This window comes from Corylus avellana, chromosome 5 (genome assembly GCF_965113065.1).
Source record: "Corylus avellana chromosome 5, dhCorAvel1.hap1.2, whole genome shotgun sequence".
Classification (NCBI taxonomy): domain Eukaryota; kingdom Viridiplantae; phylum Streptophyta; class Magnoliopsida; order Fagales; family Betulaceae; genus Corylus; species Corylus avellana.
In genome coordinates, this window is record NC_142494.1 from 27,043,716 (window position 1) to 27,115,804 (window position 72,089).

Genomic DNA, 72,089 nt, shown 5'->3' on the forward strand with positions numbered 1-72,089 from the left:
TTTAACGTTATAAGAATCCTTAACTTGCACAGGCTCTTCTACGAGTTTTGGGCCAACATTATGGGTTTAACAAGGCTTTTCAAATGGGAATATTTCTCGATGGTTAAAGGACAGACAACAAAAAACTACAAAAAGAAGAACTCTTGCCCTGACAAACCCACCGAGGAATATAGATTCAACCCCTAGATAGGAAGTTGAATGATGCCCCCATTTTATCTGTCGGCCTGGCCTTTGGGCTTTTTTCATTACATGTTTGTGTAGAAACTGGCTCATACTAATGTCTAGTGATAAAATAGCCAATAGCCCATCCAAAGTCAAAGACAATGCCCAGATAGCTCAAGAAACAAAAGAAATAATGCAATATCAATGTAAATCAGGGATTGAACCCTTGTTTTTTGAATTATATTATAATGGTGTTTTAGAAAATTTGATTATAATCTGATTTCATTCACGAGCATATTCCACTATACCAAACAGTAGAATACATATTCAAGGTTTGATTTTAGTGTTACAACTAAACTAATGTTTATATATGAATAGCTATATTCATGGTAATAAGGCTAATAGCTATTCAAAAAGTTATTCCGCGTACCAAGTCTTTCCTAAAATTTGAATTAGGACTCTTCCGGTAATTTTTTATTTTAATTAAAATATTTTATATATTAGGTCATATTTGTTGAGAAAAACTTTAAATTCATATATTCGAAATAAATTTTAAAATATTAATTAAAATACAAAAACCTTTTTCTATCTAGAATAATCCATTTCCTTGGAATGTCTACGTCAGCCAAAAGAGAGACAAAAGTGCTCATATTATTGCACAGACAAGGCATTTAAGGTGCTCCAATACCTACCCACCAAGTAGCATTTTTTAATTTACAATTATTGTTCTTCAATGTTTGTAATCTCAATTAATATCTTCTCCGGTGTCGTATATGGTCCACAGCAACTTAAATCAGGCATTTGCACCTGGACACGTGGCACGCCATTGTACTCGGCAGCCCCACAACAATATGCCTTTAGACAACTGGGCTTTGGTGATTTAACCCATTTAACTGCCTTCTCACTGAAATGCCTTAGAAGTTCCTTACGGGATAGACTTCTCTACCAAAATGTTGGACACGAATGCACCAGATCACCCCTGTCCGCTGGGCTTGACACCACCAGATTCCCTCCCCCACATAATGGAACTTCCTCGTCAATCACCACGCTATGAGCCCCAGCATCAGCAATCTCCTGCAATTTCATTGCAGACTCAAGGGGCTTCAGCACTTCAGCCATTTTGGGCCGTCGATCTCTATCATCATACAAACATTTACAAGCAATCATTGCATACAGTGACCATCAAGCACGCCGGCGCAATTAGACCAATCAGACGGCTATCAATGATCTGATCAAGTGTACGATCTCTAAAACACTGCTGCGCCCATAGGACCAAACTCTGTTGCTCATCATCCAGACCCATATTAACAAACTATGCAAATGAGAAAAGAAATCTGAAGAAGAGTTGCGGAAAAACTTTACTTCATTTGCATTGAATGAATAATATTACAAGAATGTAATATTTATACCATCTAACAATCTTCAGTTTAATCAACTATAACTGATTCAACTATCTTAACAGAAATGATCCAGCTCATTTACACGTGTTAAGCATTCTTGACACGGGTGTGTCCAGCAAGAGTCCATTAACAATCTCCCAAACTTCAGCCCAAATAAGTCCACAAGCCCAACAGAATGTCAAGGCCCAAATTGAAGAAATCCTGATGCAGTCTAGAGGGTTCTAGTGAGTTCAAAAACATCATAGCCGTCCAGTACTTCATCATTTCGAACGCATGCCTAGGTCTAACTTCAAGTTCAGAATCTTATCTTTCCAACTAAAAACGTTTCAGATCATTTGGAGTTGGGAGCCAAAAGTTATGACTGTTTCAAGTGGAGTGGTCAGCCTTCTCGGGAATACGCATTAAGTAGGCTGTTTTGTCCCCTTGTCTGCTGCCCACGAATTAAAGAGTGTTCTATGCCTTTATTACTTGTTTTATTTCTTTAGAGACTTATCCTATGCTTAAAGGGCTGTTCTAAGCTTATATAATACTTGTCTGTGCAAGTGTAGGAATCAGACTATTGTGTTAATTTAAAAACCAGCCTTTGGCTTTTGAGAGGAGAGTTCTCCTTGTATCTCTGTATCTCTTTGGTGTGAGCCTTAGAGTGGTGAGTTTTCTAGTTCTGTATCCCTTATTATAAGCCTTTGGGTGGTGATATTCTATATCCCTTGGGTGTTACCTTTTGGGTGGTGAACTTCTATCTATCATTTGAGTGTGAATCTGTGTACTTGTTTTCCATCCTTTTTTCTGTCCGGTATCAAATTGGTATCAGAGCAAGGTTGCTCAAGTCTTGATTTCCATGGCTGCTCGTGGTCGTCGTGCTCAGGCTAACCAACCCCTAGCAGCTCCAGAAAGAGACCCGCGAGATATTGAGATGGACAACTTGAGAAGACAAGTCCAGCAGCTCCAAGAACGTTTACAACATTTTGAAGCCTCTGAACATGATGCCTCTCATCATGACTCGGAGAATGAAGTTTCCAGCGACGATGGAGAGGGTGTTAATCCTTTTCACCAAGCTCGTAGTCACACCTCAAGTGACAGCACTCCACCTCATCCTCGAAACCTAAGACTTCATGGTGTCCAACGCCGTTACGATGTCAAGGTGGATATTCCAGAATTTGAAGGAAGAATGCAGCCTGATGAATTCATTGACTGGCTTAATACCATTGAGCGAATCTTTGATTACAAAGATGTTCCAGAACACCACAAGGTGAAGCTTGTTGCCATCAAGTTGAGAAAGCATGCTTCTATTTGGTGGGAGCACCTTAAGAAACAACGGGAACGTGAAAGGAAAAACCGCATTGTGACGTGGGCTAAGATGAAGAAGGCTCTCAAGAAGAAGTATTTGCCAGATCATTATCGACAAGATGCTTTTCTTAAGTTCCACAACTTTCGGCAGAACGAACTTTCTGTGGAGGAGTACACAGCGGAATTTGATCATTCTATGATGCGCTGTGATATTGTAGAACCGGAGGAGCAAATGGTAGCCCGTTACCTTGGAGGTTTACGTTCCGAAATCAGTAATGTTGTTCAGTTACAGCCTTATTGGACTTACAATGATGTTTGTAAGCTAGCACTCAAGGTGGAGAGACAATTGAAGGAAGGGCGCAGGAGTACCTATCGACCTTTCAATCAAGGAGGAATCACCAACCGGGGGAATAGTTCTACTGCCAAGACCACTCCATATCCCAAGAATGCAGCTGCCAAACCAGCCAAGAGTGAAGCCAAACAACCAGCCAAGAGTGATGCTCATGCAGGTTCAAATCGCTCCAATAATTCTAACTCAAGTAGAAAATGCTTTAAATGTCATGGCTTTGGACATATTGCTTCTGATTGTCCAAATCGCAAGATAATCTCACTTGTTGAGGAAGACTTGGAAGATGATGGGGATGAACCAGTTGATGAAGAGTCTGAGGAAGACTTGACATATGCAGATCAAGGAGAGTCTCTTGTAATTCGCAGGATCTTGAAATCCACCTACGCAGATGAAGATTGGCTTCGGAACAACATTTTCCACACCAAGTGCACCTCTAGTGGCAAGGTGTGCAATGTCATCATTGATGGGGGAAGTTGTGAGAATGTGGTGTCTACAACCATGGTGGAGAAGCTCAACCTGAAAACAGAACCTCATTCCCATCCTTACAAGCTTCAATGGCTTAAAAAGGGCAATGATATCCAGGTAACAAAGAAATGCTTAGTTCAATTCTCTATTGGGAAGAATTACAAAGATGAAGTTTTGTGCGATGTTGTTCCTATGGATGCATGTCATATATTGCTTGGTAGACCATGGCAGTTTGATAGAAGAACTTTTCATGATGGTTTCAAAAACACTTATGCTTTTGAAAAAGATGGGGCCAAAATTACCTTAGCTCCGTTAAGAATGTTGACTACACCTAAACCTTCTAAAGGGGAGGGTAATAACCTACTTTCTATATGTGAAGTTGAGAGAGTTTTAACAGAATGTGGGGAAGGGTATGCTCTAGTGGTAGTTGAAAAGAAAGACCCAATTGAAATTCCTCTTATCTTACAACCAGTTCTTGAGAAATTTCCTGATGTTATTCCGGAAGAGCTTCCACCGGGTCTTCCACCCATGAGAGACATACAGCACCGCATTGACCTCGTTCCAGGTTCTGTTCTACCTAACAAGGCAGCCTATCGAATGAATCCAAGAGAGCATGAAGAGTTGCAGAGACAAGTTGATGAATTGATCACCAAAGGCCTTGTGAGAGAAAGCATGAGTCCTTGTGCTGTTCCAGCACTTCTAGTACCAAAGAAGGATGGTTCTTGGCGTATGTGCATCGACAGTAGAGCTGTGAACAAGATCACCATCAGGTATCGCTTTCCCATTCCGCGGCTAGATGATCTCCTTGATCAGCTTCATGGAGCCACAATCTTCTCCAACTTGGATCTTCGTAGCGGATACCACCAAATTCGCATGAGAGATGGTGATGAATGGAAGACAGCTTTTAAAACTAGAGATGGTCTTTATGAATGGATGGTCATGCCATTCGGACTCTCTAATGCTCCCAGTACATTTATGCGTCTCATGAATCATGTTTTTAAACCATTTATGGGAAAATTTGTTGTTGTTTACTTTGATGATATCTTAGTTTACAGCAAATCTTCAGAACAGCATTTGGAGCACCTTCAACAAGTCTTTCAAACTCTACGAGAGCAGAAGTTGTATGTGAACTTGAAGAAGTGTCGTTTCTTCACAAATAGCCTAGTATTCTTAGGCTATGTTGTTTCTAAGGAAGGAATCATGATGGATCCCAGCAAAATTGAGGCTATCACTTGCTGGCCTATTCCCAAGTCCCTTCATGACATCAGAAGCTTTCATGGACTTTCATCATTCTACCGGCGTTTCATCAAAGGCTTCAGCACCATTATTGCTCCCATCACAGAATGCCTTAAGGGAGGAACATTTAAGTGGACGGAAGAAGCCCAAAAGAGCTTTGAACTTCTCAAGCAGAAAGTAACAGAGGCACCAATCCTTGTGCTTCCAGATTTCTCCAAAGTGTTTGAAGTCGATTGCGATGCTTCTAATCTGGGAATTGGTGGTGTTCTCAGCCAAGAAGGCAAGCCAATTGCCTTTTTCAGTGAAAAGCTCAATGACTCCCGAAAGAAGTATTCCACCTATGACAAAGAATTCTATGCTCTTGTTCGTGCCTTGGAGCATTGGAGTCATTATCTACTCTCCAAAGAATTTATACTTCATTCTGACCATGAAGCTTTGAAATACTTGAACAGCCAGCAGAAGCTCAACACACGACATGCGAAATGGAGTGAGTTTTTGCAAGCTTTTTCATTCTCAATCAAGCACAAGGCAGGTAAACTCAATCAAGTAGCTGATGCTTTAAGTCGAAGACACTCTTTACTTAATACCATGCAAGTGCAGGTTGTGGGTTTTGAAGTTGTCAAACAACTTTACAAAGATGATCCTGATTTTGGCTGTGCTTGGAAGGAATGTTCTAATGGTCCTAACAACCATTTCTTGCTGCAAGATGGTTTTCTTTTCAAAAACAACCATTTATGCATTCCCCAATGTTCATTAAGAGAAGCCATTATCAAAGAAGCCCATGGAGGAGGTCTTGCTGGTCATTTTGGCAGAGATAAGACTTTAGCTCTTGTGCAGGAGAATTTCATTTGGCCCAAGATGGTCCGTGATGTTGTGCGGCACGTGAAACAATGTCGAATTTGCCACCTTGCAAAGAGTCGCAAACAGAACACCAGACTATATATCCCATTGCCTGTTCCAAATGCTCCATGGGAGGATATTAGTCTTGACTTTGTTGTGGGTTTACCTAGAACCCAAAGGAACAAAGATTCCATTATGGTGGTGGTTGACCGATTCTCAAAGATGGCCCATTTTGTTCCTTGCAACAAATCTCTTGATGCATCTCATGTTGCTGATTTGTATTTCAGGGAAATAGTCAAGCTCCATGGCATTCCCAAAACGATCACTTCCGACCGTGATTCCAAATTTGTTGGTCATTTTTGGCGTACACTTTGGCGAAAGCTTGGAACTATCCTCCAATTCAGCTCTGCATACCATCCTCAGACAGATGGTCAAACTGAAGTTGTTAATCGGAGTTTGGGAAACCTCTTGAGGAGTTTTGTGGGAAAGAACATCCGTCAATGGGATCTCCTCCTTGCCCAAGCTGAATTTGCCTATAATAGGTCTACTAGTCAAACCACTGGTTGTAGTCCATTTGAATCTGTCTATGGCCTAAACCCCATTAGCCCTCTTGATTTGGCACCAATTCCTACAACCATTCAATTTAGTGGCAGTGCTGATGAACGAGCCAAGGGAATCAAGAAGTTGCATGAGCAGATTCGAGGTCATATTGAGAAGCAAAATGAGAAGTATCGAACACAGGCCAATAAGCATAGAAAGCCAATGGTTTTCAAGGAAGGAGATTTGGTATGGATTCATCTTCGAAAAGAACGTTTTCCAGCGAAACGACGATCTAAGCTCCTACCACGAGCAGATGGTCCTTTCAAAGTCCTCCAACGCATTGGAGAAAATGCTTACAAGATTGAGCTCCCTGGAGAGTATGGTGTATCTGCCACTTTCAATGTATGTGACTTAGCACCATATGAAGAAATCGAAGAGACCACGGACTTGAGGGCAAGTCCTCATCAACCCGGGGAGAATGACACGGGTGTGTCCAGCAAGAGTCCATTAACAATCTCCCAAACTTCAGCCCAAATAAGTCCACAAGCCCAACAGAATGTCAAGGCCCAAATTGAAGAAATCCTGATGCAGTCTAGAGGGTTCTAGTGAGTTCAAAAACATCATAGCCGTCCAGTACTTCATCATTTCGAACGCATGCCTAGGTCTAACTTCAAGTTCAGAATCTTATCTTTCCAACTAAAAACGTTTCAGATCATTTGGAGTTGGGAGCCAAAAGTTATGACTGTTTCAAGTGGAGTGGTCAGCCTTCTCGGGAATACGCATTAAGTAGGCTGTTTTGTCCCCTTGTCTGCTGCCCACGAATTAAAGAGTGTTCTATGCCTTTATTACTTGTTTTATTTCTTTAGAGACTTATCCTATGCTTAGAGGGCTGTTCTAAGCTTATATAATACTTGTCTGTGCAAGTGTAGGAATCAGACTATTGTGTTAATTTAAAAACCAGCCTTTGGCTTTTGAGAGGAGAGTTCTCCTTGTATCTCTGTATCTCTTTGGTGTGAGCCTTAGAGTGGTGAGTTTTCTAGTTCTGTATCCCTTATTATAAGCCTTTGGGTGGTGATATTCTATATCCCTTGGGTGTTATCTTTTGGGTGGTGAACTTCTATCTATCATTTGAGTGTGAATCTGTGTACTTGTTTTCCATCCTTTTTTCTGTCCGGTATCAATTCTCCCAATTCATTTATATATGTGTTAAACATTCTCCTAATTTAGCTCAACTAATCTTCTAGTCTTCCATCTCAATCTTCGGCTAACTTGCAATACATATCCACCGCAGGTCTAGCCCACAACACCTCAAACAACACCACCCCAAACCCATACACATCGGATTTCACCGTTAGTTTAGAGGTCCAGAAATACTCCGGGTCCAACTACTCGAACGTGCCCTTCACATCCGTGGTGACGTGGCTCTCTGACAGGCTTTTAGGGCCCTGTTTAGACAGCCCAAAGTCCGAAACCTTGGCAACCCAATCCTCGTCCAGCAGAATGTTGCTGGTATTGACGTCTCGGTGTATGATCGGGCGTTCCGCACCTTCATGAAGGTATAATAGTCTGTTGGGTGGTCCCTCTTTATGTGGGGACCAACCCACGTGGCAGCAACACTAAGGGTTTTAAAACCCTTTGTGTGCTATATATATACATATCTTTTTCTTTCAGCAAATAGAACGAGAGAAGAAAGAAAGAAGCGTGCGGCGCAGGGAGAAAAAGAAAAAGAAAAAGAAGAACATCCGTCAGAGATTGGAAGGTCGTTTGTGGTTCAATCTTGATGCAATTTTAGAGTGTTGCTCCTGACGACGAGTGCTACGTATTGACTGGTGTCGATCGTTGGAATTCCTCTCAAATCGTTTGGTTGCTAATACCTACTTGGTGAGATCTTTCTTTATTCTTGTTGGAATCCACTTTAGGGTGATGAATTTATGTTTAATCCAAGAATGCATGTATTCTTGATGTGGTGATAACCTCTAGATATTTCTCTAGGGAAGACAAATTGTAAACTCATTATTGTTGATAGTGGAAGATTTAACTGGACTAGGTCCCGTGGTTTTTACCTTCGCATTGGAGGGTTTTCCACGTAAAAATCTTGGTGTCTTGTTTGTGGGTTTGCTTGGTTATTGTTTTGCTATTGTGTTACTATTTAATTTGCACAAAGAGGGGTAGATTAATTCCGCTGAGCATCAAAAATTGGTGTTCACCCCTAGCAAAGTGGTATCAGAGCTTTTGGTTCATTGTTTGTGTGGAGTTCTTGTGTGAATTAAATGGAAGAGTCATCTAATAGCATGGTTAAACTCACAGCTTCCAATTATTCAATTTGGAAGACTAGGATGGAAGATATTTTGTATTGCAAAGAATTGTTTGACCCCATTAAGTTGAAAGGTGTCAAACCAGCTGCTGCAACCAACGATGATTGGAAGAAATTGAATAGGAAAGCCGTTAGATATATTAGGCAGTGGGTTGATCAAAGTGTCTTTCATCACGTAGCCAAAGAAGTTGATGCATATGGTCTTTGGCAGAAGTTAGAGAGTCTTTATGAACGAAAGACTGCTCAAAACAAAGCCTTTGTGATAAGAAGGCTTGTGAATTTGAAGTACAAAGATGGGCATAGTGTTACGGAGCATCTGAGTAATTTTCAGGGAATGTTGAACGAGTTGTCTACTATGAAACTTGCACTAGATGATGAGGTGCAAGCATTACTTGTGTTGAGTTCTTTGCCAGACAGTTGGGAAACCTTGGTGGTGTCACTCAGTAATTCGGCTCCCAATGGTGTGATAACTATGGGTATGGTAAAAGACAGCATGTTCAATGAAGAGGCAAGAAGGAAAGAGCAAGGTACTTCTTCTCATTCAGAGGCACTTGTTATAGAAAGGCGGGGGAGAAGTAAAAGCAGAAAACCTCACAGGTATGACAGTCGTGACAAGTCAAGAGGAAAGTCCTATTCAAAAATGGACATAAAATGTTTTCACTGTGGCAAGCCTGGGCATATAAGAAGAGATTGCAGAAAGTTTAAGAGGGAACAGTTGAAAGGAAAAGACGAAGAACGTCAAGAAGAAAAAGACACTGCAGCAGTTGCATCTGATGGTGATGTGGTATTTGCTTTTGATGAAGCTTATGCTAATCTCGCATGTGATGAATCTACGTGGGTAGTTGATACAGCAGCATCTTTTCATATTACTCCACATAAAGATTTCTTCTCTTCCTACACCAGTGGCGATTTTGGTTGGGTTAGGATGGGAAATGAAGCAAAGTGTAAAGTTGTGGGCATGGGAGATATACAGCTAGAAACCAGCATTGGGTGCAAATTGATTCTCAAGGATGTTAGGCATGTTCCTGAAATGCGCTTCAACTTGATTTCTATTGGGAAACTTGATGATGAAGGCTACCACAATTACCTTGGAGGTGGACAGTGGAAATTGAGCAAGGGTTCTCTTATCTTAGCCAGGGGAAAGAAGACCAACACTCTCTACAAGACAGCTGCAAGACTAGTCAAGGGAGATGCGATTGTTGTTGAGAATGAAAACTCAACTGAGCTATGGCACAAGAGGCTTGGTCACATGAGTGAGAAGGGACTTCAGATTCTCGCCAAGGAACAGCTCCTGCCTAATAATAAAGGTACGTCACTAACGCCCTGTACTCATTGTCTTGTTGGAAAACAAAGAAGAGTTTCATTTCAAAAATCTTCTTCATCAAGAAAGTCTAATATTCTTGATTTAGTTCACACTGATGTCTGCACTATGAACACTAAAACTCTAGGTGGTGCACTTTATTATGTAACTTTTATTGATGACCACTCTAGAAAGGTATGGGTGTTTGCTTTGAAAACCAAAGATCAAGTATTGGGTGTGTTCAAAGTTTTTCATATGAAGGTTGAAAGAGAAACTGGAAGGCAGTTAAAATGCGTCCGTGCAGACAATGGTGGTGAATACAGAGGACCGTTTGAAGAGTATTGCAAAAGCCATGGGATCAGGCTTGAGAAAACTGTACCCAAGACTCCGCAGCATAATGGAGTAGCAGAGAGAATGAACAGAACCATCTGTGAGAGAATCAGGTGTATGCTCTCTCATGCAAAATTGCCTAAACATTTTTGGGGTGAGGCAATGAGGACAGCAGTTGACTTGATAAATCTTTCTCCTTCAGTTCCTTTGGATGGTGACATTCCTCAAAGGGTTTGGACAGGGAAAGATGTTTCTTTTGAGCACTTGAGAGTGTTTGGCTGCAGGGCATTCGTCCATATTCCTAGAGATGAGAGGTCAAAGCTTGATAGCAAAGTCAAGCAATGTATCTTCATGGGTTATGGGCATGAGGAGTTTGGTTACAGACTGTGGGATCCAGTTAATAAGAAAATCATACGAAGCAGAGATGTCGTATTCTTTGAAGATCAAACCATTGAAGACTTGGATCAGAAAAAGGCAGAGTCTCTGAGTGAATACCGTGTTGATTTGGATCCAGTTATTCCTCCTTGTGTGATGCATGATGAACACATGGGAGATGTACAAGAAGAACAGGTTGATACAGTTGGTGAAAATGGTGAGCCTACAATTGATAATGTGGAGTCAGAAGAGCATCTAGAGCAAGCTTCTTCAGAACCAGCCGCTGAGATTCAGTTGAGAAGATCTACCAGAAACCGACAGCCTTCCAGAACGTATTCAGTCAATGAGTATGTGCTACTTTCTGATGGGGGAGAGCCAGAAAGTTATCAAGAGGTTATGCTACATGACCAGAAAAATCAATGGTTAGAAGCCATGCAAGACGAGATGAAATCCTTGCATGAGAATCACACATATGATTTGGTGGAACTGCCTAAGGGCAAGAGAGCACTCAAGAACAAATGGGTGTTCAGATGCAAGATTGAACCAAACAGATCACAGCCAAGGTACAAGGCGCGACTAGTTGTAAAGGGGTTCGGTCAAAAGAAGGGCATTGATTTTGATGAAATTTTCTCACCCGTGGTAAAGATGTCTTCTATCAGAATTGTTTTGAGTTTGGCTGCCAAAATGAATTTGGAGATCGAACAGCTTGATGTGAAGACTGCTTTCCTTCATGGTGACTTGGAGGAGGAAATTTATATGGAGCAACCAGAGGGGTTCACAGCTAAAGGCAAAGAACACTTAGTGTGTCGGTTGAAAAAGAGCTTGTACGGACTCAAGCAGGCACCGAGACAGTGGTATAAGAAGTTTGATTCTTTTATGGTTGATCATGGGTATGAGAGAACTACAGCAGATCATTGTGTGTCTGTGAAGAAATTCTCTGATGGAGAATTTATTATTCTCTTGCTGTATGTGGACGACATGTTGATTGTTTGTCGTGACACTAGTAAAATTGACAGACTGAAGAAAGAATTGAGTAAGTCCTTTGCTATGAAGGATTTGGAACCCGCAAAGCATATCCTTGGTATGAAGATCTCTCGTGATAGGAAGAAAGGAAAATTGTGGCTATCACAAGAGAGTTATATCGAGAAGGTATTGGACAGATTCAACATGAGCAAGGCAAAACCGGTGAGCTCTACACTTGCAGGTCATTTGAAGTTGAGTTCAAAGTAAAGTCCTACAAGTGAGAAAGAAAAAGATGAAATGAAGAAAGTGCCTTACGCATCAGCCGTGGGTAGCTTGATGTACGCCATGGTGTGTACGAGGCCTGATATCGCTCATGCAGTTGGAGTTGTTAGTCGGTTCCTTTCTAATCCTGGCAAAGAACATTGGGCAGCTGTGAAATGGATTCTCAGGTATCTCAGAGGTACTTCGGGAGTATGTTTGTGCTTCGGCAGTGGTCAACAGGTGCTTGATGGGTTTACAGATCCAGATATGGCTGGGGATATTGATTCTAAAAAATCTACTTCAGGGTACCTGATTACTTATTCAGGGGGAGCAGTGTCATGGCTGTCCAGATTGCAGAAGTGTGTTGCTTTGTCTACCACAGAGGCAGAGTACATTGCTATCACTGAAGCGGCTAAAGAATTGTTATGGATGAAAAAGTTCTTACAAGAATTGGGTTTACAGCAAGAGAGGTATGTGCTTTATTGTGACAGTCAGAGTGCCATCCATCTCAGTAAGAATTCAACTTTCCATTCAAGATCGAAACATATTGATGTTAAGTGTCATTGGATTCGTGATGCACTGGAGGATAAGCTGTTACAGATTGAGAAAATCCATACTGATGATAATGGGTCAGATATGATGACTAAATCGTTGCCTATGCAAAAGCTTGAAATTTGCAGAAGCGCGGCGGGCTTGGTGGAGCCCCCCACATAATCGGGAGGGGGAGATTTGTTGGGTGGTCCCTCTTTATGTGGGGACCAACCCAGATGGCAGCAACACTAAGGGTTTTAAAACCCTTTGTGTGCTATATATATACATATCTTTTTCTTTCAGAAAATAGAACGAGAGAAGAAAGAAAGAAGCGTGCGGCGCAGGGAGAAAAAGAAAAAGAAAAATAAGAACATCCGTCAGAGATTGGAAGGTCGTTTGTGGTTCGATCTTGATGCAATTTTAGAGTGTTGCTCCTGACGACGAGTGCTACGTATTGACTGGTGTCGATCGTTGGAATTCCTCTCAAATCGTTTGGTTGCTAATACCTACTTGGTGAGATCTTTCTTTATTCTTGTTGGAATCCACTTTAGGGTGATGAATTTATGTTTAATCCAAGAATGCATGTATTCTTGATGTGGTGATAACCTCTAGATATTTCTCTAGGGAAGACAAATTGTAAACTCATTATTGTTGATAGTGGAAGATTTAACTGGACTAGGTCCCGTGGTTTTTACCTTCGCATTGGAGGGTTTTCCACGTAAAAATCTTGGTGTCTTGTTTGTGGGTTTGCTTGGTTATTGTTTTGCTATTGTGTTACTATTTAATTTGCACAAAGAGGGGTAGATTAATTCCGCTGAGCATCAAAAATTGGTGTTCACCCCTAGCAAAGTCCTCCAGCGGCCCCAATACAAATCTCCAGCCTCTGCTTCCATGACAACGGAGGATTATCCGTGTTGTAACGATGATCGCGAAGCGTTCCGCGGGCTATGAAGTCATACACAACAATCATGTGGCGCTCGTCGTTGCAGTAGATTTGAGAATTGGAGAGTAGGGTCTCTTGGTGGCTTAGGCTTTAGCATCACATAAACCCAAGGGACAGGAGACTCGCGGTCTGGTCAATAAAGTAGTAAACTAAAACGGACACCCGCACCAGAGTCAAAAAAAAAATACTAATTTACAAATATATAGTCTGGCCCAATGTGGAAAACTTAACCACATGGGACAATTTTCAATTTCTCTTTTTTTAAGAGAATAAGACTACTAGAGTCAAATCTTCCTTCAATACCAAATAAAGAAACTTAACAATTAGAAAAATATAGTTTGGTTGTTGCTTGGGTTTGGTTTTGTTTTTACTTTTTACTTTTTTTTTTTTTTTTTTTTTAATTTTAAGAGAACTAGTAGGGTTCAACTTCAAAACTCCAAAAGAAATTCAGTGGATCCGAGCTTATCAAAAGTCATAAGCAAGACGAGTGTCACTGACAAGGCACATACTATTTGTAATCGGCGGATGGAAGACAACAAACGAAGCTGTGGAATGCAGAACACCTGAAGAAGTGTTATCAAGGATGTTCCGCGTATTTCATTTTTACGCTTTCATAAACTATCTTAGACTATCTCTTGATTATATCTAATAAAAATGGATACTTTGCCGATGATGAGGACAAAAATATTCTTTACAAAAGAATGGATCTTACTTAAGAATCAGAGTGTCCTAGGTCAATCTACCGGCAGACAATCAATGCTAGTTCCCTTTTGCAGAAACAAGGAGGGAAAAGTCCCCGGAAAATATAAAAGTAGAAGCAGGAAAACTCCCAGGAACAACAAAAGCGGGATAACTCCCTGAATGTCAGAAACTGGAAAGGATTTCCAAGAGCAAGAGGAGGAAAATCCCAAAAACACGGGGAGCCTTCAGTCTCCTCTATATCCATGGACCATGGTCAAAGAAGGGTCACAACTCACCCTCGGACAGATAGAAAGACTAGACACTTGGTTTCCTTACAAACCAAGTCCTAAAAAGGGGTCGGATTTTACCCTCGGTCTTTTTTAAGTCCATTCTCATAAAAGTTTAAACTTCACTCCTAGGTAGACAGAAAGACTAGACACTTGGTTTCCTTACAAACCAAGTCTTAAAGAGGGGTCAGATTTTGCCCTTGGTCTTTTCTAAGTCCATACTCAAAGAAGTTCAAACTTCACTCCCAGGCAGACAGAAAGACCAGACACTTGGTTTAATTTGCTTCCAAACCAAGTCCTAAAGAGTGGTCGGATTTTGCTCTCGGTCTTTTCTAAGTCCATTCTCAGATAAGTTTCAAGTTTTTTTTCCAGAAGTTTCAGTATTTTATTGTTTTTATTTTACTAAGGTAGGTTCGTCATTATGGGGAACATTAATTAAATTTTTTTGGTAGTTTTGGGGGGAACATTGTCAATTGGATAGTAGTTTGACGGGTATGTGGACCTTCCTCTTTTGTTTAAAATGAAAAAAATTACAAAACATGATGTATGACGATATTTACCTATATTTTCGATAAAAATAAAAATAAGGAAAATATCAAAAGTAATATTTGTTAGAACAGTTTCCAACACGGTGTGAACGAGTCCTCTGAGGTTGATCCTGAAAAGAGAGAAAAGGTAAACACGAAGAGAAAACGCCATATGTTGAGCGTAATCTCCCTTCGATGCTCAAGTAAGGTCTCTGAGAAAAATGTATGCATTCTCTAGGTATTTCAGTGCGTTGTGATACCTAGAGTTCGGTCTATTTATAGGCTGATAGATTTGGTTGGACTACAACTCTCTCTTTGATCCTCTCCGAGTCTTGTAGCTTGATCCTTTCTCTCTTTGATCTTAACCATGTAGCTTGATTTGAATTGAGAATCGTAGTTATATGGGAGCCCTAACATTATCCTTATGACATTGGATAATTATGAGAAGAGTCTCTAACTCAATGGGAGTGAACCACAAAATATCGGGGTTTAGCTTGGCAACAATACTTGATTATGGTGATGCATGGTCCCTGGGAAGCTAAGGGGTTGGCAGCGTCGGGGAGTCTGTCTCTGGGTGACCAATCCTCAGGTAACTGGGCTTTGGTAGTATCTTTCTTCTTCTCACTGTCGATTCTCGTGGGCCGGGCCTTCATCAACTATGAAACTGTTTACTAAAACCGGCCCATGGCTCTGTTACCGGGCAACGGCCCTTGGGCTCACTGGGACTAGAACATGAAGTTTATTTTTCCAATAGAAGGAGCGTCAGTTAACACTCAACAAATAAAATCATTCTGAAAATAGGCGTGTAACACTCTCATGCATGTGTGAGTGGAATGATGGAAGAATACAAATTCTTATTTCTTGGTAAGTGATATTCGTTCACATATGTATTACAGTTGATCATATTCTCCTAGTAAATTTTTTTTTTTTTGAACATATTCTCCTTGTAATTGATTAAAACTCATCAACAAAAGGATTAATTTTTTATGAGCTTTGGTTATATCTAGGAGTATGAGAAAAGTCTTGACTGTTAATCTTTCAAACATCCCTGTCTTTAGAATTGTTTTTTTTGACCTGGTGTCTTTAGAAAATCTTGTTAGCTGATATATATGGTTATAGTCTTTTTTCATAATTTCAGCATTTGCTGTGGACTGTTCCATGCAAGTCGCAACTAGTAGGAAATTTCTGTTTAAAAAATTTAAAAGTGACCAAAACATATTTTTGGTAAAATTTTATAAATGAAACTTTTTTAAAAAAATATTTTTTAACTTAAAAAATTTATTTGCCAAATACAATTTTAAATAAATTCTAAATGAATACTTTCGATTTCAAAAAAAAAAAAATGGAGAGACCTGTTTCCAGAACTTTGATACCATTTATGTATTTAATAATTCAGAAAAAAAGACTACTATTTTAAGTCCAATTGCACGGAGATGAACTAACTTCTTTGTGAAAGCTAAATCAAATTACTGGCAGGCTGGCAGCCATGTCACGAGGGTCCCGTCCCACTTTAACCCCTTCCATACGTTAAAGCAACACATAACCTACTACATCATCATGCTTATATTGAGAATCAAATTGTTTGGACTTTTGTTTTTTTTTTTAATAAAATTGTTCGGACTGTTTCTTTTAATAAAATTTTTTGGACTTTGTTCGAATAATAAAAGGTATATTCTTGTTTCATCCTTTATTCTTATTTTAAAAAAATTAATCATCAAATTTGTTGTAATGATTACCTTTTAAAAAATAAAAAACATACTAAAAGATATTGACTCTGTCTTACACTGTGTGCTGACAGTGCTGTATAGCCATTCAATAAAGAGCATCAATGAAATTAAAGCCGCTAATAGTAATTAGTAATATGTACATAATTTTTTATTGTGCAAGTTCGAACTCATATTTTAGTACAAATTCTAACCACTTAAAAAAAAATTTAACCATTTAAACCATGACTTTATAAAAACTAAGTCAAAATTATTTAGTGGGAGCAATGCATAATCTATATCATAATTAAGGAAGTGGTCACAAGACTCACAACAGCTCCCACAATGTAGGTTTGAAGCTATATTATATATAGTTTTCTTTTCTAAGTTTAAAAAAAATGTGGAAAAAAAATTACAAAAAGTCATCCATTTTTTTTTTTTTTACGTGTCCACACAATAGGGAAGGGGGATTCAAACTAGTGACTTCCATTTTATTAAGCGTAGTCCTATCTGATTGAACTATCTCTTGGGAACTAAATGAGCCATAAACAAAGTTCCCACCCATTATTATAAACATAAAATACTTTCTACTCTCACGCGTCCCTATGCACGCCGCCCCTTCTTACCTTTTTCTTTGCCGAAGCTTCCATGGATGCTTCACCCATACCTGCAAAGGATGAAATTGGTGTAGAAAATGATGAAATGGTAGACGCAAACTTGAGAAATTTCATCATAAACCAATTTCCTTGTACCTGTTTTTCAATTTGCTCCGTACCCGACATCAACGGAATTCGATGATCCTTGACCTAGGCGGAGGAAGTGCCCTTGGTTCTTGAAAAAAATTTTCATGCTGCTGCAGAATTTCCTACAACCCTTCTTCTTCTGTTTTTTCGTGAATTTTCTGCCACCATAAGTGGATTACACACTCCTTTTCTCCTCTTCTCAATCCGAAATCCATTCGCCACCAAAACTCCATCTCAAGAGTTACGAAATTCTACATAATATTCCTCAAGGTACACAACCATTGGGTGTCGAGGATCCAACCATAAAGAAAATCAACATAGAAGACATAAGAGAAACAAACCCCATTAAAGAAAAAGCAAATAGCTTCTGGACAGAAGAAAAAATAATAATAATAATAGAGAGGTAAAAAACTAGTTTGATCCCTTAATTTTTTTTTAAAAAAAAATGGTTGGTAGCTACGAAAATTCAAATGCATACACAACTATAGAGGGCAGCGGCAGCGCCAGCCATGCAGTTGAGGGGTTAGCCAAACATGACGAGTCATGCTATCTGGCATCCTAGAGGCAGCCCAGCGTCCTCTAAAAAATAAATAAAAAATAAAAAATAATAATAAAAAGGAGAAATGAAAATTTTGTTGTTTTTTTTTTTTTAATTTTTTATTTGGTTGTATTTTGAGATATTTGAGCTAAATTTTAATGAGTTAATATTTGGGTTTTAATGCCTCAAAACTCGTTTTTGTATTTAAAACTAAAACTTAGAGGTAGAATGTTAACTATTTGGGGATGGTATCACTCTGAAAAAATTTAGTCATTCTAAATTTAGTGCTAAAACTCGTTTCGGTATTCAAAATTGAAACTTAGGGATGAAAGGTTAACCCTTTAGGATGGTATTACTCTAGAAAAATTCAGTCATTCTAAATTTAGTGTTAAAACGCCTCAAAACTCTTTTCTCTTCAATTAAAAAATAATTAAAAAAAATGACAAAGGCTTGGCTGACTCAAATTGACTGCTGGAAATCTCTACTCAAACATGGCCCATGTTTTAATTTATAGTACGACTTTTCTAGTGATTTGAATAATAGAGGGTAGATTAGGAATATTATATGAATATTACAATTCAGTCTTTTGTCTTATCCAATATTTTATTAGTAGGAAGTCTTTTAAATTGTCCTTCATCTGTTACCCACTCATCATTCACCACCCACAAGAAGTTGCTCCCAAAGAGTCCCCACAGAGGCGGTGAGAGATGGTGGGGGAAACAGCAAAGAGAAAGAGGTCTCCCTTTCTGGCGCTCTTCGTGATGGCGATGATTTTGCTGCACACAAGCGATTGTGGAGCGACAAGTTCAATAATGAAGGGCAACGCCAGCTCCTCTTACCACGCCCGCATCCGCATGGACGAAGCTGCAGACTGGATGTTTGATTCCGAAATAACCAGAATGCTCGCTGACAAGCCGCACGCCACTGACAACACTCCCAACCCAAACGATCCTGCAATTAATTGTGGCCGAGCTCCGGACTATAAACCCTGCATTCAAGCGAAAAAGAACAACCAACCCATACCAGAGAGCTGCGATCAGTACAAACGTAGAGGTTGCTAGATATTTATATTTACTATTTAAGATTTTTGTATTTCCACTTTTCTTTTCTCTTCTCTATCCCTCTCTCTTTTCTTTTCTATTTCCTTTGTTTTGCATTACTGGTTTTTTATTTTTCTCAGCGTATTACTAGTTCAAATGTATTAAGTACATCCGTTTGCTTGTTGTGGACGCTTTTTTTTTTTTTTAGAATAAGATTCAAATGACACGGGAATTGCATCTGTGTGAAAAAAGAAAAGCCCGTGCAAGTTGTATCCACCAAATAAAATAAAAAATCTTCAATAATTTGTTTTAATTTTTGTTATTGTGAGATTGGCAGTGAAACCATCAAACCTATATCGTATCTTGTAAATTCTTAAGATATTCTACCATGAAGAATTTTTTACTTATAACCAATGTTTTAAATTAAATAATATATATACTGAATTACATAAATGATAAATGATTTATTTTCTAGTATTTATTTGTTTTTCACTTATATTTTTCGTACATATAGTTGCGAAAGCCATCCCCTTTTTTTATTTTTTAAAGGTTATAAACCACTAAGTTTGGATCTAATCAAGCCTCAACAAATCTTACTCATCAAAATAACCAAAAAAAAAAAAAAAAAAGAGAGATAAACCATTTTAAATTCAATTCTCACCATTTTTTTTCCCATTAAATTAGTGGAGCTGAAAATGAGAGCTTTAAGCATTTTCATCAAATTGCATTGCCAAAATAACCAAAAAATAATTTTGGTGAGCCTGCTTTTTCAAGAATATGGAAGGAGATAAAATTTATATTATTTCTTATTCATTTGGTGAATGAATAGTATTTACAGATAGTGAGGATTATTCACTCACCATTTATTTTGGGTTAAAATGGTGAGGCTGAAAATTGAGGATTTTAGTCACTTTTGCTAAATTTTCTCACCAAAAAATGGTTTTGGTGAGGCCGGAATGAATGCTTTAATAGCTGAAAAGTTATTTTGACTAGTCTTGTAATTAAAAATGCTCCACATTCGACTCAATAAAATAGTTAAAGATTTGTTAAGCTACTACAATGTTCAACAAATCCCACGTTATATTAATAACAATAACAATAATAATATTGTTCTTTCTCTTCCATGGGAACACAAAAAGTAGATAAATAAATAATGTTTTAAAAGAAAAAAATGAAAGTAGATAAATGCTAAGATGCTTTTAAAAAGTAAATAGTTAAAATAAAACAGGGGTGGCCGGCCACCCCCGTTTGGTCTGAGGTGGTTTCGACCACCCCAGACCGGTTTGGGCATGGCCGAACCACCCCCAAGGGCCTTGGGGATGGCTCGGCCACCCCCCAAGGACCAACCACGTACTTTCCACTGTATTTTTATTTTATTTTTTTCAATTGCCAAGCCACCCTCAAAGGCCAACCCCCTTCCACTGTATTTTTTATTTTTTATTTTTTTTAATTGGCTCTTGGGATGGTTCGACCACCTCTAGACCGGTCCCCATGGCCCTTGGGGGTTGTTTGGCCACCTCCTAGGGCAACCCCTTTCCCCTATTTTTTTTTTTCTTCTAAATTTTAATTTTTTTTTAAAAATTTTTTAATTTTTTAATTAGTATATGGACACATGTCAATTTTTTAATGGTACTGACGTGGCTTTCCGTTAAATTTTTATACGACAAATTGTCGGAGGTACTATTTCAGTTTTTATCCATTACCCAAGTACCATTTGTAATACGAATTGAAACCGATGAAACAAAAATTAAAGTTGTTAAACCACGTAGAGCTGAAAGGTATTTAACCCTTTATTTAAAAAGGAGTTACATGTTTAAGCTTTCTCTCAAACGTTGAAAGTTTCTTCCCGGATGTTCGAACGAGTAAGGGAGCATATAGAATTTTAGTCATCTTAGCCCTATTAGCATGCAGGAAAACCTGAATTTAAAAACATTGTTACGCCCAGAAAACCATATTTTGTACTATTACTTCAAACAAGAAACCCTAGAGGAGAGAGCAAGAGTGGTCATAAAGAGAGAAAATGTGACTCTTGGAAAGTTTTTATGCTCAAAAGAATATAACCCATAACTTCGATCTCGTTCTTGCTGTAATGTTAACATGTTTTGTTATATTATCAATCTGTTGTTCTCATTATTTAAAATACATCTTGTGAGTTTTAAAACATCTAGCTAGGTGTATATACCTTAGGGTTTTATGATAAAATCATGCATGGGTAATACTTGTGTATGGTTGGCTGAATGTTCGACAGTGACTAAAAAGTTAATTAGAGTTTTAATGATAGAATTGTATTTTTACCACACGATTAGGGTTTTACGTGCATAAATTAAGATTTCTAATGTATTGGTATTTAATATTAGAGTGTGGTGTGTTGGTATTTAGTATTAGAGTGTGGCTAACAGTGACTTAGCAGTACTTAAGATGTCCACGATTAAGACGGGGATTAAGATGTCTAGGCATGCAAGCTTTCAAACGCTTATCTCTGCAACTCTCGAATATAAGAGTTCACGAGCCCTTATCCTAGACCAAGGCATGAGAGCTTTTGAGCTTTGGTGCCCTTGCATGCCTTCAAAAGCTCTCAGACATGATGTAATATGCTTACGAGGTCATTTTTACTCCATTCACATTCACTCTCCATATTATAGTCCAGAACATTAATGCCAGGAAGAGAGCTAATTAAAAAGTGAATAGTAGATTTATGTGATGAAAATTCATAAAAAGAAATATTACTCAAATCTTATTATGACGGTTTTAAAAATAATTATCTAAAATTTAATGGTAATTTATCCAATTTAATGATAATTTCTATTACTATGTTAAGGAGTAAGTATTTAAAATTGTAAGCTTGAGAATTTATGTAGAATTTCTCATACACAAATTAAGCCTATTTATATTAGGATGAGGTCGGTTAAAATAAATAAATATCAACAAATAAACCAGTAGCTAATACAATGTACGAATGACAAGTAGTTTAAGCAGAATCACACAATTATATTCTAATCAGATAATATAAATATTCAAAATATATCCTACCATCTCCAAAAGCCATTACATCACATACATGCATTACCAATTTCATCTTGCACCGTTGCACGGCTTGTGAAATAAAGTGAATTGTTTTCGCAATGACTCTAAATAAAACATTTTAGAAATTGAGCTCAACAAAGATCACCAGAAAAGAGCATAACAAAAGTTCACCTAAACTCTTCTTTTACCGAGCTACGGGATTCATAATTTCCGAGAACACTGCCCAGGAGGACATCAGTCTGCTCGAATCCCGACTGCTGCTACCAGAACCTTGCTCTCTGCTGCTATTGCTATTTATACTTGACACTTGTACACCGCTACTACTAAACCTGTCAATACTGTCATCACTATCCTCAATCTTGGATTTGGGCAACAGAATTTTCTCATCTTCCTTCTTCTCATCAAGCCCCACATCTCTTTGGTCGCGCTCTTGCAGTTGTAAGGCAAACTCGAGGCCCCACACAACATCATTCATCGATGGCCGTTCAATTCCGTTGTCAAGCAAACAATTCACCGCTACCTCACAATATTTTTTCAAACACTCTGGCGCTATTTTACCCTCTAAGGTTGGATCAACGATCTGATCCATCTTGCCATTGCAATAGCTCTGTCGGGCCCATTCTGCCAGGCTCACTTGCTTCTTGTCTACGGTGCGCATTATAGGCGCCCTTGCACACAGTGCTTCACACAAAACTACTCCAAACGAATATACGTCAGATTTTTCAGTTAACTGTTGACGTCTGTAATACTCTGGGTCGAGATACCCAACACTGCCCTTCACCACTGTGCTAACGTGTGCCTTGGATACACCAGTTGGGCCCATTTTGGACAATCCAAAGTCAGAAACCTTGGCCTCCCATTTCTCATCCAAAAGAATATTTGTTGTCTTCACGTCTCGATGAATGATTGAGCGCTTTGCGCCCGTATGAAGATAGTTTAAACCATGTGCTGCACCTATACAAATTTCGAGCCTTTGCTTCCACGAAAGAGGAGGATTGTGAGTGTTGTACAAATGATCACGAAGGGTTCCATTGGCCATATAATCATAAACGAGAATCATCTCATCACCATCATTACAATATCCAATCAGAGAAACGAGATGGAGGTGGCGAAGCTGGGAAAGCATCTCGATCTCAGTCTCGAACTCATGGACTCCTTGTTGGGAACCGGGTTTCAACCGCTTGATCGCAACTGGTCTGGCCCCACCATCAATGTATCCTTTGAACACGTCACCAAACCCACCAACCCCAATGATGAAAACGTTATCGAAGTTGTTGGTGGCTGCTCTAATCTCAGCCAATGAGAAGTTACGACACAGAGCAGACGGTAGAGATGACCTGTGGGACTTTGTTGATTTGGTCGTAGAGAAAGAAAATGGACCCCACCAAGTGGTCCCATCACCAAAGCCGGAGTCCTTACCTCTCTTCCGCCGCCGGAAAATCAAGAACCCAATAATCGACAGCACAACAAATCCGGAAGCACCACCACCAACAACGGCAACTATTGTTCCGTTATTCTTTGACTTCTTCGGTGGTGTTGGTGGCACAACAGTTGGAGGGGCCGGCGGAAGTGGGTCTGGATTGGATCCGGCTAGATTGCCAGTACTAGAGGCGCTTACTTTAAAAACTTCGACACCGTTCAAGATTGCGTCGTTGTAAGCAGTCTTCCAATCTTGTGGGTTTGCTTCTAGTGCGATGGAGAGATTCATTTTCTTCTCGCCTTTGCCAAACATCGAAACTGCGTACTCTTTATAAACCGGAATACCTTTTCCACCACTCCATACCATTACGTTGGCTGCTTCCTCAGCGATTTGATCTGCTATGAAAATAAGGAACACTCTGTCGTCTTGCTGAATGATCTCAGGTTGAAACTCGCAGAAGTGTAGCCTAACAAGGTAATCAAACCCAGAGTCTACAGGAAATTCCCAGGTGAGATTGTAGCTCTTGTTGATAGCTTTGTTCAGCCCCATAGTCCGGGCAGTCCGATAGACGTCTTCTGGCGCAGTGTACGGAGGTACCTTCTTGGTAAACTTTAGGTCAATAGTATTGTTAAAAGGTAGAACAAGTTGTTTATATATTGTCAAGTAATTGTCGTCCGGCCTCCATGCCCGGAACATGCCAGTGTCTTCAATGGGTGAGATGGAGCGGCCTCCAACATTAAGTCTGTATACCATCTCGAGAGCAGTGCTGTTCGTGATGCTGTACAGGCTCTGCTGGCCGACAAAAGAAAACCCTTCAACGCCAGAGGGAGTGTAATAGAGATTGGGAGGCATCGACAAGATTTCAATTCCGTTGATGAAAGCATATGTATAATTAGAACCGTACGGCGTGAAAGTTATGTTCAACATCTGATACTCGTCGATGTTGACACAGTATTCTCTAAATATGGTATCCCCGGGATCACCATCGGCATCTGCTGTAAGTGAAGCGTTGAAGTTGCTAAGAAGAGTAAAACTACCGGCTTTGACAGAGAATAGGGCGTTAGAGCGATCAAAGTTAAGGTACGAAGCCGGATAGAAGTATAGTCGAATGAATTTTTGGCCGGCAGTGACTGGAAACGTGTAGGTGAATTCGGAGAGAAAAAGCCGAGCATTGGCATAGGGTACTTTATCGTTGGAGGAGGATTGTTGAACTGCGATGGCTGTTAGAGATGCCTGGTTTTGTGATTGTTCAACGGGGAAGAATTTTGAATGCTCGTCTCCAATCCAGGTCCGACCGTCTAATGCAGTTGAATTGGTAGAAGAGCCACAGTTGAGGACAATATTATCGACCGGTGTGTAAGGAGACGGCGAGCCGCCGGCGACGATGCTGGTCAGGTGATACAGCAAGAAGGCTAAGTAGAGAGGTGCAAGACATGGTAAGAGGGTGGTCCGAAGACGTATTCTGCTTGGGTTCCCCATTGGAGAGAGAGAGGGGCAGTGGCGGATCTATGCAGGGGAGGGGGCGCCCCTGCAAAAATTTTGAAAAAAAAAAATTTATAAGGTCGTTTTTAAATTTTTTTGCTCAAGCCCCCCTCCTCCTTTCTTGGTTCGCCCCTGCTGGTTTTTGTTTGTTCAGCATGAAGGCGAAGGCCGCAAAGTAAAATCTTATTTTCTTTCACCTCTTCTGGTTTGTGTTTGTATGGAGGCGCAGAGAAAAATCTAGAGGACCAAGAATTGAAAAGTTGAGTGGGTGGAAGCATTAATTACATGCTAGGTGTTGATTGATGAGAGATATAGGTGAGGTAGCTTACGGCTTGAGAAAGAAAAGCAATTTGTAGTCTCTGCATGGGACAAGTAAAGCAGGCTTCAATTACTTTCTTCTTTTTTTTTTCTTTTTTTCTGTTTTAGCTATTTTTTATTGGGTTTTTGTCAATTATATAAGTAAACTCAAGGAGAGCATTGTCTTAATGTATTGTTTCTCCATGCACCCAAACACCTACTAAAGTTTGTTATGCAATTATTTTTTTTTTTTGAAAACAAAAATCACATTAACCATTTATTTTGCTATAATGAAAGAAAAAAATCACTACATGTCTTCCTTTTTTTTTTTTATCCATTTTTGCTTCTAAATGCATTTTTTTTTTCATTTTATTACCAAACATTAGTAATAGTAAAAAGAAAAAAAAGAAAAAAAACACTTAAGGCATGGTACCGAAATTTTGGAGACAATTATGACCCAATAATAACAAGGACCGGATCCCTTCCGGTCCAAACGGATCGGAGGGGATCCAAATGCAACCCTTAAAGTTTTTCAGTGGAAATTTTTTTTAACAAAATTTTAGAGACAGTTCTATTTTTCTATGTAATTTCAAACATGCTCTTAAGTTATTAAGTCTCTAGACTTTTCATCGTTTTGTAAGAATATACTAGTCAACTAACATATCAATCAACTAATTTCTTAGTATAATTAGGAAAAAAAAAAAAACTAATTTCTTAGTATTATTTCCTACAATATCTCTTTTCAGGTTGATTTTTGGAGGACAGTGAATTTCAGTGACAAAAAGAAGAAAAAGTATCAAATAAATGATAGCCATAAAAACTTCATGAAGAATAAATTTTTTATATTGTGTTATGAAATATTTTTATTTTAAATTGTATTTATCATTTTTTTTTTATGTTATAAAAAATAAAATATTATTTTATTATTTTAATGTTGCCTTTACTAAAATCAATTCTTGGCTATGCCATTGGAGAGGGGGAAAAGAACGTGATGTTAAAGGACGTAAGAGGGGGTGGACGGAGATATGCTTTTTTTAATTCTACCCACCATCTCTTCTCTCTTTGCATTTTTTTTTTTTAAAAAAAAAAAAAAAAAAAAAAAAATCAGGATGACAAGGTGAAGAGACGGTGGGGAGATGGTGGGTGGAATGCATTGTAGCATTCCTCGGCTGGAGGTGACAAATAAAAGGTTAAACTTTAGTATGCCCGATGAACTTTAAGTCGATTTGACAAACCTCCAAACTTTTAAATTTTTCGCTTTGAATCCTTAAACTTTGAATTGCTCTCGCTTAGTACCCTTCCGTCTATCTGAATTATCAACTTCAAACGAAATGACTCGTGACTTTCACGTGGTTTTTTACCTGCCCTCACACCCTCACTCATCCTCAACCTTACAACCTTATATGTCCAACACACCACTAGAATGCAAGACAACCCCGAAACAAAGACCCACTACCCAAGTTGCAAAAAAAAAAAAAAAAAAACCAATGAGTTCCAACCATCCATTTGAAGGGTTTAAGAAGGAAGTCGAAGAAAGAAAGTTGAGGAACTAGCTTCCAACCTTGTCAATGACGGTGAAAAATCCCACACGACGACGAGACCCAGTACCGGTGAAAGTACATTCTATCATTCACCGGCAAAATTACCCACTACCCAGTACTGGCGAGGTGACGACGGTGAAAGATAGAGCACTCTGAGGGTGAAGTAAGCGATTCAAGATTGAGCTATCCAATTTACAAATGTGGGAGCAAAACAATTATCAAAATTGCATCAACAATTAAAAATCATGACAAAGGTTTTATGCTTGTGTAAATTATTTGGCAAGATGTGTTTGAGAATTTATTATTTCAGAGAAATTTTATGTTCATCCCTTTATGTCTAAATCATTTAGTAATGGGTTAAACCCTAATTTGTGTGATTATGCAGAATGAAAAAAATCGTAGTTGTAATTTTTTAAATGGGTTGAACCATAAATTTGTGTGTGCGGTGATCGAGTGATGTCGATGTTGATGGAGTGGCAACACGATTTGAAGTCCAAAAGGGCAATGGAAGTTTTCAAATGCAAGATTGAACTTGCTGAGTATAAGTCAAAAATTGAAGTTGATGCTACTAATTTTGCACTTAAACTTAAAAGAATTGAAAATAAGTATCGTTTAATACTGCTGAAGTTTTGAGCTACACTTGCATGTTGTTGGTGTCTTGTTGCTGTATTAATGTGTTTCCCTTTTTCTAATAGACTTGCATCAAGGCTGATGTTAAGCAGCTAAAAAAGACATTTTGTTGTCTTTATTTGTATCAGACTTGTATCAATTGACCATTTCGTAATGTTTTTTGTACCCAACTATTGTGAAATATTTGGTATGGTTTGTATGAATTTTGTTTGTACAATTTAACAAGTATCCAAATGGATTTGTTCACTAAATTTATAGTATTGTGTCCCCAATTTTTCTTATTGCTTGCTGCTATGTTACCTTCATATTGGGAAATAAAATATTAGCTAAATGTTGTCATCCACATGTACTCAATTTAACCAAATTAACACCACAATAACACTAAATGTATAAGTTTGGGGTGGCCTAAGCCACCCTATGGCTATTGGGAGTGGCTCGGCCACAAAAAAAAAAAAAAAAAGATTTGACACCTGGGGTTGGCCAATCCACCCCACAAGGGCCATGGGGGTGGGCTTGGGCCTCCCAATGACCAAATCAATATATATATAGATTTGATTTAGCCCTTGGACTGAACCACCCTAGCGCCAACTGTGGAGGTCGGCCACCCCTTAATTTTTTTAAAAAATATATAATATTTATTATTATTTTTATTTATGAACAGACGTTCTATTTATGCCCTTAGGATTTTTTTAAAGAGATCATGACCATTAACTAAATATTCTCCAGTCCAAAATGAACCGGAGAGGATCATGTTCCCCATTTAAGACTATATTTAATAATCCAGAAAAATTGACTATACTATTTAAGTCGAATTGCACTGAGATGACTCAGATGAAAGCTATAGTCCACTAAAAAGATTATTTTTGACTTATAAAAGTTCTTAAGTAACAAAAAATTATAGGTTTCATCTATAGTTATTGTTACCCCCACCCAATAGTGCGCTATTGACCTCTTGCTGCCCAAAAATTTTATGAACAAAAAATAATCATTGCATTATAGCATATCTTCACCGAGATGGACTACCTTCTTTGTGAAAGCTGACACAAATTACTGGCAGGCTGGCATCCATGTCACGAGGGTCCCGTCCCAGTTTAACCCCTTCCCTACGTTAAATCCATACATAACCTACTACGTCATCATACTTCTAAATAAATGCTCTCAATTTTAAATAAAATGGAGGAATCTGTTTCCATAACTTTCAAACCATTTATATATTTAATAATTCAGAAGAAAAGACTACTATTTTAAGTCCAATTGCACGGAGATGGACTACCTTCTTTGTGAAAGCAGACTCAAAGTACTGGCAGGCTGGCAGATATGTCACGAGGGTCCCGTCCCAGTTTAACCCCTTCCATACGTTAAAGCAACACATAACCTACTACATCACAATTGAATATTAAAAAAAAAAAAAAAAAAACCTACTACATCATAATTATTGAGAATATGAGGGCTTAACTAACCATATATTTCATGTTTTATTAATCATCTGTTAAAAAAAAAAAATATATATATATATATATATATATATATATTAATCGCGTTTTGTGTATATTCTTCTATCATTGTTAATTCTTTGGTTTAATGATTAATTTTCAAAACAAAAAAATGAAAATAAGAGAAAAAAGAAGAGAACACTAAATAATATTTTGTTTATTCTTATATTGTATTTAATAATCCAGAAAAAAAAAGACTCATAACCTACTACATCATAATTGAATTAAAAAAAAAAAAAAAAAAGACTCATAACCTACTAAAGCGTCACCATGCCACGAGGGTCCCGTCCCAGTTTAACCCCTTGCGTACGTTAAAGCAACACATAACCTACTACACCATAATTATTGATAATTTGAGCCTTTGAGGGTTTAACTAGCTATATGTTTAATGTTTTTATTAATGGCGTTTGGACTTTGTTTCGAATAATAAAAGGTATATTCTTCTATCATTAAAAAAAAAAAAAAAAAGAAGTACTAAATAATATTTTTTTTATTCTTATATTGATATTGACTGTGTCTTTCTTTGTGTGCTGACAGTGCTGTACCATTCAATTCTCGTTGTCCCATGTGGACCTGCCGACAATAAAATGGCCCCCACAGGACGTTATTTAAGGAGGGCTTTCTTGTCATTTACTTGAAATAAGGATAATCAATTTTTTTTTTTTTTTTAACCAAAAAGCCAATCAAATTATTATTATTATTATTTTTTTTTTGTAAGAAAGGACAATCATATTGAGTCTAATGTTTATTACCATGACTTCTTTATAATCTTTACCTTCTAGTACTATCCGTCTGTCTACGACTCATTCACCACCGTTCACCAAGAAGTTCCTCCTCACTAGCTCACAGGCGCTGAGATGGCGGAAGAAACAGTAAAGAGGGGTCTCTTGCTGGCACTCCTAGTGATGCTGACGATTTTGCTGCACACAAGCCATTGTGGAGCGACAACTTCAATAATGAAGGACAACGCCAGCTCCCCTTACCACGCCCGCATGGACGAAGCTGCAGACTGGACGTTTGATTCCGAAATAACCAGAATGCTCGTTGACTACAACAACTTCGTCACTACCGGCAGTGGCAACCCAAGTAAACCTGTGGTTGATTGTTCACGAAGTCCACGGTATGACAGCTGCCTTCCCCAGAAAAACAGTATACCCAAAGGAGAAAAATGCGATCCCTACAAACGCAATTGCTAGACATATATATATTTATATCTACTGATTGTAAGATCTATGTCCAGCTCTGCTTAAATAACGTCTGGTAATATGCTCTATGTTTGAGTTCAAATGCATGTTTGCGGGCGACTGTGTGAAAATGAAAAGCCTGTGCAAGTTGTAATGTATCCACTAAATAGAGGAAAACTTCTTCAATTATTTTTAATTTTGATTTATTTGGAGATTGTCATTCGTTAAAAACATTTATTGTGAGATTCAGGGCGGACACGAAATTATATATATATATTAATATATATTAAATTACTATTTTACAAGAGGGTTCCCTTATCGGAACCACCAGTGTGGCCGAAGGTTTTTGCGCCGGAGCGAGAGAGACAGGAGCGAGGGAGGGATACTAAACGCTAAGGAAAGGTTTAGTTAGATGTCTTCTGTTGTGCAAATTTATTTAACTCGCAAATGCACGAATCGATTGTAATTTAATGAATTGCAAGTGCGAGGTCGAACTCACAGATAATTGTATTTTTGAAATAACAATTTAAATCTAAAATAATTAAAATCCTAACCTAGTTCCAAAAAGGTTTTAAATTTTGATTTTTGAAATTAAAAGACAAATATAAACTAATTAAAATAAACTAAGAGATAAAATACTAAGGTTTGAGAATTTACACTTACCGGATCATAACTTCAACAGTTAATCAAAATCATCACATATATCCATTCATTGCACAAATCACAAAAGGAATCAAATATCAATTAAATCATCAGATGTATCCGTAAATCACAACAAATATTCAATCTTAATTGAAAGACCAAATGTATCCGTAGAACAAATCACAAGGCATATCCAATTGAGGTTTGATACGGACACAACACATTCCCAACTTATGGCCAACTTCTCTTCTACGTGTAAAAAAATTTGAATTTTAAACCAAACAAATTGTATTTTTTTCCAAATTTTCAGAATCCCAAAATCCTCTCTCTCAATTTTTTTTGTTGTTAAATGACACGTAAGAGAGAAGTTGGCATAAGTTAGATTTGTGTTGTGACTTTAACATTTGCCTTTGTCAAAATGCTGGGCCATCTCGATCTCTCCCGCCAGACAGGGTAGTTTGCCAATGCCTTGTCCAAAGCAACATGGTTTTTTTTCTCTCGTGATCATGCATAACATCGGCTTTGTTTGATAAAGTCTTTCTTTTCTTATGTTATTGTTTATACACAATTTTTTTAAAAAATTAACATCAAAATATTTATGAACTTTTTGTACTTTTTATATAACTTCATTCACTTTTTATTACTATTTAAATAAAAAAAAATCACTATAAAAAAAAAAAAAAAAACTTTTTTTATTTTTTCCTACAAATTTTTCACTTTTTTTTTTTTTTTAATTTTTTTTTACATCAACTACAATGTCTAAAGAAAATGTTTTGCCAAACAAAGCCATGGATTGGTAGATCAAGTGGGAATGCTACACCCCTTAATTTGTGGTAAAACTAACAATGAGAATTCATCCAAAAATAAGGACTTGTAGTATTCTCATCCGGCTCGTTATTGTGGAGAAATTTCAATTTTGAATGATAAAATGCATACTTTTTACTCCTCCCTATCCCCAAATAATAGAAAAAGATATAAAAAAAATAAAAAAAAAATAAAAAAAAATCAAATTTTGTCTCTCTTCCCAATTTTTTGGTAATTTGTCTTTTCCTCTTCTTTCTTTTTGTTTCTTTCTCTTTCTTGCACACTTACCGGCTTTATTGAAGGCGACAGGTACCTGCACTTGAGGTACCTTATCCCTTTTGGAAATTGAGATAGTTATTTAATAAGCGGACCAAAAAGATGTTTAACTTAAAAAACCAACGTCAAAACCACTACATTTTATTATTTTAGTTGCGCCCCTCAAAATTGAATTCCTAGCTCGTTGTAAGTTTAACATTTTTTATATTTATAAAGCTATCACTTATTTGGGTTCATGTTTCATAGCAAATGATGATTCTCTCCCTTGCCCTCACAAGTTTTAATAAGCTATGCACATTATTGTTATTATTATTATTATTATTGCTTTTGTTGGTATTATTATTATTATTAACCGCATAAGATGGAGTAACATTGTAATAGATCGCCCAACAAGAATTGTACTCTCGGAAACGGATCCTCTTTATTTCATTTGAAATGAAAAATATTCATTTAGTGTATTTATGAGGATAATATTATCTTTTTCTTTTTGGAGGTAAATTTTTTGGACAAATTTGTCATCCTAAATGCACTAAATGAATACTCTCCATTTCATTTGAAATGGTGATGATCCTTTTTCCGCACTCTCAGCTCAGGCCAACCATGCTTTCTATAGTTTGTCTCCAAGGGCTAATAGAGGACCCAAAACATGATCAATTGATAATAGATTCTGAGTTCACAACCAGCTACAAATGCTTTGGGATAAGGTAACTTTTCATTTCACAAATCAAAACTACACAACACTATATACACTGATGTTTGATGACTCCTAGGAGGCAGTACTTCAAAATCCAAAAGACGTGAAAGAAAAAAGAAACAAGAACTCTATTAGCCAGTGGGTACTTTGGCTTGGTTTAATTGGAACTTAATGAATCTAGGTAATAATTTACAGTGTATTAATGGAAACACTAACTAAGCTTGCCATCTTGAATTAGGATCATCTCCAAAATTGAAAAATACATTGGTATTTATATTTAAGAGGTATTTTTGTCTTCCAAAAAATGAAAAGACAAAAATTCATTTCAAATACAACTAACTCATCTTAAATGATCCCTAATTCATTTGGAGAATCCTTTCCCACCATCTTAGTGTTCATCAAAATCCAATAGATATAGGTGCACCTAGAATATATGATGTACATGCAACTTAGTGAGTTTCTTTTTCTTTCTTTCGGTTTTATTTTTTTTTATTTTTTGTGGTTAAACGATAGAAGTATTTTTGTTTTTGTATCTCGTATAACTCTTATAATACCAAGCTGATTTCACATATATGATAGGATCTACGTATTTTTAACTTGTTCATGATGGGAGGATAAAAAGAATAATAATTGAAGAAAAGCAAATGAGAGCATATCCATTATTAGACCGAAAGATGATGCCAGATGGCCGCGAATAAACGGTGCAATAATTGGATAATGTGTGTCCTTACTCTTCATGAGACAGATGAGCAAAACAATGTGTAGCTATCTAGCTAGTACTTAGTAGCTTAATAATCCAAACACTTAGGCTCATTAATCCAAATACTGAAGTCCTTTGTCTAGGTGTCCAAAACAACCACCCCACCCGTGACCTTATAGTCGTGTTGAAAGACTCGGCTTTGTCTTGTCTCTTCTAACTAGCTAGACATCTGCAGAAGATTCACAAGAACAACAACGAATTTAATTCTCTGAGTCGTCCATGCCTTCATCAATCAACAGGTTCAAATGTTTAACGTCATAAGAATCCTAAACATGAACAGGCTCTTGTAAGAGTTTTGGGCCTACATTATGGGTTGATTTAGGCGTCTCAAGCGGCAATATATTTCTCAATAGTTAAAGGACAGACGACCTAAAACTACAAAAAGAAGAACTCTTGCCCTCACAGACCCACCAAGGAAGATAGATTCAGCCCCAAGATAGGAAGTTGAACCATGCCCCCCATTTTATCTGTCGGCCTGACCTTTGGGCTTTTTGGGATTACATGTTTATATAGACTAGTGATAAAAATAAGCCCATAGCCCATCCAAAGTTGAAGACGGTCTCAGAATAGCCCAAGAAACAAAAGAACAATGCCATATCATGTGAATCGGGGATTGAACCCATGTTATATGCTACTATTGGGCGCTTACAAATTCTTCATAACTTTTCATAAAACCCATTCTTGAAACTTTTTTTTTTTTTTAAAAAAAAAAAAAAATTATTGCTTTTGAAATTTCATTAGCTAGGTCGGATTGGATGCCCCAATTTTTGCTGGAATTATTAGAACTAGTAGCTCATATTCTCTCAGGCATATAGAGTAGTACTAGAATACTCTCTCGAATCACATAAATATGTGTCTCAAATTTTTCTTGTTCTCTTTTCAATTTCATATTATTCATCATTATTTTGAACGGCAAGAATAGTATTGTGTTGATTGACCTAATAATCGGAGGGCAGGTTAGGGATACATTTTTGCCGTGTTTTATAATGACAAAAAAAAATTATATTTTAATAGAAAAAGAAACTCTGAAATAGATGTTTACATGCATATATAAAAGCATAGGATTATATAATTATGTCAAGATAGAGATGCAATACAAACATATGTTTAATCATCATACTTACAAAAAAAAAAAAAAACTTAAATAATGGCTCTAATGATATCATACTGCTTTATTGCATGTTTTTCTGCAGTAAACTGATCGACGACCTATGCTTTCTATTGCAGTTTTGTTTAATCCATCTTTCTTCATTGCAGATTCTTCGATTTGAGTACTCTCGTGTGGTATAAATTAAAAAAATAAAAAATAAAACATTTATAAATTTAATGTTTATATTTACAAAAAAAGAAAAAAGAAAAAAAGAGAGTTCATGGAAATATAAATTAGAATTGTATTATAAAAAGTGTTTTTGGAAATTTAATTTAATTCACGAGCATTTTCCAGTGTACCAAACAGCTAAATACATATTAAAGGTTTGATTCTAGTGTTTATATATTGTTTTATTTTAATTAAAATATTTTGTATGTTGGGTCATATTTGTTAAACTCACATGAAAGGATGGTTAAAATATTAATTAAAATACAAGAATTGCTTTTCTATCTAGAATATTTCCAATGTCTACGTCAGCCAAAAGCGAAAAACAAAAGTGCTCACATTATTGCACAGACAAGGCATTTAAGCTGCTCCAATACCTACCCAGCAAGTAGCATTTTTTAATGTACAATTATTGTCCTTCAATGTTCGTAATCTCAATTAATATCTTCTCCGGTGTCGTATATGGTCCGCAGCAACTTAAATCAGGCATTTGCACTTGGACACGTGGCGCGCCATTGTACTCGGCTGCCCCACAACAATATGCCTTTAGACAACTGGGCTTTGGTGATTTAACCCATTTAACTGCCTTCTCACTGAAATGCCTTAGAAGTTCCTTACGGGATAGACTTCTCTTCCAAAATGTTGGACACGAATGCACGAGATCATCAATGTCCGCTGCGCTTGACACCACCAGATTTCCTCCCCCACATAATGGAACTTCCTCGTCAATCACCACGCTATGTGCCCCAGCATCAGCAATCTCCTGCAACTTCATTGCAGACTCAAGGGCCTTCAGCACTTCAGCCATTTTGGGCCGTCGATCTTTTTCATCATACAAACATTTATACGCAATCTTTGCATACACCTTCAAGGACGCCGGCGCAATTAGACCAATCAGACGGCTATCAATGATCTGATCAAGTGTACGATCTTTAAAACACTGCTGCGCCCACAGGGTCAAACTCTGTTGCTCATCATCCAGACCCATATCCACCGCAGGTCTAGCGCACAACACCTCAAACAACACCACCCCAAACGCAAACACATCGGATTTCACCGTTAGTTTAGAGGTCCAGAAATACTCCGGGTCCAAATACCCGAACGTGCCCTTCACATCCGTAGTGACATGGCTCTCTGACAGGCTTTTAGGGCCCAGTTTAGACAGCCCAAAGTCCGAAACCTTGGCAACCCAATCCTCGTCCAGCAGAATGTTGCTGGTCTTGAGGTCTCGGTGTATGATCGGGTGTTCCGCACCTTCATGAAGGTATAATAGTCCTCGAGCGGCTCCAATACAAATCTCCAGCCTCTGCTTCCATGACAACGGAGGATTATCCGTGTTGTAAAGATGATCGCGAAGCGTTCCGTGGGCCATGAAGTCATACACAATGATCATGTGGCGCTCGTCGTGGCAGTACCCGATCAAAGGGACCAGGTTGCGGTGCCGGAGCTTTGATAGCAGTTCGATCTCCGTTCGAAACTCGTGGAGCCCTTGTCTCGAGGTTGAGCCGAAGCGCTTGATGGCTACCGGGGTGAGTTCACCACCGATGTAACCTTTGAACACGAAACCACAGCCGCCTCTTCCAACGACAAGTTTCTTGTCAAGGTTGTTTGTGGCAGTAAGAATCTCTTCCAGACTGAAGCGACGGCACAATCCTTCAAGATCAGCTACTGATGTTTGGTTCTTCTGGGACTCTGCTCTCTTCCTCTGCCAGAAAATTGTTATGCCCAAGAGAAAAAAAACGATTACGACACACAGGGACGCCCCGAAAATGACAAGGAACGGGAATAATTTTGTGTGTTTTGAGTGCTTGTCGTGTTTTGGGTCGGATTGTGATGGAGCGGTACTGCTGTTTTCGATAAGGAACCGAGATTTTCGACCCGAAAGTGGTACACCTTTATCTCCAATACAACTGTAATCGAGGCTGGTGGGCATCGAGACGATCTCAATCCCATTTATAAACGCATACGCACCATTAACGGAAGTGTTTGTAGAGGGAATGAAGGTTATGTTCAGTACTCTCTGACCCTCTTCTACGTTTACGCAGAAATTTTTGACAAAAACCTCTGCTTCCACAGAATGAGCAGTAAGGGAAGCATTAAAGTTGCTAAAGAGAGTGAAAGGTCCAGCAGTAACAGTGAAATACGCTTTAAACCTGTCAAAACCTTGGTATTTGGCTGGGTTGAAGAAGAAACGTATGAATTTTCGGCCCGGACTAACACGAAACGAGTAGGTGAATTGAGAAAGAAAGATCCGAGCCGTAGTGTAAGGGACACGATTGACGGATTTGGATTGGGAAGTGGAATTTGAGACTGCTGAGGTTTCATAATTAGGTTGTGAGGAAATGAATTTTGAGCCAATATCTCCGGTCCATTCCTTGCCATCAGGGTCAGTTGAGATAGCAGAGGAACCGCAGCTAAGCACGACATTATCGATGCCGGAATGAGGAGAGGAGGGCTTAGCCTTACCGGTTACGCTTGTTAGACAATTCAGGAAAACGAAAACGGAGAAGAAGTAGACGTATGATTTGCATGAGCTTTGCATGGTGAAATGAGTAGAATGTAGGTAGTGAAATTGAATGAGAGGGTTTGAGCAAAGCTGCGAGAAGTATAAAAACATATGGGGAATCCGAGTAGTCGACGCGTAAGTAGTGGGGGATGGGAGACTAAGAAAGGGGTCCCATGGAGGACCACTGGAAGCCTCCAATTTATTTCACATGGTTACTAACATAGCTTTGAGAATTGGAGAGTAGGGTCTCTTGGTGGCTTCGGCTTTAGCTTCACTGAAACCCAAGGGGCAGGAGACTCGCGGTCTGGTCAATAAACTAGTGAAAGGACACCCGCACGAGAGTCGAAAGAAGACTAATTTACAAAATAGTCTGGCCCAAGGTGGAAAACTGACCACGTGGGACAATTTTTATTTTTTAATTTCTCTTTTTGAAAGACCATAAGAGTCAAATCTTCCCTCATTACCAAATAAAGAAACTAACAATTAAAAAAAAATATTTTGGTTGTTGCTTGGCTTTGCTTTTGTTTTTCCTTTTTCTTTTGTTTTTTTACATGTCTACAAGGAGAAGGGAGATTCGAACTAGTGATTTCCGCTTCATAAGGCATGGTTCACAGCCGATTGAACTCTATCTCCCTTGGAGACACTTTGTTTTTGTTTTTAAGAGAACTAATATGGCATCTTAAATCTAAAATTTTTATTTAAAAAATTATCTATTAGGTAAAAATTTTAGTTCTTTTAATATAAAAAAGTTTTTTTTTTCTCTCTTTCTTCTAACATTTATTTGAAATAATATTTAAATGCCTCTCTTCTTTTCTTTCTTTTTTTCTTATTATTTGATTTTAAAGAATATTTAGAAAAAAAAAAGGATAAAAAAAAAAGATTATATAATTTATTTGAATAGATAAGTAAAAAATAGTTTAATTTCCTAAATTACCTTTATGCTTGTTATATATAGACTATAGAAACAAGGAAAGGTCCTGTAGGTCTTTTTACGCGTAGTGACGTTTATCGAATATGACAATTTTGAATCAAAAGAAATCAACCTTTCGTTTTCTGGTTGGAAAACTTTTTAATTGAATTAAGCACGCGAGGTGGTGACAGAATAGAACGGGAGAACAATAATGGATTATGAATATATGATCAAATATTTAAAAGTGATTTAATTCACTGATATAGACATTTATCGCAATAATATTACCCAAAAAGTCTGCAAACTTCTTTTTAAAAATAAGTAATCCTTGCCTTCATTAATGATTTTAAGAAGAATTACATGAGTAGGCCTCAACATTTTGATCAAGCTATAAATTAAGAAAAATGTTAGTGGTCAATAAATTTTTCATATTTTACCCATATTTTCTTACAATCAACCATTGAATTTATGGGGTCTACCATTAACTTATGTGAGATATACATAAGTCAATAGTGCAAAGTGAGAACTGCATATAAATATCAATTGAGAACCCCGTATGAGTATCTCTAGCACGTTGTAAATTAAAGCGGCAATTTGATAATTAAGTTCTGTTCCACATTTAAGCTTATAAATTTTAATCATATAAACGAGTGATTTCGGCAGCTTAATTAAACAACTTTTCAGTTCTTCATTACAATTACAAGAGTCACAAAAAATATTGATAATATAAATCATTTTAGTGAAAAAATGATGAATGATAATAACTTCTTTTGATGCTGTGAATAATGCCAATTATAAATAATATGCGAAACAATAAATATAATAATCATATAGACAATCAATTGAAACAAGAACTTGCAATCCATTCCACCCACCTCACGTGTTATACTTACAACATAATCTCATATTTTTAGTTTGGCTCATGGCCCTTAAACAAATACACATCTATTTTCTAAAAGCTTATAATATTATTTTGAAAAGTCGTATTTGGTTTTTGAGCTTCACATATAGTGTTTGTCAACTCATGTCTGCGTGTGGCTTTTGGTCTCTATTGGATCTTTTGTAGTCTCGTCTTCTTTTGCTTGGAGCTGATTGCTTGCTTTGTTACTGTCTTCTTTCTTCTTTTTTAAATACCATAATTCATCCAATAAAGGAACATATTTTATCCATATCAGTACTCTGCAAGATTCTGCTTTTACAATAGGCCCATGTTTGTCCTAACAAACGCAAATTTCAATTCTTCATATATAAGATTTACCGTATTGCTTTTGGGTAATGTTTAGTTGTCGTGTGCAGTGAGTCAGACTGAAAACTTGGAAAGCTCAGTCCCAGTAGCATTATTGGTGAGTGTCAAGACTCAAGAGTTGACGTATGACTCCTTTAAATTAACACGTCCCCAACATCAACATCAATATATGGTCTGTCTTATTTGATCACCGTGGAATAGAAAATTAAGCCACTGGTTACGTCATACGCGGAACTAGGACTCATGCCCTCCTCAATCGGTGTCTGCGCTGATCAAGCTTTACTTACCATAAAGGACGAATATACTGAAGCCTAGCTTAGACCTGTAGAACGCCACTATAGGCCCACTACCCTTTGGAAAAACATAAAATAAACTATAATATAAAATCATAATTTTTAGGGAAATGATAAAATCCATTATTTCAATAATTTTTTATTATTTTCATTTAATGAGAATAAATTCACCGTTGAATTTATAAAAAAATATAGTTGAAAGATAGTTGTGTATATCTTGCCTCTAATTTTAGGAAAGATTAATAGAGTATGTGAAGAGACTTAAACCTCTTAATCTATGATATCATTAGGACCAAGATTTGGAGACCTCAATCCTTTATCTACTGACAAAGTTTATTATTTAGTGTAAGTTAATAATGTGCTATAATCATACATTATCAAGCGGATGTTATTATTTAAAAACTCTCTGAAAAATTATAGTTTACCTCTTTAAAATTGACAGTATTTTTCAATTCGAACACTAAAGTTTCAATTTTTGCAATTTACTCCCATAAAGTTTCAATTTTTTTCAATTCGACCAATATTATCCCAAAAAAATTTAGGAAATTTGGAGAACCATGAGAGTATTAGTTTTTGGAATATGTTTTAGTATTAAAAAAAATAAAAATAGGAGAGAAGTTGGACAAGGTTTGTCACCCTATCATTTCTCTAATTTTTTGTTTAGTTGAGAAAAGCTTATTTATTATTATTATTATTATTAAAGTGGGCAAGTGGCCCAAGTGGACATATCATGGATATTTTAAGGAAAAATATTTTAGGCGGGAAATTTTTTGGGGGTCTTGAACAGTAATTTTGCAATGGCCATTCCATGTAGATTTTTTTTTTCAAAGGGAATTATGGGGAATTTTTTTTTTTTTTTTTTTTTTTTAGGGGAAGGGGGGGGTTGCCAAGGACCCCCACCCCATAAGGTGGGTCCGCCCCGGGTGAGATTGTCCTTGAAAGATGATTGTCAATAAGGTTACTGCAGCACCTAGTACGATCAAAATATACCAGCGGACATGAAAAATTATGGGTGAAAAGATGGTTACGATGCTAACCGCCTATATGATTAACCGCATTTGCTAATCGCTAATCATTTTTTAATGAAAAATAAATAAAATTAAAAAAAAAAAAAAAAAAACGACATCATTTTTATGGCAATACCTTACTACATATGATATCATTTATAAAGTTTATTTATAAGGAGATTAGCGGTTAGCCCTACGAAAAATGTTATTATGACTCACCCACTTGTTTTTATCTATCAAAATGCTAGGCCATCTCGATCTCTCCCGCCAGACAGGACAATTTGCCGATGCCTTGTCCACAGCAACATGGTTTTTTTTTTTTTTCTCGTGATCATGCATAACATCGGCTTTGTTTGGTAAAGTCTTTCTTTTCCTTTGTTATTGTTTATACACAATTTCTTTAAAAAATTAACATCAAAATATTTATGAACTTTTTGTACTTTTTATATAACTTTATTCATTTTTTATTACTATTTAAATAAAAAAAATCACTATATAAAAAAAAAAAAAAAACTTTTTTTTATTTTTTCCTACAAATTTTTCACTTTTATATATATATATATATATATATATATATATCAACTACAATGTCTAAAGAAAATGTTTTGCCAAACAAAGCTATGGATTGGGAGATCAAGTGGGAATGCTACACCCCTTAATTTGTGGTAAAACTAACGATGAGAATTCATCCAAAAATAAATAATAATACAAAAATAAGGACTTGTAGTATTCTCATCCGGCTCGTTATTGTGGAGAAATTTCAATTTTGAATGATAAAATGCATACTTTTTACTCCTCCCTATCCCCAAATAATAAAAAAAGATATAAAAAAAAAAAATCAAATTTTCTCTCTCTTCCCAATTTTTTGGTAATTTGTCTTTTCCTCTTCTTTCTTTTTGTTTCTTTCTCTTTCTTGCACACTTTCCGGCTTCATTGAAGGCGACAGGTACCTGCACTTGAGGTACCTTATCCCTTTTGGAAATTGAGATAGTTATTTAATAAGCGGACCAAAAAGATGTTTAACTTAAAAAACCAACTTCAAAACCACTACATTTTATTATTTTAGTTGCGCCCCTCAAAATTGAATTCCTAGCTCGTTGTAAGTTTAACATTTTTTATATTTATAAAGCTATCACTTCTTTGGGTTCATGTTTCATAGCAAATGATGATTCTCTCCCTTGCCCTCACAAGTTTTAATAAGTTATGCACATTATTGTTAATATTATTATTATTATTATTATTATTATTAACCGCATAAGATGAAGTAGCATTGTAATAGATTGCCCAACATGAACTGCGGAAACGGATTTTCTCTATTTCATTTGAAATGAAAAATATTTATCTAGTATATTTATGAGGATAATATTATCTTTTTCTTTTGGGAGGTAAATTTTTTGGATAAATTTGTCATCCTAAATGCACTAAATGAATACTCTCCATTTCATTTGAAATGGAGATGATCTTTTTTCCGCACTCTCAGCTCAAGCTAACCATGCTTTCTATAGTTTGCCTCCAAGGGTTAAAAGAGGACCCAAAACATGATCAATTTATAATAGATTCTGAGTTCACAACCAGCTACAAATGCTTTGGGATAAGGTAACTTTTTATTTCACAAATCAAAACTACACAACACTATATACACTGATGTTAATTAGAAATATATATATACCCACACTGATGTTTGATGACTCCTAGGAGGCAGTACTTCAAAATCTCAAAGACGAGAAAGAAAAAAAAAACAAGAACCCTATTAGCCAGTGGGTACTTGGCTTGGTTTAATTGGAACTTAATGAATCTAGGTAATAATTTACAGTGTGTTAATGGAAGCATTAATTAAGCTTGCCATCTTGAATTAGGATCATCTCCAATTCGAAAAATAAATTGGTATTTATATTTAAGAGGTACTTTTGTCTTTCAAAAAGTAAAAAGACAAAAAATCATTTCAAATACAACTAACTCATCCTAAATGCTCCCTAATTCATTTAGAGAATCCTTTCCCACCATCTTAGTGTTCATCAAAATCCATTAGATATAGGTGCACCTAGAACATATGATGTACATGCAACTTGGTGAGTTTTTTTTTTTTTTTTTTTTTTCTTTTTTTGTGGTTAAACGATAGAAGTATTTTTGTTTTTGTATCTCATATAACTCTTATAATACCTAGCTGATTTCACATATATGATAGGATCTACGTATTTTTAACTTGTTCATGATGGGAGGATAAAAGGAATAATAATTGAAGAAAAGCAAATGAGAGCATATCTATTATTAGACCGAAAGATGATGCCAGAGGGACGCGAATAAACGGTGCAATAATTGGATAATGTGTGTCCTTACTCTTCACGAGACAGATGAGCAAAACAATGTGCAGCTATCTAGTTAGTACTTAGTTGCTCAATAATCCAAACACTTAGGCCCATTAATCCAAATACTAAAGTCCTTGTCTAGGTGTCCAAAACAACCACTCCACCCCTGACCTTATAGTCGTGTTGAAAGACTCGGCTTTGTCTTGTCTCTTCTAACTCGCTAGACATCTGCAGAAGATTCACAAGAACAACAACGAATTTAATTCTCTGAGTTGTCCATGCCTTCATCAATCAACAGGTTCAAATGTTTAACGTCATAAGAATCCTAAACATGAATAGGCTCTTCTAAGAGTTTTGGGCCTACATTATGGGTTGATTTAGGCTTCTCAAGTGGCAATATTTTTCTCAATGGTTAAAGGACAGATGACCCAAAACCACAAAAAGAAGAACTCTTGCCCTCACAGACCCACCGAGGAAGATAGATTCAGCCCCAAGATAGGAAGTTGAATCATGCCTCCCATTTTATCTGTCAGCCTGACCTTTGGGCTTTTTGTGATTACATGTTTATATAGACTAGTGATAAACATAAGCCCATAGCCCATCCAAAGTCGAAGACGGTCTCAGAATAGCCCAAGAAACAAAAGAACAATGCAATATCATGTATCCCCATGTTATATGCTACTATTGGGCGCTTACAAATTCTTCATAACTTTTCATAAACCCCATTCTTGAAACCCTTTTTCTTTTTTCTTTTTTTTTTTCTTAAAAAAAAAAAAAAAAATTATTGCTTTTGAAATTTCATTAGCTAGGTCAGATTGGATGCCCCAATTTTTGCTGGAATTGTTAAAATTAGTGGCTCATATTCTCTCAGGCATATAAAGTAATATTAGAATACTTTCTCGAACCACATAAATATGTGTCTCAAATTTTTCTTGCTTTCTCTTTTCAATTTCATATTATTCATCATTATTGTGAACGGCAAGAATAGTATTATGTTGATTGACCTAATAATCGGCGGGCGGGTTAGGGTTTACATTTTTGCCATGTTCTATAATGACAAAAAAAAAAAAAATTATACTTTAATAGAAAAATAAACTCTGAAATAGATGTTTACAAGCATATATAAAAGCATAGGATTATATAATTATGTAAAGATAGAGATGCAATACAAACATATGTTTAATCATCATACTTACAAAGAAAAAAAAAAAAAAACTTAAATAATGGCTCTAATGATATCATACTGCTTTATTGCATGTTTTTCTGCAGTAAACTGATCGAGGACCTACGTTTTCTATTGCAGTTTTGTTGAATCCATCTTTCTTCATTGCAGATTCTTTGATTTGAGTACTCTCGTGTGGTATAAATTAAAAGAATATAAAATAAAACATTTATAAATTTAATGTTTATATTTACAAAAAAAAAAAAAAAAAAAAGAAGAAAGAAGAGAGTTCATGGAAATATAAATTAGAATTGTATTATAAAAAGTGTTTTAGGAAATTTGATTTAATTCACGAGCATATTCCAGTGTACCAAACAGTTGAATACATATTAAAGGTTTGATTCTAGTGTTTATATATTGTTTTATTTTAATTAAAATATTTTGTATGTTAGGTCATATTTGTTAAACTCACATGGAAGGAGGGTTAAAATATTAATTAAAATACAAAGGATTGCTTTTTCTATCTAAAATATTTCCAATGTCTACGTCAGCCAAAAGACAAAGACAAAAGTGCTCACATTATTGCACAGACAAGGCATTTAAGCTGCTCCGATACCTACCCAGCAAGTAGCATTTTTAAATGTACAATTATTGTCCTTCAATGTTCGTAATCTCAATTAATATCTTCTCCGGTGTCGTATATGGTCCGCGGCAACTTAAATCAGGCATTTGCACTTGGACACGTGGCGCGCCATTGTACTCGGCAGCCCCACAACAATATGCCTTTAGACAACTGGGCTTTGGTGATTTAGCCCATTTAACTGCCTTCTCACTGAAATGTCTTAGAAGTTCCTTACGGGATAGACTTCTCTTCCAAAATGTTGGACACGAATGCACGAGATCACCATTGTCCGCTGGGCTTGACACCACCAGATTTCCTCCCCCACATAATGGAACTTCCTCGTCAACCACCACGGTATGAGCCCCAGCATCAGCAATCTCCTGCAACTTCATTGCAAACTCAAGGGCCTTCAGCACTTCAGCCATTTTGGGCCGTCGATCTCTATCCTCATACAAACATTTATACGCAATCTTTGCATACACCTTCAAGCACGCCGGCGCAATTAGACCAATCAGACGGCTATCAATGATCTGATCAAGTGTACGATCTCTAAAACACTGCTGCGCCCACAGGGTCAAACTCTGTTGCTCATCATCCAGACCCATATCCACCGCAGGTCTAGCGCACAACACCTCAAACAACACCACCCCAAACCCAAACACATCGGATTTCACTGTTAGTTTAGAGGTCCAGAAATACTCCGGGTCCAAATACCCGAACGTGCCCTTCACATCCGTGGTGACGTGGCTCTCTGACAGGCTTTTAGGGCCCAATTTAGACAGCCCAAAGTCCGAAACCTTGGCAACCCAATCCTTGTCCAGCAGAATGTTGCTGGTATTGACGTCTCGGTGTATGATAGGGTGTTCCGCACCTTCATGAAGGTATAATAGTCCTCGAGCGGCTCCAATACAAATCTCCAGCCTCTGCTTCCACGACAACGGAGGATTATCCGTGTTGTAAAGATGATCGCGAAGCGTTCCGCGGGCCATGAGGTCATACACAATGATCATGTGGCGCTCGTCGTTGCAGTACCCGATCAAAGGGACCAGGTGGGGGTGCCGGAGCTTTGATAGCATTTCGATCTCCGTTCGAAACTCGTGGAACCCTTGTCTCGAGGTTGGCCCGAAGATCTTGATGGCTACCGGGGTGAGTTCACCACCGATGTAACCTTTGAACACGTAACCACAGCCGCCTCTTCCAACGATAAGATTCCTGTCAAAGTTCTTTGTGGCCGTACGAATCTCTTCCAGACTGAAGCGACGGCACAATCCTTCAATATCATCTACTGATGTTTGGTTCTTCTGGGACTCTGCTCTCTTCCTCTGCCAGAAAATTGCTATGCCCAAGAGAAAAAAAACGATTACGACACACAGGGACGCCCCGAAAATGACAAGGAACGGGAGTAATTTTGTGTGTTTTGAGTGCTTGTCGTGTTTTGGGTCGGATTGTGATGGAGCGGTACTGCTGTTTTCGATAAGGAACCGAGATTTTCGACCCGAAAGTGGTACACCTTTATCTCCAATACAACTGTAATCGAGGCTGGTGGGCATCGAGACGATCTCAATCCCATTTATAAACGCATACGCACCATTAACGGAAGTGTTTGTAGAGGGAATGAAGGATATGTTCAGTACTCTCTGACCCTCTTCTACGTTTACGCAGAAATTTTTGACAAAAACCTCTGCTTCCACAGAATGAGCAGTAAGGGAAGCATTAAAGTTGCTAAGGAGAGTGAAAGGTCCAGCAGTAACAGTGAAATACGCTTTAAACCTGTCAAAACCTTGGTATTTGGCTGGGTTGAAGAAGAAACGTATGAATTTTCGGCCCGGACTAACACGAAACGAGTAGGTGAATTGAGAAAGAAAGATCCGAGCCGTAGTGTAAGGGACACGATTGACGGATTTGGATTGGGAAGTGGAATTTGAGACTGCTGAGGTTTCATAATTAGGTTGTGAGGAAATGAATTTTGAGCCAATATCTCCTGTCCATTCCTTGCCATCAGGGTCAGTTGAGATAGCAGAAGAACCGCAGCTAAGCACGACATTATCGATGCCGGAATGAGGAGAGGAGGGCTTAGCCTTACCGGTTACGCTTGTTAGACAATTCAGGAAAACGAAAACTGAGAAGAAGTAGACGTATGATTTGCATGAGCTTTGCATGGTGAAATGAGTAGAATGAGTAGAATGTAGGTAGTGAAATTGAATGAGAGGGTTTGAGCAAAGCTGCGAGAAGTATAAAAACATATGGGGAATCCGAGTAGTCGACGCGTAAGGAGTGGGGGATGGGAGACAAAGAAAGGGGTCCCATGGAGGACCACCGGAAGCCTCCAATTTATTTCACATGGTTACTAACATAGCTTTGAGAATTGGAGAGTAGGGTCTCTTGGTGGCTTTGGCTTTAGCTTCACTGAAACCCAAGGGGCAGGAGACTCGCGGTCTGGTCAATAAACTAGTGAAAGGACACCCGCACGAGGGTCAAAAGAAGACTAATTTACAAAATAGTCTGGCCCAAGGTGGAAAACTGACCACGTGGGACAATTTTTATTTTTTAATTTCTCTTTTTGAAAGACCGTAAGAGTCAAATCTTCCCTCATTACCAAATAAAGAAACTAACAATTAAAAATATATATTTTGGTTGTTGCTTGGCTTTGCTTTTGCTTTTGTTTTTGTTTTTTGTTTTTTTTTTTTTGACATTACTTTGTTTTTGTTTTTAAGAGAACTAATATAGCATCTTAAATCTAAAATTTTTATTTAAAAAATTATCTATTTGGTAACAATTTTAGTTCTTTTAATGTAAAAAAGTTTCTTTTTTCTCTCTTTCTTCTAACATTTCTTTGAAATAATATTTAAATGCCTCTCTCTTTTTTTTTTCTTATTATTTGATTTAAAAGAATATTTAAAAAAAAGGATAAAAAAAAATGATTATATAATTTATTTGAATAGATAAGTAAAAAATAGTTTAATTTCCTAAATTGACTATAGAAACAAGGAAAGGTCCTGTAGGTCTTTTTACGCGTCGTGACGTTTATCGAATATGACAATTTTGAATCAAAAGAAATCAACCTTCCGTTTTCTGGTTGGAAAACTTTTTAATTGAATTAAGCACGCGAGGTGGTGACAGAATAGAACGGGAGAACAATAATGGATTATGAATATATGATCAAATATTTAAAAGTGATTCAATTCACTGATGTAGACATTTATCGCAATAATATTACCCAAAAAGTCTCCAAACTTCTTTTTAAAATAAGTAATCGTTGCCTTCATTAATGATTTTAAGAAGTATTACACGTGTAGGCCTCAACATTTTGATCAAGCTATAAATTAAGAGAAATGCTAAAGGTTAATAAATTTTTTATATTTAACCTATATTTTTTTACAATCAATTATTAGATTTGTAAGGTTCACCATTGACTTATGTAAAATATATATAAGTCAATAGTGCAAAGTGAGAACTGCATATGAATATCAATTGAGAACCCTGTATGAGTATCTTTAGCACGTTGTAAATTAAAGCAGCAATTTGATAATTAAGTTCTTTTCCACATTTAAGCTTATAAATTTTAATCATATAAACGAGTGATTTTGGCAGCTTAATTAAACAACTTTTCAGTTCTTCATTACAATTACAAGAGTCACAAAAAATATTGATAATATAAATCATTTTAGTGAAAAAATGATGAATGATAATAACTTATTTTGATGCTGTGAATAATGCCAATTGTAAATGATGTGCGAAACAATAAATATAATAACCATATAGACAATCAATTGAAACAAGAACTCGCAATCCATTCCACCCACCTCACGTGTTATTCTTACAGCATAATCTCATATTTTTAGTTTGGCTCATGGCCCTTAAATAAATACTTATTTATTTTCTAAAAGCTTATAATATTATTTTGAAAAGTCGTATTTGGTTTTTGAGCTTCACATAACTCATGTCTGCGTGTGGCTTTTGGTCTCTATTGGATCTTTTGTAGTCTCGTCTTCTTTTGCTTGGAGCTGATTGCTTGCTTTGTTACCGTCTTCTTTCTTCTTTTTTAAATACCATAATTCATCCAATAAAGGAATATATTTTATCCATATCAGTACTCTGCAAGATTCTGCTTTTTCAATAGGCCCATGTTTAGTTGTCTTGTGCAGTGAGTCAGACTGAAAACTTGGAAAGCTCAGTCCCAGTAGCATTATTGGTGAGTGTCAAGACTCGAGTTGACGTATGACTCCTTTAAATTAACACGTCCCCAACATCAACATCAATATATGGTCTGTCTGATTTGATCACCGTGGAATAGAAAATTAAGCCACTGGTTACGTCATACGCGGAACTAGGACTCATACCCTCCTCAATCGGTGTCTGCGCTGATCAAGCTTTACTTACCATAAAGGTCGAATATATTGAAGCCTAGCTTAGACCTGTAGAACGCCACTACTTGGCCCACTACCCTTTGGAAAAACATAAAATAAAATTTAATATAATATCATAATTTTTAGAGAAATAATAAAATTCATTATTTCAATAAATTTTAATCATTTTTATTTAATGAACGAATGAATTCACCATTAAATTTATAAAAAAATATAGTTTAAAAATAGTTGTGTATAACATGCCTCTAATTTTAAGATTAATAGAGTACGTGAAGAAACTTAAACCTCTTAATCTATGATATCATTAGGACCCAGATTTGTAGACCTCAATCCTTTATTTACTGACAAAGTTTATTATTTAGTGTAAGTTAATAATTTGCTATAATCATACATTATCAAGCGAATGTTATTATTTAAAAACTCTCTTTCTTCCACGCAGCCTTGACACCAGATTCACTGCCCAAAACTAAAAACATCTTCTAATAAATTTTCGTTAAATGGATATTTTGACAAATCTATCATTATCTTATATTATTTTTCCACATTACACCAAGGAATTAGACTACCAGATTTGGCTAGATATGAGCTCATCAGTCATCCCAATGTGCACGTAAAAAACTATAGCCTATAGTAGCATGAGTTATGGCGTATAAGAGGTTACAGGTAATAGTTATTATCTATAATTGCAACTGTAACCACCTTAATTAGGTGGTTATCAAATTTTAGTAATAGCAACCACAGCGCCTTAAGTGGTTAGGGGTTTTGAAGTAATCATCAGTTGCCAGTTATTGAAATCCAAGACTATATTGTATAATCGCTTTTTAAGTATAGGCTTTTTAGGCCTATTTTGGCATTTTTAGCCTACCTTGAGCATCTTTTTAGCGCCTATTTTAAACATTTTGGACTATTTATTACCTATTATAAATGGTATTAAAAATCAAAACAACCTCAGTTTGGTATATTATTATTATTTTTATATATTTTCTATACATAATAAATTATATATAAGGGCAAGTAGTTAGTGATTATTAACTGTCCGCACCTACTCTCAAAACTGTTAACCACTAAATGATTTTTTTCCAACCGTATACAAAAACAGTTATTAATGGTTAGTGGTAATTAGTAGTTAGTGGTTATAGGCGGCTAATAACCGTTCTCTTGTACACTCCTAGCTTGAGTTGTCGGATGCTCGTAGAAAAATAGTTTGATTTTTTTCTCAATTAAAACGCAGATGCCTTTATATACATACAATAAGAAAATCTATATGCCTCTATTTGTTTTTTCTCAATTCTCCGAAACAGTGCATGGTTCTGATCGATGCTAAGGAAAATGCTTGATTAATTACATCATGGCTCGACCTGAAGTGTGCTTGGGCTCATTGAAAACTTAGCTTTTGATAGAATAACAAAAAATTTCTTTGAGAATATTTTTTTTATGAAATCCGAATCCATATCGATATATAATGTTCATAAGTACTCCTTGGAGAATGACATTGGATCAGCCAATACCTGCCACGTAAATCCACATTACTGGTTTCACTTTATCTCTTACTTCATATTCTTGAATGATTGTCCTTACAATGGCCCTCTCTCAACCCAAACAAGACGATACCACGTGGTCATGTGTACCTTCCGTTTCACTATTCCACATGGCATCTCAGAAAAAATCGAGGCCCATGATTCAATCTTTGTTGGCGGTTAATTAATTAAGCAACCTTAAAGTTCAAAACCACTAACATATATAGTTATATATGGTGACCTTGCATGTGCAACAGAATTTTGTATCATGTAACATGTCCTTTATAGATGTATGCAGTCAAAAGATAATGTTTTGGTATTGAAGCGTCTGAACAAGTGAGCTTCATATTAATCCTCTTATATTTATGTCTAAATTATTAGTAATTCAAACAACAATTCTGAAGATTAGAATTCATATTCACATTTTCGCATTTCTCAGATCAAAATTCAACACCAATAGTGAACTATTCAAATGGGCTTATATTTATAATTTGATAGTTGTCGAAGTAAGTCCAGCATGACAGCTAGGTGGGCCGTAGAGCAATAAGCCTACAATTAGTTATAAATGATAGTGAGATAAATGTCCAAATTTGAAATTTCCCTCTTTTTGGATTAAAGTTTGGATGTACGTTCATCTGTTTTTGAGAATTATGATTGCTAGGTATTGAGATTTTTTTTTCTTTTTTAGTTTTATATGGGTTTGCTTTCTAAATCATATAACGATTAAGAATAGTTTCTACATCAAAGGGAAAAGTGGTTATATCATATATGGGTAATAAATTAGGCAGGTTGACAGAATTTTCTTACTGGAAACCTAGAGCTTAAGCAAGAATGCTCTCCTCCGGCTTCTGAATGTAATATGGAAATTCTATCTCTAGAGCCCTTTACATTCAAATACAAGAGGCAAGTTTAAACTTATACTTCATGAAACTATGCATATGACAAGCAGACGATCGATCCCCTATCATTATATTAAATATACTATGCATATGAAAGTTACTAAAATTAAGTTTTAAACTAGAGATTTTTAATTAACCAGAAAATAGGGTTGTAATTATCATTTCTAACTTTGATGTTGGAAAAACTATGAACTAATCAATTAATCAGAACTCTTACATTTAGGCAGTGCTTGATTCAACATAAAACGCTTTCTAATATCCTAAAATATTTTAGTAAAAATGCTACTAATTAATTAATTGTACATTGTCTGGTCTAAACTTAAATATGATCTGAAACAAATTTTTTATGATAGTTTAAATTGAAAGCATTATCTACTGTTATATATACCCAAAACAACCTAAAATTGGAACGACCACATTCGATCCTCGGCGATCGGCCGAACCAACACTACCCAACTCATCAAATTGACGAACCAGCGATTACATACACCCACACCCTCACCACATCATGTCCATTGCTGCCGATTCACTGGGGAACATTTTCCTTTGATTTGTATTCTATAATAGAAAAGTGTAGAATTAATGTATTTGTGAAAAACATTTTCTGTCATCAAGACATAGCCTTGGATATAGGTGCAATAACCTTCTCGATCTTTTGAGCAGTTATCAACCACACTAACTACAAGAAATTTGGTCTTTAGTGATCATATTTTTAGTGGCAACTAAAAAGTCGTTGCTAAAAATCATTTATCAACGACGACTTTTAAGTTTCGTTAAAATTTGTAGCTACATTATTGATCATGAATAAGTTGTATTTCTGCTGATCATCCTTAATTAAATGTTTTCTTGGTTTACAAAATTTAACATATTTAGTAAACAAAATATATTTTATTTTAAATAAAAAAGATAAAATCAATTTTAATATATATATATATTAAAAAAAAAAAAAACAGCCTAAATTGGCTTCATTAATTCTAATTAAGCCTGGAACAAATTCTGTTGCTCATTGGGAAAGATGAAGCAAAATTCTGGTATAACACCAGTATACAGGGAATATTTTACAACGGCATACACAAAATTAACATATCGAACTCTCACTAATTAAATAGTTTCTTACAGTAATCCAACATTTTCTGGAAAAACAAAAGTGATAGACAAACAAACGACAGCTTTAATCACACTCATACCTTTTTTTTATTTATTTATTTCACTTTTCCCAACCCAATAAGCCTTTTGAAAACGTTTTGGAAAAACAAAAAAGAAACCCTAATTAAGCTTTAGAGTTGGGTAGTGGTGGTATCAGAATTAAGACTTGGGTAGGTCAACCCAATACTCGTCGCGGTAAACCCGGTCCCAACGCCCGATTCGGACACGTGTCTACTTTGAACGTTATCGTACCGATTAGAATGATCACCTGTAGTTCCGGCGAGACGGAATGATAACATCTGATCTGGATAGGTGTAGTCAACACCGGGGTTGATTTTCTCCTTCGCGGCGTCCGCATCCTCCTGCAGCTCCAGTGCAAAGCCGAGCTTTTCCACCACATCATTCATCGTGGGCCGTTGATTCCCCTCATCACGCACACAACTCTCCGCCACCTCCACGAATAACTTAAAACACTCGGGAGCAATCTTTCCCTTAAGATACGGATCAATTATTTCAATTATGGTCCCCTTCTCCATGCATTTACGGGCCCAGTTGGCCAAATTGCATTGCTCCGGAGCAAGTTTTTGATCCAACGGCTTTCGTGCACATAACACTTCGAACAGCACCACACCAATTGAGTACACGTCGGATTTTTCCGTCAGTTGCCGGCGCCTTGCGTATTCCGGATCCAAATAACCCAACGTGCCCTTCACCATGGTACTGACCGCGGTTTTATCCAGACCCCTTTTGGACAACCCGAAGTCCGAAACCTTGGCGACAAAATTCTGATCCAACAGAATATTGGTGGTCTTGACGTCACGGTGGATAATAGGGTGCTTCACGCCCGTGTGGAGGAACTGCAACCCACTCGCGGCTCCGATGCAAATATCGAGCCTTTTTCTCCAAGGGAGCGGATCGTTGCGGGTTTCGTAGAGGTGGTCGCGGAGAGTCCCGTTGGGCATGTAGTCGTAGACGAGGATCATCTCGCCCCCCTCGTTGCAGTATCCGATGAGAGAGACGAGGTGGACGTGGCGAAGCTGAGAGAGCATGATGGTTTCTGTCTTGAACTCATTGGCGCCTTGCCGTGACTCCGGGTTCATGCGCTTGATCGCCACGGTCGTGTTGCCGTCGTCTATTTGACCCTTGTATACGTAGCCGAAGCCACCTTCGCCGATAATCAGATCTTGGTGGAAGTTGTTGGTCGCTTTTTTGATTTCGGTGAGAGAGAACTGCCGGCATAGTTGTCCGGGCAGGGACGAGGCTGTTGTCCTTGCCGCCTTTCCTCTGGGCCAACAGAAACAGTTGGTCGTCATGATCAGTTTGCAGAGAGAAGCATGCAACACAGTGGGTTGAGCACGACCAAGAAGCCCGCACCACTTCCAAATTGGGTGGACTCGTTGGCAACAGCGATGTGATGGGGTTTAGAAGTGGCGGTTCAGATATTACAGGGAAGGGCACAGGAAAAAAATAATAATAATAAAGACTGGAACAAGCTGAAGAAGAAAAAAGAAAAGAAAAAGAAAATAAGAGATTGAGGTAGAGATATATCATATCATGTACGGGTATCTGAGCCTTCACAGATTCCTCGAGGGAGAGGTCCCTTGACCCAACAAATTTAAAATAAAAAAATAGAGAGCAGGGAGAGCTCCCAATAATTAACAGCATAGGTATTTAGAAAAGAAAAAAAAAAAAAAAAAAAAAAGCATAGTTATTCGGTAATGCTTTTGGTTTTGTTTGATGAGTAGAATAGTAGTCTCGTTCACTTTTTTGGCAAAAGCGGCACATCACAACCTAATATGTCCACCATATATATGTACGAAATATTTGCCTCTTTTAGAGCGTTTCCAATTTGAACTTATGTTTCTTATCATAAAACGGCATCTTTAAATATTTTTAGGAAAAAATGCAACATCAATTTAGGTGATTTACTTGATTTATAATACAATTAATTTACGACTTAACACATTCTGATAGTGTATCACGTCAACAAAATGAAAGGTTAGAGTATAACTTATTGGTAGTTCTAATATAGATGCAAAGGAACATGGTTGCAAACTGAAAGAGTATATACTAGAAGGATTAACCAAAGCGTGCATAAGTTGAGTAGTCGATCCTCTTGAGTAAAGTATAGAATAAATGATCAACCACGGCCCGAATTGGTTGAGATGTTGGCCCCTATGAGTAAAGTAACAACTGAGACTGTGGGCCCTTTGTTGTAGGACATCGACAGGGTCATAAGTCCTTAATGGTATAACATGTATGTTAGTGTCAATAGGTATTGACGGGTTAACAATGGCCTCATGACTAGCCTACCAAGGAAGGACTTGCACAAGTATGGTACAAGGGTTAGAGAGATTCACCCGTGAGCTTGCTCCAACGCCCAAGTCAGTGATTTATGCTGAAGAGGAAGAGAGTGGAGAGTTTGTAAATTATATCGCATACTTTTCACTGTGCCCTACTTCCTCTTTTATACTCCGCATGAGATTCTTCTATGAGTCGTGGTTGCTGACGAGACACTCCTCTCTCCCTTGGTTGGACCAAAAGGGTTCGACTATGCGAATTTCTTTTTCTTGTGTTGGTGACCGGGGCTTGGCGCCACCCGCTTGCATTTTCATTGGGCTTTCTTGGGTCTTTGAATGACTACTTCGGCCCTCCAATGTTCGTTTCCCATCATAAGGTACCAACAGGGTTCATTGACAAAGATCTTATGGCCTCCTTGGCATTTTGGCCCAAACTTGCTGTGGACCATTTCATTCAAATGGGCTTGCACTATGTGGGCTGACAGGAAGAAAAAAAAAATCCCTCTACAATATTTGTAGAATTGATGATTTCACTATTACAAATAATATAAAAAGATAAAATTACCTTTCAAAACTCGTAAATAGATTTTTGTGTGAACATGTTATTCCACGCAATTACTCTTAACTGAAAATTTAAATTTCAGTGCAAGAGTAGTAATTCTTGTATGAGTAAATGACCTCAAATGTGTGAATTGACACGGGGAAGGAAAGAGGGAGTCTTTTTAGCATCATTTCAAATATGATGTGATTTTTTTATTAGTAATTTTAAAAGTTACATTATATTTAAAAAAATTTTAAAAAAACTTTTAGTATTACTAAATTTTTAAACATGATTAAAATAAATATAGACGTAATAATGATATAAAACAGGTGAATAACATGGGAAATATAAAACTAGAATAACTTCTGGAGGCGACCAAGACCATAATAATTCACCATTGTCGTCTTCGATGCGTTCATACTCTCATGTTAATCACGCAAGTTGGTAGACGAGGACCGAGACATGTTGTGATGGCATCTTAATTTTCTTCTGTCCTGTCAACACTTTTTCTTTGTCGATCACTGTTATTTTCCCTTCTAATCTTGATAATGTTCTGCTTTTTCACTTCCCCCTTTATTCCCTTTTCATTTTTCTACATCTTGCTTTTGATTAAAATAAATATAGACGTAATAATGATATCAAACAGGTGAATAACATGGGAAATATAAAACTAGAATAACTTCTGGAGGCGACCAAGACCATAATAATTCACCATTGTCGTCTTCGATGCGTTCATACTCTCATGTTAATCACGCGAGTTGGTAGACGAGGACCGAGACACGTCGTGATGGCATCTTAATTTTCTTCTGTCCTGTCAACACTTTTTCTTTGTCGATCACTGTTTTTTCCCTTCTAATCTTGATAATGTTCTGCTTTTTCACTTCCCCCTTTATTCCCTTTTCATTTTTCTACATCTTGCTTTTGTTTCGGCCAATCACTCAGGCTCAGAATAGGGGCCACAACCTTTCTGATATTCGACCAGAAATAGCAACCTGGACTACGTGATTAATGCTCCAGACAAATTTCAATGTTTTTGATATGAAATCGATTGTTTTTTTTTTTAGATAAGTTTGGTGAACCTTCTTATCATATTCACATTGTAATCAAGGGTACAGCGAGACAAATTCAAAGTTCTTAATTGACTCGTTAACCACAATTATAATGATAACTATGTTAATTTTTGTTAGTTCTACGCCCAGGGGTTTTAGTACTTTGGCTCATCTAATATGTAGACACATGATATTCAATCTACATATTAGCATTATTTAACCAAAAAACAGACATTTCAATTAAATTAAGCGGGCTCTCATCCACAGCATTAATAGTTTGAGAATGAGGCACTAGAGAGTGTTTGGTTTGTTTAGGAGTGGTTTACTCCCTCTCTAGATCAAGTGAATTATTCTCGCTTTTGCAATCACTCTTTTAAAGTTAAAAAAATTAATTAATTTTGTATATCAAATTTTAAAAAGTTTGTAATGTCACCATTTCATTATGATTTTTTGATAAATCTTAATGGAAGCCTTAAAAAAAATCCCAAAATAGCAATTTTTTAATAAAAAAATTATTTAATTGAGCTAATTTTGTAATTTCTAAATTTTACAGAAATATAAAAGTCATTTCACGATTTAACCCCAAACGATAATGGGAGGGGTGATATTTTTATATATTAAACCGATAGTTTTTGAACTTTATATTGTTCTCTATGGTTCAAAAAAAATTCAAACGACTACTAATGAAAAATAAAAAAATTTTAAATAACTGACTAAGAATCTTGTATACTTTAGGAAAATAATAAAATATTCATTTTAGCTTTTTTAAAAATAATATTTATTTTTCGATTTTTTTAAAATAAAATGAATGACACAGATGACTTAATAGGTCTTTCTAACAACTCAACTAGTTAAATATTTTATTGTTAGCCATCGTGGAAAAAGGCCTTTGAACTGCTCCCACCCCCTTTTGCAAAAGCATACTAACAGCTTTTCGACGTTGGTGGAGTCTATGAAGACTTGGATAACTCTTATCACTTCATGATTCCAAGAAAGTTCAATAATTTGGTGTACGTTATCCCTGAAAGATAAAATAATTAGGAAATAGTATAATTGGCTAAGAATCGCCCCTTATAATTGATCAGAGAAAAATGGTTTGATTTTTCGTTGAGAAATATTCATGCATATATATATATATATATATATATATTTCAAATTTCGTTAAATTTTTAATTTTTATTTTATTTTTTATAATAAAAAAGTATGAATTTATTAAAAAAATTTGACAAGATTTAATGAAAAATGTTAACAGATAAGAGATATTGCAAAAATTTAAAAATTAAATACCCTAAACTAAAAATTTTTAAACTTTTAAAAAATAATTTTAAAACGGATGAAAGTTAGATAAAAATTTTGTGGAATTTTTCATAATAATTATAATCATCAAAGGTATTGCTAGAAGACAAAAGCGATAGTAATCCTGATAGGACTCTATTATTAAAAGGGTTCACGTGAAACATGATATGTACGAAAAATAAAAATCATTAAAAAGGGTGAATGATACATATGGACGAGACATAAAAATAAAAACAATTATGACTCGAAAGTATTTCCATGGGACAGGTAGGACCATATATAAAGACTAAGAGAACAAATGAACACAGGCTTTAGAAAAAAAACAAAAGCAATGCTTTTGGGAAAGTAATTTGATCAACTTTCTCAAAGTTGATGTTAGTTAGAAATATTTTAAGCAGTAAATGGCAGCTGCTCAGCAATTGCAAATCATGGAAGTTTCTCAAAAACATAAACAAATGAGAAAACAAACAATGTGGAAAAAATTTCCCAAAAGCATTGCCTTTAGAAAAAAAAAGGCAATGCTTTTGGGAAAGTCATTTGATCAACTATCTCAAAGTTGATGTTAGGTAGAAATATTTTAAGCAGCAAATGGTAGCTGCTCAGCAATTGCAAATCATGGAAGTTTTCCTAAAACATAAACAAATGAGAAAACAAACGAAGTGGAAAAAATTTCCATGTGAATTGGTTGAGTGATTCAGGGGATCGTATCTCACCAAGAAGCCACTAACTAAGCTTAAATTAATATTAAATATTAATTTCCTGTTATTTGGGAAACAGCAGATTAATATTTATCAGTTTTAATGTTTTAGTTTGAATCGTACGTGCAACTCCAAAATCTAAAAGTTATGTTGTGGGCCGGAGACAAAAGCTTCAGGAATCAGGTTCAGACCTTCTTTCCCTCTTTAAAACACTTTAATTATTCCTTGCCTGCCACTGTTCTAAGGAGATTTGAGAGAATCTTTCTAATCTCTGGATACCATTATATTTGGCCATCTACATATGTTGCCTACTAGATAAGAATCGAGAAAAAGCATCACTCCTGATTGATCAAGAATCCATCCATCTCTTTTATCAGATTTTTGGAGCACATGCAATGGATCTAGTTGCATTCATATTGGGTAGTCAAAATAGTTTAAAGGTTACTTTGGCTAGCCTAGTAAAAAAAAAAAAATACTGAAAAAAGTTATCTATTTGGCTAGTCACTTTCACTAAAAATTTGACTCGTTCAGCAAATAATGCTCAATATTATACTCATTCCCCCTTCAGAAGCAAATCTGGACTTCCCTAGAAAATTGCATTAAAATCAGTTTTGATATTACAATTAGAAAAGATTTATCTATGATGGTGGTAGTTTGACGTAACTTTCTTGGTCTCATTACTCAGGTATAGGGTACTTTGCTTGCCGTTTAGGAAGCTTTAATGTTAATTACAACACGGAAAGTCAAGTTTTGCATTAGATGGGAGGGATTGTAAGAGCTAGTGTCGTATGTATGCTAAGTCTTGTATTGATTTCACCTAATATTAGGTGAAGTAAGTTATTTAAGCAATTTTAAGGCGCTTCATCAGTAACATTGACTAATTCATTAGAATAACAAAACGTACGTTACTAGCAATTGTTTTTGATAACATAATTTTGTAAAGTGATTCTCTCCCTATAATTTTGGCCACCCAGCACAAGGAGCTCAATTGGAGGATCACTCTCTACATTCTTGACATGCATGGATTTTTTTCCTCTTCTTCACCGTTGGCTTTAAAAAGTGCTACCCATATATTGGCTTCATAGTAATTAAGCTTTAAACCAATTATACATTGTTCATAAGAGATATAAATTCTTGTCTAGAACACAGTACGTAAGGATATGATTACCATACAAGTGCATAAAATTCTCATTCAGAATATATAATATATGTTTAACATATAGGACTAGAAAAATACGTAGTCATGTGTACAGAATAAAGTTCCTTGCATTACTCCAATATAGCCTAAAATAGCAAAAGACCTGAATCGCACTTATACTATCATACACTTACTCATATAACAACTGCCCACACTTTGGAAAAATACGTAACAAACCCTAAGATTTAGAGTTGGTGGTGTCAGTCAAGACATCTTGACTAGTGATAGCAGAATCAAGAGTTGGGCAGGTCAATCCAGTGTTAGTCGTGGTGAACCCGGTCCCACCATCTGCTTCCAACAATTGTCCGCTGTGAACACCAATGATACTGGAAAGACTGAATGATACCACTTCCGGGTAGCTATGCTCACCACCGGGGCTGGTTTTCACCTTTGTGGTGTCCGCATTCTGCTGTAACGCCAACGCAAAACTGAGCTTTTCCATCACATCATTCATTGTGGGCCGTTGGCTCGCCAGATCGCGTACACAGCTCTCTGCGACCTCCACGTATGCCTTGAAACAGTCAGGAGCTATCTTACCCTTAAGATACGGATCAATAATTTCCCCGATGTTACCTTTCTTGATGCATTTCTGGGCCCACTTGGCCAAGTGGCATTGCTCGGCCTCAAGTTTTTGATCCTGTGCTTTTCGGGCACATAGTACTTCGAACAACACCACGCCGAAGGAGTACACGTCCGATTTTTCCGTTAGTTTTTGACGCTTAAAATAATCCGGATCCAAATACCCAGGCGTACCCTTTACCATGGTACTGACTGCCATGTTATCCTGCCCCATTTTAGACAACCCGAAATCGGAAACCTTGGCCACCCATTTGTCGTCCAACAGAATATTGTTGGTCTTCACGTCACGGTGGATAATGGGTTGCATTTCTCCCGTGTGCAGGTAATTCAAACCAGACGCAGTTCCGATGCAAATGTTGAGCCTTTGATCCCACGAAAGGGGATCATTTTGGGTATCATAGAGGTGGTGGCGGAGAGTCCCCTTGGTCATGTACTCATAGACGAGGATCATCTCACCCTCCTCCTCGCAGAATCCGATGAGAGGGACGAGGTGGATGTGGCGAAGCATAGAGAGCATCTTGATCTCTGTCAAGAACTCACCGTGACCTTGTTTTGACTCCGGGTTCAAGCGCTTGATCGCCACGATCACTGTACCCCCGTCAATGAAACCCTTATACACAGTGCCAAAGCCACCGACGCCAACAATTAATTCTTTATGGAAGTTGTGGGTTGCTGCTTTGATTTCGTCTAGTGAGAAGTGGCGGCATCGTTCTTCCGGCAGTGACGAGGCTCTTGTCCTTGTTGACTTTCCTTTGGCTGGCTCTGGCTCGGGCCAGCACCAGCACTTGGATAGTGGATAGTAAGAAGCGTAGCGCTTGGTCTTCCTCAGTTTCCAGAGAAACATGCAACACACTAGAGTGAGCACAACCAAGAAACCTGCACCGCTTCCAATGGCAATGATTATTGTTTTCTTTGTCTTGGACTCGCTGGCTGTTGAAGCAGGTTGTTGAGCCGCCGGTGGGGAGGGCAAACTTCCAGGATCGGGTCCGGCAACGGCAAGGTTATCTTGGTCGCTCAATTTGAACACCTCCATACCATTTAGACTGGCATCGTTGATCGCATAGCTAAATTTCATTGGGTGAAGAGCAACGAACAGATCAGCCTTGCCTTGAACTTCCTTGTTTTCAATCCTTACCACATAGTCCCTGTACACAGGCGTCTCATTCCTTTTGCTCCACATAAGTACATCAGCCTTTTCATCGGCTGTCTTATTGTCTATATAGATAATGAATGGCCTGTCGCCGGCTCTCGTTACTTGGGGCCATATTTCGCAGAAATGGAGCCTCACCAGATAATTGAATCCCGAATCAACCGGTAATCCCCACGTCAAATTAGAAAGCAAGTTATGGGTTTTGTTTGGACCCATTGACACTGCGGTCTTATAGATAGCATCAGGTGCAGTATAATTTCGTACCAACGAGTATATGGGTTTCAAATTTGTTTCAACAGGGATTACGCCTCCACCCAATGAATAATCATCGTCCGGGGACCATTCTCTAAACATGCCAGTATCATCCACCGCTGATATAAAGCCCCCGCCCACGTTTAATCGAACAACCTTCTCGAGTGCCATGTTGTAGTTCATGGAGAACCTATAATTTTCGCCAACGTAAGGGAGGGTTGCACCTTCTTGCCCATAGTAGAGGTCGTCTGGCATGGAGACGATCTCAATTCCATTAATAAAAGCATAGACTTTACCTGAATTACTTGGACATGGGATGAATTCTACATCCAATTTTTTTTGTTCTTCGACGTTGATGCAGAACTCCTTAGAAAGAAATTTTTCTTTCAAGGAATTAGCATGGATATAGATGGAAGCACTGAAGTTTGTAAGTAAGGTGAACGAACCCGCTTTGACATTGAAAAAGTCGGTATAGTTATCAAAACCTTTGTAAGAAGCCGGGTAGAAGTGCAAGCGAACAAATTTCGGGCCAGGGGTGACAGGAAACACGTACGTGAATCTGGAAGAAGATAAACGGGCAGTCTTGTAGGGGACAGCGTCCGTGTAGCCTTGGCTTTCTGCTTCAGAGTCGCTAGATTTGTGATTGGGTTCTTCTATGGGAGCGAATTTGGAGTCCTTGTCTCCTATCCACTCGCGCTTATCCCTAGCCGTTGAGTTGCCAGAAGTGCCGCAGTTGAGGGTAATATCATCAACTGCGACGTAAGGACGTGTAGAAGTAGCAATTGAGATATGACAAACAAGGAAGACAAAGAAGAAGAAGATAGAGGTGAGCATTGAGAGGTTCCTCATGGAGCAAGAAATCAGACTCTAACAATAGCAAAAAAATTAGAGAGCGGTAAAATACCAAGCTCCTCCTTTTTGCAATTACACAAAGTTTTGTAAGTGGCGTTATTTATAAAGTATTTGGTCATCCTCGAGATTTTGTCCAAGGGTGAAAAGGTGGGCCGTTAACCAATAACCATAATCATCTAGGAGATTTTGTCCTAGGGTGAAAAGGTGGGCGGTTAACCGTTAACCATAACCATTTAGGCGGTTAGCAGTATATATATGACAAACAAGGAAGACGAAGATAGAGGTGAGCATGGAGAGGTTCCTCATGGATCAAGAAATCAGACTCTTAACAATAGCAAAAAATTAGAGAGCGGCAAAATACCAAGTTTCTCCTTTTGCAATTACATAAAGTTTTGTAAGTGGCGTTATTTATAAAGTACTTGGTCATCCTCGAGATTTTGTTTTAGGGTGTGTTAAGAATATTATGTTAGAGTTATTTACTAGTTATTTACTTCCTTAGGTATTATTAGTCTATTAGGTTTTATATTTCCTTAGTTTACTAGGTTTATCTTTCCTTAGTCTATTAGGTTACTTGCCTCTCTATAAATAAAGGCATCTGTATTCATTATCATAACAGAATATATCAATACAATGTATTTCATTGTGTGTTTCTGCTCTCCCTATTATTCTTCCGCTCTTCTATATCTCTCAATTATTTCAACATGTTATCAAAGCATTTTAACATGGTATCAGAGCCACCTTTCTGTGGCCTTCAATAAACGTCTTTTCTAGTGTTTTCCTTTTGTTGAATTTTAGTCTCATCGCCCTACATCAAGCACCGCCAAAATTTCTGCTGCCCATAGTCTCAAAATTGTGCTAGCCTATAGATCCAGAATTGCCATCGGCTCCAACACACCACCATGCGCCTCCGCCAGTTTTTGGCTGCACCGCAGCTGCCCTTGCAGGAGCTACACGCTTCTGCCGCCAATGACACTTCAAACGCCGCCAAGTACAGATCCAAAGTGATCTGAAGCGTCAAAGCTTCCGTGCTCACAAGCGCCAGTAGAAGGTTCTGTCCATCAATAAACGCCCCTCTATGCGCGTCCCAAGAGCAGTTCACGTGTCGGCAAGACTCGTCTAAGAATCTGTTCGTTCCTTTACGGGCCTCTACAAAGCTCCGATCACATCACCAGTATCGCCAATCGATAGATCAGGGCCAGACGAGTTTAGATCTGTCGAGATCTTCGCCAAAGACACTCTGACGCGCCTACATGCGCCACTATAATGTGCTGCCTCTCAGTCCACGCGCCGCCAGGTCAGGTGGATCAGTTCGGTTTCGATACCGGTCCACAGATCCGGCCCCGACGGTCACATTGCCACCAAGAATGTCGTTATAGCATGCAGGACACGCCTCCACGCGCCGGTAGAATCTCCTGCGTGTGGGGGTCACGCTCCAATTTGTGGCCGCTAGTAGAGGCGCGTGTAACACACGCACCAGATGACTCTTTCGGCAAACACGTGTCATCCTCTCAGCATTCCACGCCAGCCCTAGTGCCACATCATCCAGGTGCGACATCATTGTGTCTACCACATCAGAACCTTGTCAGACTTGACTTTTCCTTCGTTGACTATTGACTATTGACTTCTCCAGTCTTGACCATTGACTTTGACCACTGAAAAAGTTGACCAAGTGTTTCCTACTCAATTTTTCGTCTTGGTTTCAAATTTGTGGTCTATTTTTGCTTCTAGCATCTCTATATGGCAGAAAACAAGATTCTTCTCCAAATTTAAGCGTTTGTTTTATGCGGTTCAAATCAATTCTTGCATTGTTCAATTCGGTTCCATAGCCTTTTTCTTTGATGTGATTCAATCCGGTTCATTTTTCTGGCAGTAGGCACTCTCGGGTAAGACCAATCTTTCCTCAGGTCCAAGGGTTTTCGGGCCAAAGAAGCTCCTTTCAACTGGCCCACTTATGCCTTGTCAAATGCCGCCATCACCGGTCACTGCAGCCTCTCCTAGGCCATTGATCCATTACTAGTGAGAATTTTTTGGGTCAGACCTTTCAACGGTCTAAGGGTTTCAGGCATGATTAGCCTCTTCAACCGGCCTTGCTTATCTCAATCGACTAGGCGAGACAGTCTACTAGTTAGATTTTTTTGGTCAGACTTTAGCTCAGCTGACTAGGTGAGACAGTCCAAGGGTTACGGACCAAACAAGCCACTTTAACTAGCCCTACTTTCTCTCCGCTCGACCAGACGAGGCCAGCTATTTCATTACTAGTATATGGTTTTCAAGACAAATTACCACCAAGTGAACCAAGCTCCAGCTTGAATGCATAGCTCAATTTAGGCAAAATCCACCGGTCTCTTAGCAACTTTTATGGTGTTACTCCAGCAACTCTTTCGGCACAAGTAGCTTTTTTGGCGAATTCATTTTTCTTTCCATTTTTCTTTTACCTAAACTCAAGTTTACACATTGAGTTTGAGGGAGGATGTTAAGAATATTATGTTAGAGTTATTTACTTCCTTAGGTATTTTTAATCTACTAGGTTTACATTTCCTTAGTTTACTAGTTTACTTTTCCTTAATCTATTAGATTACTTGCCTCTCTCTATAAATAGAGGCATATGTATTCATTATCATAACAGAATATATCAATACAATGTACTCCATTGTGTGCTTCCGCTCTCCCTATTATTCTTCTACTCTTCTGTATCTCTCTATTATTTCAACATGCTATCAAAGCATTCTAACAGGATGAAAAGGAAGGCCATTAACCATTAACCATAATCATCTAGGAGATTTTGTCCTAAGGTGAAAAGATGGGCAGTTAACCATTAACTATAACCATCTAGGCGGTTAGTGTATATATATATAAAATGACATATTTTTTGTATTTAAATATATAAAAAAAATCTAGAAATAATGTGTGTTATAATGTTATATATTACTATTAACATACTAACTACACTACAAAATTTTGGTGTTTAATGACTCACAAATAATGACGTTTTTTGCCCAAAAAAATGTTGTCATTTTATGCATAAACTAAAAATGACAAAAAGTGCATAAACTAAAAATTGGGCTAATGTCGTTTGCATAGTGCAAAACGACATTAAATTGTGTCATTTTCAGCAAAATGACACCTTTTAGAAGGTGACCTTTTGATGCAGCCTCACTAAGTGGAAGTGAGTAAAACAATACAAGAAGGATAAATAATTCTTAGATCTTGAGTCTATCAAAGTTTTGAGAATTCTTCTCAAAACTATAAAGTCTATCTAAAGTTTCAAGCAAAATTATTTAAAAAACTTCTCTGAGTAATTCTTATTGAGAGAAAACTGATCAAATAACATAAAACTGTCTTTTCAAGAGGCTACAATCATATATTTATAGCCCCAAGACCCCTAGTACGAATAAAGGACGGAATTAGGGCTCTCATAACCTTAATCCTAGCAAAATAAGTAAACAAAGTCGGTTCAAAGCAAATAACAGCGGAATGTTAACATAGAATTCCCCGAGTGCACTCGATCGTAGGTATAGTGCGATCGATCGCACTACCAGGGACTTGTGCGCTCGAATGTGCGCTCGTTCGCGGGCTCAGTTCCAGTTCTAGAGACTTGTGTGCTAGATCATGCGCTCGATCGCAGAAGCAGGGGGTATCGGTCGTAGTTTCAGGGACTATCTTCTCCATATCAAGTGTACTACGCTCAATTGCAGTCAAGGTGCGATCGATCGCAGTTCCATAGACTACCTCCTTTGCTGTGCGAGTCTGGGATCATGTCTCCATCTGTCGGGGCGTCTTCACACAATCATCCATTCGGGTCTTCCTCATATACTTCCAGGCATTGTAGCCTACATCATCCTCCCCAGGTTAAACAGAATTGGCCCTCGAATTCGCATCCCCCTCCGACGAATCTTCTATAAATGGCACAAGATGCTTGACATTGAAAACATCGGACGTCTTGATGTGGCTGGGCAATTTCAACTGATAAGCATTGGAGTTGATCTTCTTCACAATCTTTACCGGACCAATCTTGCGAGCTGCTAACTTATTGTACTCACCAATAGGAAATCTATCTTTAGTTAGCACCACCCATACAAAATCACCTTCTTCAAATCCCAAAGCACACTGTTTCTTGTCCACATCCGCCTTGTACTTTGCCTGTGATTCTTGTAGATTCTTGATGGTTAACTTGTGGCCCTCTTATATATGTGCAATAAGGTCCTCCGCCTTGGTGTATATTTTCTTTAAATTAGGGAGAGGTGCTAAATCTAGTGGTGCCCGCGGATTACTCCCATAGATGATGGTGAACGGACTAAGGCCGGTGCTTCGGTTGACAGATCGATTGTAGGGAAACTCAGCTTGGTACAACTGCTGGGCCTATGACTTGAGGTGCTCACCCACCAAGCTTCTAAGCGACACCCCAATGATCGATTAACAACCTCCGTTTGCCCGTATGTTTGTGGGTAGTAAGCACTATTGAAATCAAGTCTCGTGTGAAATATCTACCACAAGCATCGCCAAAAATGGTTAAGGAATCGCGTGTCGCGGTCTGAAACTATGGACAATGGTAGGCCGTGGAGGCGATAGACCTCTTGAAAATATAATTGCGCCACGTTCAGGGCATCGGCAGTCTTTTTACACGCAATAAAATAAACCATCTTAGAAAATCGATCAACTACTACAAAGATGGAATCATTACCTTTTTGGATCCGAGGTAAGCCTAACACAAAGTCCATGCTCACGTTAGTCCATGGGCCCTCCGGAATAGGTAGAAGCATATATAAATCGGCATTTGTAGCCGCTCCTTTTGATACTTGGCACACCTACAACAGCGCACCAACTTCTCCACCTCCTTTCTCATGCTTGGCCAATAAAACTTCTCCGCCACCAGCTGGAAAGTTTTGTCCCGCCCCATGTGCCCTTCATTATGGCGCTCTTGAACAATCCGCAATCAGAGACTGCCCTCGAGGATGCATAATTGAGTGCCCTTGAAGATGAACCCATTATGCAGCCCAAAATCACTCCGATCTCCCGAAGATACATTATCAACAATAGGGCCAACAAGAAGGTCAATTGATAAAGAATCATTTAAAATGTCAAAACCAATTACCTCTTTTGCCATGGCGGTCAAGAGTGTCGACTTCCGGCTAAGGGCATCGGCCACTTTGTTCAAAGCTCCCGACTTGTGTTTGATGGTGAAGGAGAATTGTTGCACATATGCAGCCCATTTTGCATGCCGAGATGAGAGTTTATCTTAACTATTGAGGTGCTTCAACGCCTCGAGATCCGAGTACAAGATAAAATCATTGTAGGCTATGTAGGAGCTCTAATGCCTCAATGATTGCACCAATGCGTAAAACTCCACGTTATAGGTGCTATAGTTGAGCTTTGACCCACTCAAGTTTTCACTAAAGAATGCCACTGGTCTGCCACCTTGACTCAAAACTACTTCAATGCCGACTTTGGAAGCGTCACAATGTAACTCGAATGGCAATTCAAAATCCGGAAGGACAAGTAGTGGGGTTGACGTCAAAACTACTTCAATGCCGACTTTGGAAGCGTCACAATGTAACTCAAATGGCAATTCAAAATCTGGAAGGACAAGTAGTGGGGTTGACGTCAACTTGAGCTTAATCAACTCAAATGCTTTGGTAGCGGCCTCACTCCAAGAGAATTTTCCCACATTCATGCACTCCATGATAGGTGCTAAAGTTATGAATAAAGCACCTATAAAATGTGACCAATCCATGGAAACTTCTCACCTCGTGTAATGTCGTCGGAATAGGCCAATCCCGAATGGCCGTCACTTTTGATTCGTCCATCGCCAACTCGTCTTTAGACATCACATAGCCAAGAAAAACAACAGAATCTGTCATGAATGAGCACTTGGCCAATGATGCGTAGAACTTTTCTTTCCGGGCACTTGAAGTACTTCCCTCATATGTTGAATGTGCGTCTCTCTATCGGGGCAGTAAATGAGTATGTCATCAAAGTATACCACAACGAACCTCCCTATAAAAGGCCGAAAAACTTGGTTCATCACTCTCATGAATGTGCTAGGTGCAGTAGATAATCCGACTGGCATCACCAATCATTCAAAGAGTCCCTCTCGCATTTTAAATGCTGTTTTCCATTCATCACTTTGCCGCACCCGAATTTGATGATACCCACTCCTTAGATCCAGCTTGGTGAATATCGTTGCCCCTCTCAATTGATCCAACAAATCATCCAACAGGGGAATAGGAAACCGATACCTCACGGTGATTTTGTTGATGGCTCTACTATCCACGCACATCCTCCATGAACCATCCTTCTTAGGGGTGAGTAAAGCCAGTACCGCACATGTACTTAAAACTCTTTCGAATGTGTCCTTTGGCTAAGAAGTAAGAACCCCTCTACTTGTCGTCTCAACCCTTCATGCTCTTTGGGATTAATGCGGTAGTGTGGTTAGTTAGGTAGACTCGATCCTGGCACCAAATCAATTTGGCATTGTATGTCACGAAGAGGGGGTAGCTCATCGGGTAAGTCAACTGGAAATACACCTGCAAATTCTTCTACTAACCCCTTGGCTTCTTTTTGGAACCTCTTCTATCTTATTGCCTTCTTTACCTACTAGTAGATACCCATAATCTACTTCTAGCATCTCCTTAATGAACTCAGGTCTGGCTAACAAAGTTTGACCCGTCTCGGTTGAAGGTTTGGGCCCTTCTCCCGAATCAGGTAGGAGAGTGAACTTCACATTATCCACAAAAAAATTGTAGGTGTTCTTCCTTCCATCATGATGGGCATTCCTATCATATTGCCATGGTCTCCCGAGTAGTATATGACATGCATCCATCGCCACCACGTCACACCACACCTTATCCTTATACCTCATTTCGATGAAAAAATTCGCAAGGCAACGTTTAGATACAATTACCTCGTTCCCTTTCTTGAGTCATTCCAAGCGATATGGTGTAAGGTGCTTCTCCGTCTCAAGGCCCAACTTTCGAACCGCTTCTTCAGCCACGACTTTCTCACAGCTACCCCCATCAATAACAAGTTTGCATCCCTTACCTCCCACCGTGCAAATTGTGTGGAAAAGATTATGGCGCTGCCCGTCGTCTCCCTCCACCTTCCGAGGTGTCTAGCATATCCTTCTAACCATCAATAGAGGAGTGTCATCCCTAGTAGCAAATTATTTGTCGACACCACCGAAGTCGTCAAAGTTTGCTTCTTACTCTTTGCCATCGCCTTACTCATCAAAGGCTTCTCCTGAATCTACGAGTAGTCTCTTACCATACTTCTCTCTCTTGCGACAATCCGTCATCCGGTGACCCGACTCCCCACATCGAAAACACTTGGGCCTGGTTGTAGCCCTAGGTCTACTTGGCTACCCTATAGTTATGGGGTTTTTACTTGGACCAGTCAACTGAGGAAAGGACTCCCAAGCTGTGAACGAACCCCTTGTTTGGTTGTAGCTTCCACCTTCGCCACACCCAAATGTGTTTAAGGAACCTCGTGCCGACGCCTACGCAATTAGCAGCGCTCTTTGGTGGGCCTCCGACACCTTGGTGTCAAAGAGGTTCAAGGTGTCTTGAATTTGTGGCCGCAAACCCCCAATATACCGAGACACTAATTGTTCATCCGATTCGGACAAATCAACCCATGTCAATAATTTGTAGAACTCCTCCGTGTATTCATCCACGGACTTCGAACCTTGACTCCAGTTTTGCTGCCGTTGATACATGGTTCGGAGTAATTGTGAGGCAAAAAGGCGGGTCACATCTTTCCCAACAACTTCTCCCAATTGTCGAGCTTTCTCTTGGCTTTCCATGCCCTAGCTTGCTTTAATTGCTGTCACCATGCCGCAGCCCTTCCCCGAAACTTGGTTGCAACCAATGAAACTCGCCGATCTTCCGATACCTTTTTTTTTTAACTCGAGAATCTCTTTAACTGCCAACACCCAATCCAGGAATTCCTCTAGTTGAAGACCCCCTTGGAATTCTGGAATCTCAAGTTTGAATTCGCTCTCCCACTGATTAGCATGAGCTTGCGCAGGAGGTCGATGACCCTGCGTTCAGTGCTCGACAAAAGGGTTTGCAGATCCATATCCGTCGTTGCCTTCGTCTTCCTCCTTCGGTACGTGTGGTGAGGGTCGACGTAGACGCCAGTCATTGAGGCATGCGTCGGTCAGTTGGGTGGTGAGGTCTTCAATTTGATCCCTTATAGCCTCAAACTGCCCTTCGTTGCGCCTTCCCGGTGTCACCTCATATTCTTTATGAACTGAATCATCGCGTTCATACACGTCGTGCAAGCTTGCAATGCGATTGCCCTTCCTTCCACTTGTGTTTGGAGCCATGTAAAGTGACTGAGCTCTAATACCAACTGATGCAGCCTGACTAAGTGGAAGCGAGTAAAACAATACAAAAACAAGGATAAATAATTCGTAGGTCTTGAGTCTATCAAGTATCTGAGAATTCTTTTCAAAACTATAGAGTCTATCTAAGGTTTCAAGGAAAATTATGAAGAAAACTCCTCTGAGTAATTCTTATTGAGAGAAAACTGATCAAATAACATAAAACTGTCTTTTCAAGAGGCTATAATCATATATTTATAGCCCCATGACCCCTAGTACTAATAAAGGACAGAATTAGGGTTCCAACAACCCTAATCCTAGCAAAATAAGTAAACAAAGTCGGTTTAAAGCAAATAATAGCGGAAAGTTAACATAGAATTCCCCGAGTGCGCTCAATCGCTGGTATAGTGCGATCGATCGCACTACTAGGGACTTGTGCGCTCGTTCGCAGGCTCGATCGCAGTTCCAGGGACTTGTGCGCTCAATCATGTGCTCGATCATAGAGGCAAGGGGTATCGGTCGCAATTCCAAGGACTATCTTCTCTATATTAGGTGCATTGCGCTCGATCACAGTCAAGGTGCAATCGATCGCAGTTTCATGGACTACCCCCTTTGCTGCGCGAGTCTGGAATCATGTCACCATCTTTCGGGGCATCTTCACACAATCATCTATTTAGGTCTTCCTCATATACTCCCAGGCATCGTAGTCTACATCACCTTCTAAAAGGTGCCGTTAACTGTTCACACGTTTGGGTGACGTGTGAACAGTAAAAACACCCCAAAAATTGGTAATTCTGAAAAGAAAAATAAAATAAAATAAAATAATTTCAAAATGATTTCTAACATCTGATTCAGGTCTCAGGATGAAGCCAAAATTCAAATTCATCTCAATCATTATTGCTAAAAATATATCAGCAATAAATTGTAACTTCAGAATTCCTGCGACTAATTTTCTCTTTAGAACAAATTGTCCAATAATCAACCTCTTCGAATATAAAATAATGTGACCAAAAAAATCAGCTTGTCTTCCAATCATCAATTGGGCGGAATTAGCATGGTAGAGTTTGAAGTAAGACCCACACTAGCCAAGGACCGTGTGAGCATGTGCCTGAATACTTGATAACATCAAGAGGCTCTATACAGAAGTATCTTTTCACTCATATATAAACATGGACCAAACACAGCCTACAATTCCAAACCCAAGAGTAGCCATCAAATTGGGTTACCTCAACACTCCAAACAAATCTCCAAAGCTCAAACCCATTCGGCGAAACTAGTGAACAAACATCCAGAATTTACACCAACCGAAAACAAACCCACTTCAGTCGTGAACCAACTCAACCACAACCCTCAAGAATAATCCAACTGAAATAACCCCCAAAATCAAATACCCAATTGAAATCAATTGAAAATCAAGAATTAAAGGCTATAGGGGATGACTTTTACCTTTGATAAACCCAGTAGCTCCATCCGGCCAACACCCACCAATTTCACTT

General features: G+C 37.9%; 3 protein-coding genes and 2 pseudogenes across 3 annotated transcripts; all 5 read right to left on the reverse strand.

Annotated features, from left to right (window-relative positions):
* Positions 1-21,817: 21,817 nt before the first annotated feature.
* On the reverse strand, positions 21,818-24,779 carry LOC132180488 (receptor-like protein kinase FERONIA). Its single transcript, XM_059593332.2, has one exon. The coding sequence runs from the start codon at positions 24,736-24,738 to the stop codon at positions 22,024-22,026; it is 2,715 nt and encodes a 904-aa protein (XP_059449315.2). The 5' UTR covers positions 24,739-24,779; the 3' UTR covers positions 21,818-22,023.
* Positions 24,780-34,675: 9,896 nt separating this feature from the next.
* Positions 34,676-37,076, reverse strand: LOC148585994 (receptor-like protein kinase FERONIA). The gene has a single exon (XM_088516401.1). It carries the CDS (start codon positions 36,992-36,994, stop codon positions 34,787-34,789), a length of 2,208 nt encoding a protein of 735 aa, XP_088372527.1. The 5' UTR covers positions 36,995-37,076; the 3' UTR covers positions 34,676-34,786.
* Positions 37,077-44,354: 7,278 nt separating this feature from the next.
* Positions 44,355-46,680, reverse strand: LOC132181497 (receptor-like protein kinase FERONIA). The gene has a single exon (XM_088516400.1). It carries the CDS (start codon positions 46,670-46,672, stop codon positions 44,456-44,458), a length of 2,217 nt encoding a protein of 738 aa, XP_088372526.1. The 5' UTR covers positions 46,673-46,680; the 3' UTR covers positions 44,355-44,455.
* A 5,548-nt stretch (positions 46,681-52,228) lies between these two features.
* LOC132180730 (receptor-like protein kinase FERONIA pseudogene) lies at positions 52,229-53,755 on the reverse strand (annotated as a pseudogene).
* A 5,663-nt stretch (positions 53,756-59,418) lies between these two features.
* LOC132182144 (receptor-like protein kinase FERONIA pseudogene) lies at positions 59,419-62,270 on the reverse strand (annotated as a pseudogene).
* Between the last annotated feature and the right edge of the window lie 9,819 nt (positions 62,271-72,089).

Coding starts and splice junctions, on each gene's coding strand:
- LOC132181497 (XM_088516400.1), bottom strand. CDS start 46,672: ATGTTTTTATACTTCTCGCAGCTTTGCTCAAACCCTCTCATTCAATTT.
- LOC132180488 (XM_059593332.2), bottom strand. CDS start 24,738: ATGGGGAACCCAAGCAGAATACGTCTTCGGACCACCCTCTTACCATGT.
- LOC148585994 (XM_088516401.1), bottom strand. CDS start 36,994: ATGTTTTTATACTTCTCGCAGCTTTGCTCAAACCCTCTCATTCAATTT.